This window comes from Vanellus vanellus (assembly GCF_965231255.1).
Source record: "Vanellus vanellus genome assembly, contig: HAP1_SCAFFOLD_35, whole genome shotgun sequence".
Classification (NCBI taxonomy): Eukaryota; Metazoa; Chordata; class Aves; order Charadriiformes; family Charadriidae; genus Vanellus; species Vanellus vanellus.
Window position 1 is genome coordinate 1,743,551 of NW_028128889.1, and position 69,860 is coordinate 1,813,410.

A 69,860-nucleotide genomic window follows, 5' to 3' on the forward strand; every position below is an offset into this window, starting at 1 on the left:
TTGTGGAATACAATGCCCAGGGAAGTGGTGGAATCACCATCCCTGCAGGTATTTAAAAGACGGGTAGACATTGTGCTTAGGGACATAGTTTAGTGGTTTAGTGGTGGTTTTGGCAGTGTTAGTTTGATGGTTGGAATCAATGATCTTAAAGGTCCCTTCCAACCTAGACAATTCTATGATTCTATGGTTCTATGACATTTCCGTTGAGTAACAAGGTTCAGTGTGGACCTCCTTGCTTTCTAAACTCCTTTTTGAAGCCTAGGTCTGGCTGGGTCCGATCTTAGTCTCAGATTTGGTGGCTGGTTCATGTCTAATGGAATTATTCTTACAACATGAATAATATGTGGGTAGCTATATGGATTCGCAGTGTGTCAGACTATTAATTCAGCATGCTATCAGTCACTTACTGAGGATCCATCGTGGTTAAGGGATCTCTCCGCCTTGAGTAAGGAAGGATCTCTGAGTCTCAGATAAGGAATCTCTAACCTTGAGAGGCGTCCCTGCTCAAGGGGAGAGTCACCTGCCGTGCTGTCCGCCTGCAATCCAGGGAGAGCTCACGCTGAGCCCATCCTGATGGTAATATTGATGGAGTGAAGTAGTTGGCTGCTCATCAATAGTATAGACAAGACAGTTGTGTTTCACTCTGGTATCTTGTTCTGAACATTGGTTAACTTGTACTTTTGGTTTTGAAACCACCTAGGTGGTCAATGAGTCAGTGGTCGTGATCTCCCCCTGCCGGAATTACCTTTTATCCACTTCTCCTCTGATCTTGGCAGTTCCAAGTGGTTTTCTGGGTTTGCTGACCAGGCCTACAGTTCATCGCTCTCTTGACAGGAATACCCTGCTTATCAACAATACTACATTGTCTGCTGGTATGTTCCTTAATTGAATTGTAAATAAATCACGTCTAATTACTATTCCTCTTTTTAATCTTAGGTAAATAATGAAATAGGGTTGGGGCAGTACAGAGGATTTGAGCAGCAGCAGGTTTCCTTGGTTGCTTCAATTACATTTTATATTCCGTTTTCCTGGTTTACGTCAGTGTTACTACAACATCATCATATTTTGAAGCTCCTCAGTACCCAATTCTTGCCCAGTCCCAGCCACATCCCACACAGGGATTCACAGACAGCCCTGCTTGAGAGTCTGCTGGGGTCTGGGCCAGGAGAGAGCTGGGGAAAGGCTGGACGTTCCCCTGATACAGGCACTGGACATGGTCGGTGAGCCAGACTGGGGGGTAAGAAAAGGCCCTGGGCCATCTTCCCAGTGTGTCCATGCCACCAAGGGCACAGACCAGCCTCCTCTCTCCTGCACCTCCACGGCTTTGAGCCCTTCCCCAAGCCCTGGTGCTGCACCACAACCGCTCTGGTGTGACTCCTCACCCTGCGTGGTCACACAGGACAAGCCAGACACTGAGGATTTTTACTCCTGGGCACTTTCCAGCCCAGTCCGGCTCCATCCCAGCTCTCTCCCAGCTCCCCTGGCCTCTCTCCATCCCAGAGATGGCCCCACAGCAGTGCCTGCCCCAGGGTGCTGCAGAGCTCTGGGAACTCACTCCAGAGCCCCAGCCCCTCGGGAGGGCACAGCAGCTGCTGGGGGGCAGAGCAGGGCCAGCCCCAGAGATGGGGGGCATCTGTGGCACAAGGACAAGGCAGTCAGTGGCTCCCTGTGTCCTCCTCTCCAGGCTATTCGGAGAGGTCGGCAGCCCCTCTGGGCCACCCCCTCTCCCCAGGCCAGTACAAGAGCCCTGGCCCTGGGGATCCTCAGGCAGCTCCTGCTGCCCCGGTGACAGAGCGGCCTGCCCCAGGCTGCTGCAGCCAGAAAGGTCTCTTCATTTCCCACTCATTCATGCGCTGCTGATGGTGGGTCTCACAAAAAGAAGTTGCAGCTGCCTCATTTTTTTCTTTAAATACAAAGAGAGCCTGACTCTTATTTACCCAAAGTCTCTGGGTCGCACAAGACAGGTGGATACTTAACACGACAGGATGAGTAAAAGAATTTCTTTTCAGAAAAGATCATCACAAGGGGAAAAAAGACAAAAAGAAGGAAAAAAGAGGGAAGGAATGGAAGGCTTGGCCCATCACAACACACACTGGGAATCATTTGCAGAGGAAGGTACGCAGTTTGTGGCTGCTGAAAAAATGTCTAATCCACTTCCTCAGGGCATCCTTGAGCTCCCGGTTCCTCATGCTGTAGATGAGGGGGTTCACTGCTGGAGGCACCACCGAGTACAGAACTGCCAGCACCAGATCCAGGGATGAGGACGAGATGGAGGGGGACTTCAGGTACGCAAATACACCAGTGCTGATAAAGAGGGAGACCACGGCCAGGTGAGGGAGGCACGTGGAAAAGGTTTTGTGCTGTCCCTGCTCCGAGGGCATCCTCAGCACGGCCCTGAAGATCTGCACATAGGACACCACAATGAAAACAAAACATCCAAAAAAAAGAAAAGCACTAACCAATAGAAGCCCAGCTTCCCTGAGTTTTGAGTCTGAGCAGGAAAGCTTGAGGATCTGGGGGATTTCACAGAAGAACTGGTCCACAGCATTGCCTCTGCAGAGTGGTAGTGAAAAAGTATTAGCTGTGTGCATTAGAGAATAGAGAAACCCACTGCCCCAGGTAGCTGCTGCCATGTGGACACAAGCTCTGCTGTCCATCAGGGTCCCATAGTGCACGGGTTGGCAGATGGCCACGTAGCGGTCGTAGGCCATGATGGTGAGAAGAAAATACTCTGCTGACATCAGAAAGAAAAAGAGAAAAACTTGAGCAGCACATCCCAAGTAGGAGATGGCCCTGGTGTCCCAGAGGGAATTGGCCATGGCTTTGGGGACAGTGGTGGAGATGCAGCCCAGGTCGAGGAGGGAGAGGTTGAGGAGGAAGAAGTACATGGGGGTGTGGAGGCGATGGTCGCAGGCGATGGCAGTGATGATGAGGCCATTGCCCAGGAGGGCAGCCAGGTAGATGCCCAGGAAGAGCCAGAAGTGCAAGAGCTGCAGCTCCCGTGTGTCTGCGAATGCCAGCAGGAGGAACTCAGTGGTGGAACTGCTGTTGGACATCTGCTTCACAGGGAGCTGCCCAAGGAAGAGAAGTTATTGACAGGTTAGGACAAACATTTTACAATATAACTCATTATTTCTCATAGAAACGCTCCAGTTGTCTTATTCCTTAGTAGCACCTTTGTTCAGCTCCATTTCTGGAGCTCCTTTGGTTGCTGTTGGAGTGTGCCACGAGGAGCTCAGGCTCCACTGTGCGCTCCAGAGTACTCTGTTCTACTCTGCAACGGGGCAAGGTGGGGATTTAGCTTTCCCATTCACAATTTAAGTCAGATTTTAGCCACTCATAATCATAAGATTACCAGGGGAATATTATTTCAGAGCTGAAACTGTCAGCATCTTTCCTGTAGTCTGAGTGAACTGCTGCATCTGGGGAGATGCAAAAGCATTGCCTGTGGCTTAGGGCAGAGTGAGGAGAGCTGGTCTGTCCATCAGCCTTGTTCCTGGCTCCTTTGTGCTTGGTTTGACCTGGAGCACATTCACTCTTGGTTTGACCTGGAGCATGTTCACACTGTCATATTATTCCCCAAAGAAACAGAGGACAGTGGAGAAAAGAGGATTCACTTACAGAGTGCAGATCTGCATGGCAGGACCCACAGGGTGGGTGTCTGAGCTGCAGCTGAAACCCCACTCCCCGGCAAGTTGAGGGGAAGCCCAAGGGCGGCACAGACAGGAGGGAGAGGAAGAAGGAGCATCACCAGGGTTCTCTGCAAAGGCATGCAAGGTGAGGGAGAGCCTGCAGAGACAATGCTGGAGCTCTCTGTAAGCTGAGGCAGAGGGAAGTTGGTGTTTGTGTTGCTTCCCCGAGACTTTTGCATCTTTCAGCATAATAGCTGAAGAGTCTCTGTTCCCCACCCAAACCTGAAAGTTGAATTTTAATTCCTCCTTCATCACCCAGCCCACCCAGAGTAGAAAAGTCAAAGCACAGACTCCTTCACTTTCAGGTTACCCTCATAAATATTCCCCTTGAAAAGTCCCCTCGGGAACACCCTGGGGGTGATCTGGGGGTGTGAGCAGCCCTGCCCCACGCAGCACCCTCTTGACAGCAGAAAGATCCTGCCCTGCCCTGCCCTGCTGGGGATCGCTCCTTCCACCCGCAGCTTCTCCCCGCAGTGCCATGAAGAGCTCCCCGGACAGGCTGAGTGCTGCCCCTGGCAGGTGGCAGGGTCCCTGCCCTGGCACACAGCCCCTGGGGCACAGGGACCCTGCTCAGCAGGACAGAGCTGAGCACCCTTGGCTGCACACCCACCCGCACAGCCCTGCAGCCGTCCCCGGGAGAAGGCGGCCGGCATGCCCGTCCCTCTGATGGTGCAGCAGGGAAGCCCTGCTCTGCAGCGCGTCCTTCTCCACACTCAAATACTCTGAGCGCCGCCCCGCCAGATCCTATCTACGCTCATTTTCATTGACCGGCAGCCAGAGACTTACTGTGTTCAGCGCTGAGCAGATTTCTCCCCCAGTGAACTCTCACCATCCTCCAACCCCACACTGCCTTTAACTCTCTCTCACTTCCCTCGTGTCTCTTCAGCGCCTGCAGGCAGCGCCTCAGCCCTGCTGTGCTTTTCCGGGGAGCTGCTCCTGGGCAGAGCCGCCTCTCGGCAGCGCTCCCACTTGCCGTGAGCTCTCTCCGTCCCAGGAGCCCGGCCCAGCTCATCAGCAGAGGACCAGCCCAAGGCGGCACTTTCTGTGCCCCCTCTGGGCTCCCTTGAGGTGTCCCTGGGGCTCCAGGGGAATCTCCTGTGAAAGAGGCTGAAGCAATCACTGATGTTCCCTCCTTCACCCGGGAAGAGACTCTGACTTCCAGCAGTTTCATTTCTCCTCTCACAGACAGAGTTAGCTCTAAATATCACCTTTCCTTGTCTCATCAGTAGACAGGACACCCAGACAGTGCCAGGGAGGGATCTTCTTCACCCTGCTGAGGGAAGGGATGCAGCTGCGTCAGTCAAGGCACCTCCTTCTGGGTTTGTAGTCCTGGGGCTGGAAGGGGACTCAGCTCCTCCCATGACTGCCACAACCCCACAGGTGGTGGGATTCCTCTTGCCTCAGCTCAGATGTGCCCAAAATAGGCTCCTGCAGGGGAGTTCCTTCTTTCATCTCCCATTGTAATTACTGGAGGTGGAGGCCAGGAGTGAGCTGTTCAGACACACACACCCCTGGTGACATGTGAAGTGCCAGAGGGGACCAACATGGATGCTGGAAACTGAAAGCTCTAATGGAGCAGTTCATAGAGACAGGGCAGCGTCTGGGGACATCTTGTTGAGGCTGGTAGGAAATTCTTTTGGCCAACTGAAATGACAGCAGATGCCCACACGTACAAAAACTGAACCTGTAACTATTCCTTATGTCCAGGACAGCCTATAGAGGTCTTCAGCTGACCAGATGGGGTCATGTGCCATTGGGAGAGAGAAGTCTCTCTCTTTCTGTTCTCCACCAGCTGTATTTTCTCCATGTCCTTTGAGTATAATGACAAAGGTCTCATGTGCATCTCTTTATTACGTAACTGAATTCAGGGCAACTGCATCTCAATTTCATGTCCAAATACAGGCCTGCAGTGCTACGTGAGATGCCAGGGCTCTCCAGCACAACTACACGCATCTGACACGGACACCTCAGGTCCTATAGAGGAACCCCATCCCCATTCAGACTCATTGCGAGACAGACACCACTCAGAGCATCTCAGAGCACTTTGGTGCCTTTGGGCCACTGACTGAAGCCCACCACTGCAGTGACAGAAGGTGTGCCTATTCCCTACCCTGTAGATGCAGGGAACTGCATGGATACAAAGAACATCACACCAGGGTCTCCACTCAAGTGCATACCCTCTCAAACCCTGATGGGGTTTCCCCCATCATTTAACCATCCCCTTGATGATACAATCATGGATTAGGCCAATGATTTTCACAGTTTGCCTGTACCGCAGCGTGTCCACACCCAAGGACATTTTCAACATCATCTCTTCCTTCCTGAGATCCCCTTCAGCTCCACCACAGCCCCTCAGGCCTGCAGAGACGCCACAGACAGCAGGCTCCTCTTCTGCTCTGACTGCACAGCCCATCCCCGTTTCTCTCTGGCTTTGGGGAAAGCACAGTTCACTCTTTGTGTGGGCACCTGATTTCTTCCTTACATTGCCATCGGCCATCCACTCCAGCGTGTCTCTGCCATGGAGCAAAGACTGTGCACACATGAGGTCTTGGAGGCTTGGCAGCAGGTTTCCCCATGGCAAGTCCACTCTCAGCCCTGGTGCCGCAGCCCAGACATGCACCGGTGCCCTCAGCTTGGGGCACAGGCAGGAGGAGTCCCACGTGCCATCTCTTCATTCACTTGAGGGGAATAACAACGGAGGTGTGTTGGGACAGCCCACGTGACTGGGGTGCTGTGATGAATGGGCAGAGGATGATGATGAGAGACAGGCCGGAAAGATCAGGAGGGGAGAGCTGTCAGTGCGAAGGAGATATGCTTAGATATGTGGAGCTCCTCTATGGGACCGACAAATGGAGTGAGCCCTTATGGCTGAGGGTAAGGGGAGAGGCTGGTAAGGGTGACATTGTTGTGAGAGAAAAAGAAGACCAGAGGGCTCATGACCTTTTAAAATGCCCTTATGTGCCAAGTGTGAGCATAATTTTCCTTAGTTTCTCAGTCCTTATGTGTCCTCTGAAGGGGTCTGTAATGACCTGGTGTTCACTGGAAAGGAAGCACAACAGTGTGCAGACAATCGTTGAGGTTTCTGGATGGTGTTTGGACACAGCTCGGGAGGTGGGTCTTTATAGCACAGCTGCCCGATGGGCCAACTATGGTGACCAAGAGCAGGTCATGGTTGTGGAAACCAGTGTCGTCCTCGGCTGTCATTCCCTTAGCCTCGCAAGGAGTCAAAACCTTGAGAATGTTTTAACAGCACAAACAGTTTGGTGAGGGGGGAGCTACTGGCTTTGCAGCTCCTGGGCCCCTGACAGATTAACCAGGAGGTGTGTGTGTGGCTTAGCCCAACGATTGGCTATGTAAAGGCTGAACCTCTCTTTAAGAAGTTGTAAGAGTGTGATAGGTCAGAGCTGACCTCAGTGCATGTATTCACCCCTGGCAGTGGGGGATGTCTCGGGTAATGACAGTGAATATTGAGAGGCCGGTAACAGATCAAAGAATATAACATAGACAAGTATATTAATTTTTTATATGTATATATGTATACACATGAGTATATATTTATTATTTGCTATAACATTTCAAGGAGTATCAAAAATACATATAACATGTTTCTACATATTTCTAACATTTCAAAGAACATCATATATTTTGATACAGCAAACCAATGACTGTTCTTACATTCTAAGACTGTAACTGGCACCTTAAATTAGTACCTTAAGCTCAAATAACAGCTGTGATCGAATAAAACTTCTCCTCCTTCCCATACATCATGTGGTCATAGTGTTCCTGGCAAAGAACCTGGTTGGCTCAGTGGGAGCAGATGGCAGGTTCTCAGGCCCATAGCTCATCAGATGAGCTTTCCCACAGAGGAGACAGCCAGGTGGGAGGCAGGAGCAGGAAAGAAGCTGTCTCCATTGCCACCATTGCACCATTGCCTGAGTGCAGCCTGTGCAGTGAAGGTTCCAAAGCAGTGAGCTGAGGGAGCCCACTGAGGGCTCCACTAGCAGCTGGATTAGATGGGAAGGGTGGGCTCCAGCTGGAGGGCAAACACCATAGAGGTGGGAGTCAACAAATAGAAATGGGATGGGATAGCCTGGGCATGGGCTCCTGGGGCTGCGTCTGATGCCTTTGGGTATGTGCAGTCTCTGCATGGAGAGAGAAATGTACCAAAAGCATTGAATGTCCAAAGAAAGGCCATAAACTGTGCTGGCAAAGGAGTTCCCCCTCTTCCTGGACCATCACCACCAGGATGAGGAGTGAATGTGCCCAGCTTGGACTGGGACCCCCAGCACCTTCCTTTCAGTGTGAGGCTCCCAAGATAAACTGTTATTCGATATCTCATGTCCATGGGAGCAACAGCACAAACATCTGTGTCCTTTGGGCCTCCCTCTCCTGCCTTTCCAGCCAGGGCAGAGGAACAGGAGAGGGTTCTCCCAAAGTGGAAGCCCACCAGGACTGGAAGGAGCCATGCCCACTTGCTCCCCTTGGCTAGCAAAGGAGCAAGGGAGGCCCCTGTGCACCTCCTGTACAGGTCTCCTATCTGGAAGGACATACCCACCGCTCTGCTGCCTTCATCTGCCAACAAGGCAGGTCCCTCTGCCTCAGAAGGTCTGAGGCTTTCTCATGCTGTGTGAATTGATGCAGTGATCTGAAGGGAACTGAGGTGAATGCGATTTCTGGGGATTTTCTTGTTCTGCTCACCAAATTCAGAGCAGCTCCTGGTTCAGTTTCCCTGCCTCAGTTTACATCATGTTTCATGGGGGTCAGCAGTGCCTGAGGCTGTTGAAGCAGTTTCTACCACCTCAGAGCTTCCATCCCACCAGGGAGACAATTATACTGGTTCTACTCTCTGCAAATCCTCAGGGGCGACACGCCACAGCGAGAACCTTTAGAGTCTCCTTTCTGCTATAAACCCGGGCAGACTTGAGAGATGAGGGAGCCTTCAGGTGCTGCTGGAGACTCACCTTAGCAGCTGCTGGGAGAAGAGGGCAAGGGCAGAGTAAGGAATGAGCCCAGGTTCAGGGCTTGTGGTGAGGTCCAAGAAGAGAAGGTCATGGTAGGGAAGAGGCAGAAGGTAAGACGCTGAACTTGGACTTCATTGCCATGATCCATCAGAGCTGATGTCACTGCTTCATGATGAGGACTGCAGGTTTGTGATGGATGTGCAGGGGGCTGTTTAGGTGTGAGTGTTATTAGTCAGGCTGCTGGGTCTTCAAAGACAATAAATGAGAGCATCGAGATAAGAGTTTCAGCCCCGTCCTTTCCTGCATGTCTTCCCACCCCAGCTTCCACCTTCCACCAGACTCCCCCGGGCCCCTGGAACTGCACAGTGACATCCCAGGGACAGCCCCGGGACACTTTCCTTCCTTAGCTGGGAAGGCGGGAGAGCATTTGGGCAGGTTGTGTGGGGCCACATTGCCTGTGCCCTTCACTTCATCCTTCACGGGGCTACTTCAATTGTCTCATGATTTGGTTATTTTTTTTGTTGTTGTTGTTGATGGGTTTTATATGTTTTCTCACTCTCAGAATTAGGATTATGACCATGTAGTTGTTGGGTTTTTTTTTCCAGCTCTCAGCTTTGTCACTCCCCTGCAGTGGAGAGGGCTGGGGGTATCAGGCATTCTGAATAGTTTTTGGCAAACTCTCGGCACAGTTCCTTTGATTATCACCGCTGGAACAAGTGCATTCCAGCCCAAGAGGTGGGTGTGAGGCCCTTGGAGGGCACTGCTGTTGCACAGAGCTGTGGTTGTTGGGCATGAGCTTTCTCCAATCATGCGCTGAGGCATGTCCTGGCATTGCCAACGCCCCTGACCCTGATCGTATCCCACCTCAGCCCCAGCACCCTGCGGACACCCCCCTTAATGTCTTGCTTGCCCAGGCAGCCCCTCAAGCACAGCTGGCCATGCCGAAGTCCTGCTGCTGGGCTGGGATCTGCAGGCAGGCATCCTCAAACCCCTCAGGAACCACTGCTCATGAGGGAAAAATGTGAAGCAACAGGTTCTGCCCAGCAGCTCCCAGTCACAGAGTCACAGAGCGGCTGGGCTTGGAAGCCACCCCAGCATATCAGCCTGTTCAGCCCCCGCTTCCTAAAAGCAGAGTCAGCTGAGGCAGGCGGCTCAGGACCATGCCCAGTCAAGTTTTTAATAGCCACAGGGATGAAACCTCTGCAGCCTCTCTGGGCAGCTCTTCCAGTATTTCACCACGCTATCTTTAAATTCCAATTTCCTGTATTTCAATGTGTTCTTTCTTCTTGGAATCACTGAAGAGAGCCTGGACTTGCCTTCTTTTGCCCTCCCATCCTTCCTCCCTGCACAACCTCTCCCATGTGCCTTGGCTCACTCCCAGTAACCCCTTCCCTATTTTGGGGTTTTTTTGATCCCTTCCTTGTCACTTTTTATGCCACATTTTGACCCGCAATGTGGTTTTCAGCATGCTCTCTGGCAGTCCCCCAGCACAGTGCTTTGGTCATCTGAGGCAGTATCTCCTGACCTGCCCTTTCTCAATGGAAGGGATTGGCCTGTTGGGTGGTGGGGAAGGAGTGGGGTGGGAATCCTTTCCTCCTCATGGGAGTGTTTCAGAGAGCTGTGGCCACTCACCTGCAATGTGCCCATCCCTTGCTTTGGCGGAAGGGTGGTGTCTGGCATAATGTTTCCCACAATGGCATCTTTTTGACTGGGGTTTGTTTTCTCTGGCACACTTTGTCTTTCCTGACAGCAGAAGGATGTCAGTCGTCAACACCATGAATGCAACTTGATGATCTTCAAGGTCCTTTCCAGCCTAAACCATTCTATGATTCTATGACTTGCTGGGCATACCCACAGGCATATGAAAGTTCTCTGTTTCTGTGTGAGCAAATGCACATCATAGATTTATCCTGCCGTGAGAAAGAAGAACTTCCATTGGGCAGCTCACATCTGCAGTCTCCGGGGGGTCTGCTGGGATGAGTGTTCTGTACCCATCAGGAAAAACATTTTTTTTTGCTTTCATGAGGCACGAAACACATAAAGGTCGTGAAAAGAACAATGTCCTACACATAAAATTTCTCAAGTTAAACACTGAAGCGTGATTATTTCTGATAGCGGTTCTTTGTGGAAGCTGAGGAACTGAAAGAAAAACAACATGGAAGAAGGAGAAAGGGACAACAGGACATCATCCATGGATTTTGTGCTGCTGGGAATAAGTGATGTCCCCACGCTCCAGAACCTGCTCTTTCTCCTCTTGCTTATGATCTACTCAGTCACCATGGTTGGGAACATCCTCATCGTTGTGCTGGTGGTAGCAGACCGGCACCTGCACACCCCCATGTACTTCTTCCTGGGCAATCTGTCCTCCTTGGAGACCTGCTACAGCTCCACCATCCTGCCTCGGTTGCTGGCCAGCTTCCTGACTGGGGACAGCAGCATCTCTGCACACGGCTGCCTGGCTCAGTTCTACTTCTTTGGTTCTTTTGTGACTACTGAGTGTTTCTTGCTGGCGGCCATGGCCTATGATCGGTACTTGGCCATACGCCAGCCCTTGCTCTATGCAAGCCTCATGACCTGGAAAGTCTCTGTACTCCTGACAGCTGCCTCTTGGCTATGGGGATCACTGCTGCTGGTGGTAGTCACGGCCTTCTTATCCCAGTTGCAGTTCTGTGGCCCCAAGGCCATTGACCACTTCTTCTGTGATTTTACCCCATTGCTGGAGCTTGTCTGCAGTGACACCAGAGATGTCACAATTATTTCTATCATATTTTGTATCTTAGATGTCATTTTTCCCTTCCTTTTCACACTGGGCTCCTACGTGTGCATCATAGCTGCCATCCTGAGGATCCCATCCAGCACAGGCAGAGAAAAGGCCTTCTCCACCTGCTCCTCTCACCTCACTCTCGTCACCATTTTCTATGGAACCCTCTTTGTTGTCTACATGGTGCCTAGAAGAGCTCCTCTGAGGCAGCTTAATAAACTGTTCTCCTTTTTCTACACCATCCTCACACCCCTGGTCAACCCCCTCATCTACAGCCTGCGGAAAAGGGAGGTTAGGGAGGCACTCAGAGAAATTATGAGGAAAGCCCTGGTCCTCACCCAGAGCTCATGGTCCCTTGTTGACACAGGCAAAAGACACTTCTAGCTCCTTTGAAAGCTCTGGATACCGGCTGGCTCTTCAGAAGTGTGTGCCACTGAGACCGCTTGTGGAGTGCTGAAGGGAAGATAGCAAAAGGTCTTTGGGAAGAAATATCATGGTTTAATTAACAGTCTTGAAAATGTCACAGGTTTGATTTTCCTTGTTAATAAACACCATGTGGGAAGTACTGAAGTGTCAATGTTTTCTTTTCTGGAGGAGTAAAGAAAAGATATTTGGCCAAGTTTGTGAATACTTACAAGGGCCATTATGAGGCCATCTTTCTCACTGTGGGTTCCAGGGATGGTAGTCACATGGTGCGCATCCCCCCTGTGGTGCACATTTCAGGAGCATGAGGCTCACATGGCAGCCACTAAAAAAGGTCTACCTTCACTGCACTGCCAAGGAAAAATGGGCCATTCCTATTGGGTGGCTCACGTGGGTTACATCCATGCACATCTCCTCCTGCCCCTGGCCAGGCCCTGCTGCATGCACGTCTCAGGAACCAGCTGGGGAAGCAGCAGCTCAGCAGCTGAGTGAGAAGCCTTTGCTTCTCTTGCTGCAAAGATAGGTTCTCCACCTCTCCGGCTGGAGTGATTCAAGCAGTTCCTCTTTATGAGGGCTAAAACAAGATCATCTCCTGCATCTCCCTCCCTCCACCTTTCCCTCCCCTCTTCCCAGGGAAATGAGCAAGTTCCTGCTCCAGCTGTGCTCCTCTGGCTCCAGCTCAAGGTCTTCTCTCTTCACTGGGACAACCACTCCCTTGCCCCATCTCCTCCATTTGTGGAGGATCAGGCTTTCCACCTCAGCCCTCCTTCCCCACTGGAAAGCTTTGACCCAGTGTAGGGGGTCTGGCTGGGATGGAGCTCATTTTCTTCATAGCAGCTCGTAAGGTGTTGTGTTTTGGATTGGGGACCAAAACCATGTTGATAACACGCCCCTGTTTTAGCTTTTGCTGAACAGTGTCTGCACAGCATCCAGACTGTCTCATTCTCACACTGCCCTTCCAGTGAATAGGTTGAGAGTGCACAACAAGTTGGGAGGAGACACAGCAAGGACAGCAGACCAAATAGATATGCAATGCCATATAGCATCATGCTCAGCAATAAAATTGGAGGGGAGGTTGTTTTGGGTGGGTAGCCATTGATTGGGGACTGCCTGGGCATTCGTGTACTTGTGGAAGGTGGAGTTTGACTCTTATTATCTTCTTGTTTATTTTTTTTTATTCTTTCTTCTTTTTATTTCCTTTGCGTATTAAACTATATTTATCTTGATCCATGACTTTCCTGACTTTTGCTCTTCCTAGTCTCTGCCCCCATTCCACTGGGGTGAGGGGTGAGTTAGTGAGGGAGCGGCTGTGTGAGGCTTCACTGACAGCCATGACCAACCCACCCCACCCAGTTTATCCAGGGCCGAGGGCAGGGATGGTCATTGCACCCTGGTTCTCCGCAGATCTCAACTTTTTCAGTGGCCTGTGCTATGGGAGCCCGTATGTCAATGGCCTTTGCCTCCAGGGCACAATGCTGACTCCTCCTCAGCTCCTTCACCAGTACATGTGTCTTTTCTCCTCTTCTCCCTGTGACTGTGGGGATAAGCTCGCAGTACATCTGGGATCCATTAGACACAAATGTTGGTTTTAAATGCTGCCTTCTTGCTGAGCAGGGGCTGCGGAGATGCTGCATGAGCTCCTCATTGGCTCTTTAGGCTGCCACATGTATGACAGGGCTGATGGCATCTATCGTTCCTCTGGAAAGGAGTCTGGAGGGGTGAGGAGGGGATGGGGATTGTGCACGTTCCCTGGGGTGGGCAGTGAATGGAGACTCAGAAGAGTGATCACCACACAGAGCCAGGTTTCACGGAGATGAAGCAAGGTGTGAAAGGTGGACAAGAGATGAGCTGGTCTGTGCCACAGTCCCTGGACACCCAGGGGAAGCTGCCCCAGGGCAATGGGGAGCAAACCAGCCCCGCACCCTGACCACTTCCACCTCTGGCCATACACCCCAGGCCCAGGGAGGGACCTTTGCTGCACGGCCAGTTCCATCCTCCTGCTGGGCTCAGTGCCTGCAGGGGGCATGGCCAGACCTGTGCAATCTCTCCTGGCCTAGATGCTGCCAGACCCCGCAGCAGAGCTGTCTGCACACACCAACGTGGGATTCAGCTGGGGTTGGGCAGGGGCAGGCACTGGTGGGAGGGAACAAAGAGGGGACTACTTGGGGAAGAAGGAGAAAGGGCTGCGATGGGGCCTGTTTGGGGGTGACATTTCTCCAGCCCTGAATGCACCCTGGTCCATGTGGTGTTGGAGGCCATGTGGGGCAGTGGGAAACCCACACACTGAACACAGCAGTCCTGATGCGGTTCCCAGAGGGAAAGCATCACTGCCCTTTCCCTGCTGCCTCTGAATTTGCTAATGCAGCCCAGAATGCTGTTGGCATTCCCAATCCTAAGGGCACGCTGCTCCCTCCTCTCCCATTTGCTGTCCACCCACCCTCTTTGCAGAGCTGTCTTCCAGCGGTCATCCCCAGCCGGGCCTGTTGCATAGTGTTGTCCCAGTGCAGTGGCAAGGGGAACATGGCATTTGTCTTGGATAAACATATTCCACCCAGGCAGCCCCTTTCACCAAGCCGTCAAGGACTACTGCATCCACCTCACCCCCCATCCCAAGGGCCCATCGTGTTGTTGTAAAAGGCATTCAGGTTGGTCAGGCACAGTTTGCCGTTGTTGAGGTAATGCTGACAGTTCCCAATCCCCTTCTTGACCATCAAGTTCTTGGGAATGGCTTCCAGGAATATTTGGTCCATAACCTTCCTGGGGACATAGGTCAGGCTGATTAGACTGTAGTTCCTTGAATTTCCTCTTGGCTCTTCATGAAGATGGGTGGGAGGTTTGCCTTCTGCCAAGCATCAGGAACCTCCCTGAGTTCCATGGCTTTCCCAGGATTGGAGATGCAGCCACACAATGACTTTGGCCAGCACCTTCAGCACCCTTGGCTGCAACTCTTCATGCCTGTATGAGTGAGAGTCACGTAGGACCAGTCAGTTCACTGACACTCTCTCCACATCCCCTTGGTCACCAGGCACCCTGCCCCACTCAGCAGTGCCACCACAACTTTTTGATTTCCTCTGGCTGCCAACACTCTTACTGAAGCCCTTCTTGCTACCCTCTGCCCCACCCAAGCAGTGCCCATCCTGGGGGAAGCTCTGCCCTGTGCCTGGGGAAGGTGGACATACAAGGACCAGGGAAGGCTGGAAGAAGACAGGACAGCTCTGCAAAAGGCCAAGGGGGAACGCATTGCTGAAGTTGGGGCTTGAACCTGGGGGTCATCAGATCAAACTTTCCTAGCTCAGCTCCTTCTGCCCTGCCCCAGGAGCCCTTGTCTTGGTGCCAGCCCTGCCTGAGCTCAGACAGGCATGCGAGAGGTGTGCTCCTCAGGGAGATATTGTGACTAGTCCCAGCTAAACCCCACAGATGGGACCTGCCCTCTCCCTGCCCATCCCTGGTCCCATCTCTCCAAGGGCACTGGAGCTGCCTCAGGTTCAGGCCATCTTGCACACCTCTCGTGGGATTTTAAATGCCACCATGTCCTGTTCGCTGCAGCCACGTGACACTGACCTTCTGTGGAAGAGCTCACGTACCCATGGTCCCACGGTGCTGGTGGGTCTATCTCAAATATTCCCTCCAGAAGTCCACCACAGCCAAAATGGTCCAGCAGGCCCTCCTCCCACATCAACCCTCTCATCTAGCTGGGTCCATCCCCAGAGGAACAGAGAAATGGCAGGATCTGACAGTCCTCTTTCCAGTGCTGAGGCAGGCACTGGGACAGCGTGGTGCTTCCCCGTGCATGAGCGCCTCACAGGTGCTGAGCACATCATCTCCCTCAGAGGTGAGTGCAAGCCGAGCAAACCCTCGTGTGGGATTTGACTGGATGGGCAGGGGCAGGCACAACAACGAAAAGGAAATGCAGATGAGGAAAACAAAAATCTAAAAAGAAAATGAAAATCTAAAAGGGGTGGGGTGGGAACCCCAAACCGAGGCTAGAAAAGGCATGTTCCATGGCGTGGGGAACTAAACCCTCCAGCAGAGCACAGGACACACTGCAGAGCAATAAGCCCAAAGGCTGGGATTTCTCCTGCACCTCCTATGTGGCATAAAAGCACAAGATCTTGAATTCAGGTTGGGAGGGGGATGGCCATCACAGGGATTGCTGTCACTGGAGTTGTCAGAGATGGGAGCATACCAGTGACTCTCTTTGTCTTCTCCAAGAGCCCTGACCTTCCCTTCCTGTCTCTTCCCAGACCCCTGTCTCTCCCTGTCTGCTCTGGGACGCCCAGCTCTCCCCCTCTTTACCTGCCTGTTCCATCCACCCTCCTCAGGAGCTTTTCTCCTACCGGCTTGTCAGTAGGGCTGGGCATGCTGCTCAATGGGTCTGTGTGTGGCCACATGGGTGAACATGTGCTTCTCCCATACAAATTGTGTCTGTCCTCTCCACCTCCTTCCCTCTCAATAAAACCACATTGAAAGTGAACACCATTTGGCTACGTAAAAATGTGGACAATGTTGTTCCCCATACCCACAGACAAGCTGTGCAGTTGTGACCAAAACCAATTTGGTTTCTTCTCCCTGTGGCCACCTCCCACGCCTTCCAGCTCATGTCCTGCTTCTCATCACATCCTTGTGTCATGGGCCATGTTGTGACAGACACTCACCATTTCAGGAAAGATCACCACGTGCACGGGCAATGAAAACGTGTCTGCTTTGGTCTGCAACGAGCTCTGCCCTTTCCTAGGAGGCTTTTGTACCAGCAGCAGCTGCTGTGCTGTGCCCAACCTCAGTGCTACATGGATAGCTGGGGAGAGGGCAATGGAGCTCCCTGTTTTAATGGACAGTGTTCCGCACAGGGACACTGCCAAGCCCCAAAGAGCCACGCGCCCAACTGCTTCCATTTTTCACGGCAGTGTTTGCAGCATCATCATCATGGCCCTGTTGCAAATTTTCTTGCTGAAGCCACAGGACCAGCAATGTTGAGCTGGGAGAGACTTTCCAGGATCCATCCCTGCCTTGCCCCTGAGGAGGATTTTCTAGTGCAGGTGTGAGTGAAAAGCCCTCTGAGCAACTGCATTCTATTTATTCTACAGGAGACACAGGGGGATGTGAAAGGCCAATGAAGTGTTGGTGTTGTGTGTGGCTGCTGATACAGTCAGTGGTTTCTCACTGCAGTGCAGGGTTGGGGTTCACACCATCATTCGGTTGTGTTTTCAGGCCAGGGAAGCATGTTCTTCAGCACTATACCACTGACATGAGGGTGGCTGACCCTGTGCACACACAGGGACACTTGTCTACAATGAATTTCACCTGCCGTGTGATTGCGTAGTCATTCAGTCTTAGTAGGTCTTAGGCAGATGCCAGTGCACACCCCTGCAGACCTCCACTGTGAGAACTGACCTTTCTGTCCTTCCTTTCTTTTCTTTCTCCCTTCCTCCCTCCCTCCCTCGCTCCCTCTGTCCTCCCCTCTTTCCCTTCTCCCCTCCTTTTCTCAAGTGTTGTTGCGGAATGGTGAGGAGTCCAGCCCATGCAGCAGGCCACTGCAGAGTTGGTGGGGACCAGCTGGTGGAAGCAGGGCAGGCTGTCAAGGAGGAACTTGGAATCACCTTCCAGGGAAGCAGACAATGTTTTCGGAAAGCCAAAACTTCCTCAGACTTGACCCTTGCAGGGGACATCAAGGGTAAGATGGTGAGCTGCTACCACTTCCTCAACATGGAAAGAATTAACAAGGACAGTGTAGGGCCAGCTGCTCAGCTGGGTGGAGAACCTACTAACAGCAGACCCAGATAGGTCTGAGGAACTCAAGGCCTCCTTCTCCCGACCCTTCAACAACATGTCCCAGGCCTTTGTGTGTAGGGTCACATCTCCAGAGGAGAATTACAACCAGCAGTGGATGAGGGTGGGGTCAGGGATTACTTCATGAACTGAGCCCATGCAGGTCTGTGGGGATGAACAGACTTCATGGGAGTGTGTTGACAGCTGCTGCTTTCACTGCGAGGCCATTGTCTGTCACTTTTGGAAAGCCACGGTGATGGGAGAGATCCCTGGTGAGTGGACCCATGGCACATTGCACCCATCTTTGAAAAAGCACAGAAGTTCAACCTGAGGAACCACAGGCTTTGATGAGAGTGTGCCATTGAATGAGTCCTCTGCAGGTGACATTTCTAGTCACATAAGGGAGAAGAAGGTGCCCAAGAATGGTCAGTGTGCTTGTATACTCAGGGGAAATTATGCCTCACCAGGCTGATTGCCTTCATGATAAACTACCTGTATAGAGGACTAAAGTGGATGTCATTTGCCTCAGCACAGGAAGACTTTTGACACGGTGTCCCTCAATATTCTTGTATTCAAATTAGTACGCTAGAGTCTGGATGGGTAGACAACCAGGTGGGTAAAGCACCAATTGAGTGATTGGGCTGAGAGAGCATTAATGAAGAGGTCATACCTCCCTGGATGGGCAGCAGAGGGGTCTTTCCTGGACCTTGTGCAGTTTTTAAGTCTTGGCTCTGCAGTGTCCAGACGTGGGGTCTCTAAAATAACTGCCTCCCAGGGCTCTTGTTCTTCTCGCTGACTGCTCTGGTGTTGTGGGTTAACCCCGGTGGGCAGCAAAGCACCACAGAGCTGCTCACTCCTTCCCCCCACCCCTTGTGCCCCCAGTGGGATGGGGCAGGAAGAAACGAAGTATACAAGCAAGAAAACTTGGGTTTGGAATTTTAAAAGATGTTTAATAAGTGAAGGATAAGTGGAAGAAGTGAGAAATAAAGGAAAACAGAGCAAGTGATGCAACAGCAATCACTCCCTACCTCCCATGGGTAGCGGGATGCGCAGCCAGTACCCGAGACAAAGGTGGCTAAATTCCCAAAAGCTCCCACTTTTCCCTTTTATTACTGAGTATGATGTCATATGGTAGGGATTATCTCGTTGGTTAGTTGGGCTCATCTGCCTGGTTGTGTCCCCTCCCAACCCATTGCGTCCCCACCAGTCTGTTCCCTGAGAAGGCGCTGATGCTGTTCAGCAAGAGCTAGAACATCAGCGTGTTACACACTTTGTCTGCACAAAGAGCAGAGAGCCCCCTCACCCCAGAAACTTGCTGGAAATGATCTTTAGTAAGGAAACAGGACAGGCTGGAGAGATCAGTCGCAGGCAGCTAATTATACGACCAGCCAACGCTTTACATGTGACCAGCTCTTTTTAAACCCTTTTCCCTCTGTTTCCCATGTTTGTTGCTCCCCAACCCACCTTGATCCCTTCCTTTCCTTTGCCTTTGGTCCTTTCCTAGACACGCCATGGAGGAAGGGCAAGATGACTTTTAGATCTTTAATTATCCTAAGTTGATTCCATCCAAGGACACTCTGGATACTCAATGGGGTCTAGCAAACGATTTCTCAGCCTGAGGGTACTCATCTTCTTCTCATGGAATGCGTCACCCTCTCATCCCTCTTGACTGCTTTGACTATTTTCCTTTCAAGGTACTGGCAGCTTGGGCAGACACAGCCTGAACAAGCGATTTGCAGTCAACTCTCCAGGGGAACTGCGGATGTTCTGGAGTAGGAAGATATCGAGGTGGAGCTATCCGAGATGGCAGGAAGGCCCCAGGAGAGCTATCCCCTTCCTGAGGAGGATCATAGCCAGGCAGGACACCACTTTTCTCTAAGCTAATATGGGACACCTGTGTTCACACAACCAAACACCTTGTGGGGGCTTTTGGTACTGTTTCGGCTTATTTCACAAACTCTGCAGTATCACTTTCTCCATAGGAGTCTCTTCAGGGCAATACTCACTTCCTTATTCCTCAGGCTATAGATGACAGGGTTAAGCACGGGGGTCACAGCTGTGTAAAACAGGGCAAGGTATTTGTCAGTGTCTGCAGGGTCTCTTGACCGTCCTTTGAAGTACACAACCATCGCAGAGCCATAGAAGAGAGTCACTACCCCGAGGTGTGAGGAGCAGGTGGAAAAGGCTTTGCGTCTGCCCAGAACTGAAGGCATTTTCCGGATTGCCCTGACAATTTGCGTGTAAGAAACAACTATTAAGGAAAAGGGAAGGACTGCAAAGAGCAGGATGATGGTGTGCAGCATCACTCGGTTCCAGAAAGTGTCTGCACAGGCCAGTTGCAAGAGAGGGGGCACGTCACAGAAGAAGTGATGAAGGGCACGGGAGGCACAGAAGGGCAAAGTGAACACCTGGTACGTCTGCCCTGCCTGTACTGGTATGACAGCCAGCCATGACCCCACTACCAGTGTGACACAGAGCCTCCCATTCATGATGAGGCCATAGTGCAGGGGGTCACAGATGCCTACATAGCGGTCGTAGGCCATGGCAGCCAGGAGAAGGCTTTCGGTGCTTCCCAGCAAAACCAGGAAATACAGTTGGGCAGCACAGCCGAGGAAGGAGATCCTGCCGTCTCCCGTCAGGAAAGCCAGCAGCATTTTTGGCAGCGTGATGGAGATATAGCAGATTTCCAGGAAGGATAAATTCCTCAGGAAGAAATACATGGGGCTGTGGAGGTTTGGGTCTACCAAAGTGATGAGCACGATGAGGCCATTCCCTACGAGGACCATGAGGTAGATGATCAGGAAGACTGTGAAGCACAAGTCTTGCAGGTTGGCCTGGTCAGAAAATCCCAGAAGAAGAAATCCAGGTCCGGCTGTATGATTCTCCAAGCCTTTTCTTTGGGGCATTTTCCGTCTACAGAGAAATGCAAACAACACACTCACTGGACAGTGGCAGTGGCCCATCCACCATCCCACACCCCTCAAGCACAGCGAAAGACTGCAGACACCAGCGCAGGTGTGACTGCAGTGTTAGCAAAGCCCCAACAAGATCTGCATGGCTGCATGGGAGTCTACCACCAGGTGCTTGTTGAGAAAAGGCTTCTAAGAGGAAAACAGAACAGGGATGTTCAGTCCAAATCATGGAGTTTGGCAGTATGGACCGGAAAAATGTGTCTTTCCTTCTTGGGAGGAGATGTTCTAAAAAGCATTGCCTGGTGATAGATGAGGGAAAGGAAGGGAAGGGAAGGGAAGGCAAGGCAAGGCAAGGCAAGGCAAGGCAAGGCAAGGCAAGGGTAGGGCAACACCAGATTTCACTCTTAGATTGTAGTGAGAGAGATTTACCTCAGCTCTTCTGAGACATAAGAACTCATCTCCTGAAGCTCTGTCCACACACGGTGAGCAGGGAGACATGCTTTGGATCCAAATTTTTCATTTCTACATGGCTGACAGGTGAACTCTATCAGAAAGAAAACAAATTCTATCTGTCCATGAATCAGAAACATTGATGGGGCATTTCAACACATCAGAAAAAGTGCTATTTGTGCGTCTATCCCAATCCCTCAGGGTGCTAAAAGGAGCCACTGTGCAACACTGTCTCAAAGAGCTTTCAATGCATCCCAAAACGAAGGTGATCAAAGGCAGAAGAGTGGAGATTAGAGGGTGATCTCCCAAGGTATCTGGTTTTCCTGAAAAGGTCAGGCTTTTATGACTTCTGAAGGAGCTCTGTGCAGTTCCCTGTTCCTGACCTTGCTGCTCTGTCGCATGGATTTATGGCAGTTTACCGAGGGCTCGGTCGCTCTGATGCCAAGGCAGAGATGTTTCCCAGGCCCCTGGAAGCCCTTGCAGAGCCGAGCGATGCTCTCATTGACTGGGAAACTGAGCCTTCCCCTCTGCATTTCCCACAGTACGCGGACTTCTCGTGCATCACACCAGAAGAACGTGAGCCATTAACAAGCAGCTCTGCAGTAGCAGGTTGCTTCTTGTGAATAACAGACTCAAACAAAAGGTTTTTTAAAAGTTTTGGTTTGATGCGGAGAAGGCATGTTCTCTTCCAGCGCTGAGGGTGCTGGCTGCGTCTCTGCAGCTCTCGCTGACTGCCTTCCAGAAGTCATCTTAAACTCTGATGTATCGATAATGAGAAGAGCTGGTTAGAAAACATGTCATAAAAGCGTTCCCATTAGCCAAGTGAAAAACACACCATGTTTGGTCCAAGAGGTCGCTTGAATTCACAGACACCCAGTCTTAAGAGCATGATTTTTTTTTCTTTTGTTTTTAATATTCTCTTCCTACTGTTCCTGCCTATTTTGGTGAGTTTTATCCAGGGAGTTCTCTTAGAGCTGCCCTTTGAAATCTCCAAGAGAAAATCAGGGTTTATGTGAGGGAAAAGTGGCCATGATCTCTTTCCTAATCTCACAACTTATGAACGCCAATGCACAGGAGCATTAAATACTTTTTATTTCCTGAAATACTGTCAGATATTGCATTTAGTGTACACAAGTTTTTAACAGAAAGCAGCCGCTTATAGGCAGCTTTTCCATAATCGGCATTGTCTGCTCCTTTCACTCCCCTCCCCACCCAACCCTACAGCATCTTCTTTCTCAGCGCTTCACAGGATCACGCACAGTGCATGGTTTGGACTGGCTTTGGCGTGGGAAACTGCTGGAGGACTCTTTACCCGGGGACTGTCTCAGCAGCAGCGTTTCTCCAAGCTGAACCAAACCTGCTCCTCTGAGCCCAGCCGAGCCCCACAGATGCCTGCAGCTGCCGTGGCAGTGGCTGTGCTGCCACGGGCTCTCAGCGCTTCAAAGCGTGCCAAAAGGGAGTTACCATTGTCAGAAGCCACAATGCAGGGACACGCTCCTCACTCCATGATGCTGCAGGAGACGGTGCGGACCTCTCTTCCTTTCTGTCTTTTCCCTGGAAACCACCTGGATGGGGTTCCCCGGACTCTTCTCTGCCACTCCTGTTCCCACCTGGTTATAAGTCAGTGAAGAACCCCAGGAGAGAAGACAGCAATGCTGGTGCGACCAGTGCTCCTCCCCAGACACCCACAGCATCATTACCAACTTGAGAAAGACTGTCTGAATAATGATTAGAAGGGTCTGAGCAACTTCCAGAACGTGACTTTTGAAAACAGAGAAATTGAGAAATGAGATTTAGCTGCTCAAAGGAAAATTGCTAAGCTTGTAAGAAGGGGGAGGGGGGAGGGGAAGGCAAGAAAGGAGCAGTAAAGAAGCAAATTCAATCTGTGTTTAGCTTTAGTTTGCAGAAACGGAAAAGGCTGCTCTGCAACACCTCCTCCCTGGGCCTCTACCTTGGGTGTGCCCTGTATTAGCTCCAAGGAGAGATGGTCTTGAGAGGTCAAACTCCAATTGCTCATGCTGTTGGAACTCGTGTTCACCTCCAAAGAGGGTGTAGAGAGAAAGCTCAATTTGGAGGTTCATGGGAAGGTAAGAAAGCCTGTGTCACAGAATCACAGAACCACAGAATGGTCAGGGTTGGAAGGGACCTCTGGAGATCGTCTAGTCCACCCCCGCCACCCCAGAGCAGGGTCACCTACAGCAGTTGCATAAGACGGTGTCCAGGTGGGTTTTGAATGTCTCCAGGGTAGGAGACTCCACAACCTCTGTGGGCAGCCTCTTCCAGTGCCACTTCTTCTCTGCCACCCTCAAAGAAAAGAAGTTCCTCCTCATGTTAAGATGGAACTTCCTATGTTCAAGTTTGTGCCCGTTACCTCTTGTCCTGTCACTGGGCCCCGCTGGAAAAAGACTGGTCCCATCCCCCAACACTCTCACTTTAAGTATTTATAAGCATTAATAAGATCCCCCCTCAATCTTCTTTTCTCTAGACTAAAAAGACCCAAGTCCCTCAGCCTTTCCTCGTAGGAGAGATGTTCTAATCCCCTAATCATCTTTGTAGCCCTTTCATGTAGTCCTTTCAGGGCACTGCACATATCTATGTTTGGACAGATTACTGTGGCCCCAGGGCCCCCCAAACGGATGAGTGTGTCTGACCAAGGCAGCCTTGCGTGGCTATATAGGGGAGAGCTCCCAGGGGAGAGCATCTCCTGCCCTTGAGTGAGGTTCATGCAGTCCTTGATTTCTACCTCTGAAACTACGCATGGCTTCAGCCCTGCTGTTCAGCCAGTTCTTCATGCAGCACACCATGTACCTGGACAAGTTGTCCAGAAGGATGCTGTGAGGGAAGCTATCAAAAGCCTTATGAAAATCCACAACTACATCCTCCACTTTCCATTCATCCACTAGGTAGGTGACCTTACTGTGGGCCGTGGTGAATCGCTTGTTTCTCTTGATGTTAACTCCTTCTCCCAGGTGGGCTTTAGGGCTCTAGGCAGCCACCAGTTCAGGCTGGGCTCTTCACTGTCCAAGAAGGGCACTCTGTGCAGCAGAGCTGAGATAGTTTCCTAGCAAAGTCTGAGATAATAAGAGGAGGAGAAAGCCTAAGCTCTGACTCCATGAAGAGCAAGTAGAAGTGTTGGAGGTCGTCTGGCCAAAGATTCCTTATGACAGGGGAATCCTTTCCCACCACTATCACTGGATGGAACTCTATGGACATTTCCTGAAGTGTTTGAGTGCAAAAAGCCCAAAGAAAGTCGTTTAGTCTCCACACCGTGCCTTCCTGGTGGGCCTTCCGGGTGACTGTGCCTGGGTCCAAGCTCATCACAGTGCTTGACCCAGCCATGAGACTTCTCTTGCCTATCACCTGCACAGACAGATGGGACCTCACAATCTACATCCAAGCCATTTTCCTTTTTATGGCCTGCAAGTTTCTCAGACAGAACTGGCTTCATAGTCACCTTCACAGATACCTGTCTGTTACGCACCTGTGAGATTGTGATGCACAACTGACATAAGTGGAACTTCCTCACCACCACCCACCCTGTCACCTACAAGCTGATCTGACATCTCATCTCACATTCACCTTCCAGCACCATGTGACTACTCCAGGACATCACAGTCTCTGTATTCACTCTTCCTCCCGGGGAAAAACAGCTCCGAGTGAGGGTGAGAGGACAGGTGGAAGGTTAGTGGTTTGGAGGGAGGGTGCTGGGGCTTAGGGGGTTGGGGTTTCTGTTAGCAGTTTGCGTTCAGGCGAACCAGAAATTCTGCTGAGAATTTCTACTTTGTGCTCAGGGTAGGGCGAGGGGTAAGATCTTCCCTTTTAGGGTTGGGGATCAGGGTGAGGCTCAGGGTGAGGTTTTGGGATTGATCTTTGGGCTTCTTGTAATTGATGTGAGTACTGCTCAGCTTTGTGGGTTAGGGGGTGGGTTAGGGCTGGAGGTGAGGGCCAGGGTTAAGGCTAGCATGGCATGAGTAGGGACCTCACAGACAGCAACCAAGCGCTGTCCCTCTCACGCACCTCTCCTTTGAAGTTCCCTCCACTCCCTTCTCTCTGATGAAACCCTCACTCTTCTTGAGCACCTCACAATGCTTCTTCTTAGCAACCAGCTTCCTCCAGCAGAAATGACATCCCAACCTACTCTCCAGAAAGGACACTTTTGCCTTCATCTTCCTCTTGCCTGCCCCCAACCTCTCATCTCATCTCCCTGGCCTTTCCCTCCAAAACCTCACAATCCCTCTCCTCCTTCTACCTCCTGGGAAACATGAGTGAGGCTTAGGAGAGGGGTTGAAGAGGAAGGGAGGTTGAGGGACAGGATGAGGGAGTTGGGTTAGGGTTTAGGCTTGAGGCACCTGAGGGTTTCAGCTTTGGCATTAGTGTTCAGGGAAGGGCTAAAGATGAGAGGTCTCGGATAGGTGTTCGGGTCAGGGTAGAGGCAAAGGTTTTGGGTGAGCTGGGCAGTGCCAGGTCTGAGAAGCAAAGGGCACTCTGCGTGCTTCTGCCCTTGTGGAGACCAGAAGGAAACCTCAGCTCCTGGTGACCAAAAGCATCACCATTTCAATGGGCTGGGGATCAGCACTGGGCCCCTTGGCTTGACAGGGCACATCCAAGGGGCTACACGACACAGGACATCTCTGCCTCCTTTCTTTGTCATCCCGAAACCGCTGCCTCTGAGTTTCTGCTCCAATCAGCCCCCAGGGAAGCCCGCTTCAATTCCCTGAAACAGCTTCATCACCCACAGCCTCAGCAGACCCTGCTAAACCTCCAAGCCTCTTTATTCCTGCCATGGCCCTCCACTCCCTGTGACTTTCCCCTGGGAGCTTGTTAGTGTGCAGCAACTGTAATGAGTTTATTCTTGCATCTCAATTTCTGTATGGTTGCAGAGGGATTTTTGGGAGAGTCTGTCTTTGAGGAAGAGTTTTGCAAAGTCTGACGATGTTAACAAGCACATGATGGAACACAGGTTCTTTTCTTTCTCAGTCGTGACTCAGTATTGATTTCCACATTGACAAGTGATTTTTCATTTGACTGTCAAATGATGCCCACAGCACCCCAACTTCATTTGCTAGAGGTGGGCATGGGATCAGGAGGCAGAGGCAGCCAGGTAGATGTGACCACAGGAAGATGGGCAGGGAGATCGCGAGAGACATGAGTTGGTGACAAGGCTCTGGGCTGGGAATTTGGCCAAGAATGGATGCTGAGTTCTGCCTGAGAACCTGAGAAATTCTGTCAACATTTAAAAAGTTATGAGCACTTTGTCACTCGCTGCAGTGATTGAATACTCCTACTAAAACTAATAAATTTTCCCTGAGTCATGTCAAATGGAGAATTTTAATATATGTTCAGTGTTTTTTGGCCATGTCTTCTTTCCTCAGTCGTGAGGATTTTTGTCCTCTCCTTCCACATTGTTTCTTCAGTCACCTCTCACCGCTGTGACCTTCAGGGAGTTGCTGCTTTCCCCTTCGTGGAGCTAAAAGCTCTCCTGTCTTCTGGTAGTCTGCTGAATTAACTCTTAAACCGACTTGCAAACTGTGTATATATTAAACATTTCCTATTCTCTTGTCTAAAGTGTGTCATGTATGGTCATTGCTTGAGGAAACTGGACCTTATTGGAGGTTTGGACCTGGCATGCAGTTGAGGAGCGTTTTTCTTCTTTTTATTAATTTGTTAATTTAATAAGAAATATTGGTTTATCATATAATTGATAAAAATCAATTATAATTTATTGATTAATAATTAATAATTGTATTTTACTTGTGGTTGTTCAAAATTAATTACAATGCTGTATCTATTTACAGACAACTCTCAGGTTAAATCAGGTGGGAATTGGTACAAAGGAGCTGTAACAGTGATCTACAGAGTTCAGTGCAGAAATGTGATGTAGGAAAAGAATGCAAGTCCCAGGCGGCCCCCGAGAGAAGTGGTGGGGTTGGGGAGGTGGGAAGGAAAGTTGTACATACAGTGGGGGACCACAAGGAGACAGCTGTTGCTGCCTCTGCAGACTTCCTCAGGAGACCCTCTGCTTCAATATCAGTTGGAGAAAGTTGCCAGCACTTCTGTACACTGAAAACATAAAATAAAATATGCTTCAAAATTAAAACCACTTTTTCTTTAAGTTCACATTTAAATGTTCCACTGTAAGTAGACTCCTGAGACCTCTCCAATTAGCTGTACAAGCCTGGAAGCCCTGCAGAAAATTACAGAAGAGATGTTGCTCATTTGGGCTTTCTGCACTTTAACGAGCCCCATGGTGTATTTGGTGCTGAGCCCATGAACCTCAGATACTGAGAGGAGATTGAACAACTGTCCAGGAGTTAAAGTCAGCAGCAAACGCCAAAGTGTGTTGGAGCATTAATTGGCCCCACGGAGGGCCATCCCAGAGCAAGCCTCCCCATGGGTTTGTTAGAGCAGAAAACTGGAGGCTGTGATTACAGGTAGGGAAAGGCGCTGTGCAGGTGGATCTGATGCTGAGTAACGATGCCTTGATGTATTTTATCATGCCAAGCGGTGTCGCAGAGGGAAATATTTGACATGGTTATTATTTACAGTGATTAAAAATTTATAAGTGTTTAAGGTAGACCAAGAGGTTGAATTTTAGCAGCACTTAATCATTCACTGGTTTACAGGTTTGCAAAGTGATTTAACAGAATAAATGAACAGTGACTTAAATACAGATTCAAAGATGTAAGATTCACACTAATGTACTATAGAGTATTCCAAATCAATACATATACATATACATATGGGCAAGAAGACACATCTCAAGTTAATACATATGCACATAAGGAAAGCATGTAAGCACGCATGCACGCACACATGCATACAAACAGGTCTCTGCTGGAATCAGGAATTTTGTAATAGCGGGTGGCTCTAACGAGCTGACAGGTACTACTTTTAACTCTTATGTGTGCACGGACAAAGGGCAGAACATCCACATCCATAAAGCTAATGTGTATATCACAAACATATAGGTGGGTGAGTGGGTGGGAGAGAGGCTAGCCTATAGTCACAATTTCCCTTTCCCAAGTTTAGGGTAAATAATCACGATGCATCGGTGTTCCTCAAGGGGCAGTAGTTGAGGCTCAAGAGGGATTCTCTCGCCCTGGCCTTCTAGTCCTCGGGGTGTCAGCCTGAGCAGCGTCCCCGCTCAGGGGAGATCCTGGCCACAGCCAGCTGCGATCCAGAGAGCTCAAAGGGTCTTAACTAGAATCGCTACTTATAGTGTCCAAGATAATTGACTTTCATCAGGTTCTTTTCCACGCTGGACAATGGAATATTCCAGTATTTTCAGCCAGCAAGTACGCAAGCCCAGAACTTAGCAAGCAATGTTGGGGTCCTGGTATTGCCTTGCTTTGTGGCCACGACCCATATGTTGTGAGTAGTGATGGATTATAGTTATTATCTTCAAATGGTTGGAGCCATGGGGACCAGGCACACTATTGTCTTCTGGTCCGTTGGGCTCCAGCTTTACTATCTTTCATGGTAGACCATTATGTATCGTTCTGGTCCCGTGTATTATTATGTGGCCCAGACATTGGAAGAACTGCTGTCTCCTGGGCCCTTTCCAGACCAGTCCAGAGCCTCCCTGACTCTCCCCCACCTCCCCTGCCCTCCCCCCAGCCCAGCAGAGCAACCCAGTCTGGGCTGGCCCCACAGCAGCGCTGGCCACAGGGTACTGCGGGGTTCTGGGCACTCCCCCCACAGCCCCAGCCCCTCGGAAGGCCACAGCAGCTGCTGGCGGGCAGAGCGGGCTCTCAGCCTCCCCACCAGCCCAGGGCTGGAGCTGGCCCCAAGTGCCAGCAGAGCCCGCTCACTCTCGGGCTCTCCTGCATTCAGCTGCGGGGCAGCCCCCGCCCACACTGCCTCTGCACTGCTCAGCCTCCCCGCCTGCCCTGCTCCCCAGCACAGCACCAGAGTCCTGGGGCTCCTCAGGCAGCTCCCCCACCTCTCCAGTCTCCCTTCCCTGGGCCCGCTGCATCTTCACTGCCTCCAACGGCACGGCACAGTCCTGGTTTGTGGGCACCTGGTTTGGTGCTTTCTCCTCGGGGGACTGAATCTCGGAGGCTGTTTCACCTTCTCAGTCTCCATTCCCTTCCCACCCCAGAGGACATGGAGTGTCCCCATCCTCCCCTGATTACTCCAGATTCCTTTCCACATGGACTGACATCTGCCATCAGCCCCACCATACCTGTGACAGCCTGAGGAGGGTGACAAGGAAGTCCTGCGTGATCTCTCCTGCACCTCAAAGTGAATAAGAGAGCCTTCAACTACTAGGTGTCTGAAAGATCCCAGTGATACCATAACTTTATTCCCCCAAACGCAGGGAGAAAACAAGGTGGAAAGACGCTGTCCATTTCCTTGGGTTTGGTTTTAACAGCAACTGAATCAAGGAGACCCCATCCTTCAGGCACCACACTCGGGACATCGCTTTTTTTGCAGAGATGCTATTAGGGAGGCAAAAGGTGACACATACTTCTTCAAGGATCACACATGACAGGACAGAGCGTCAAGGGAAGTGCTGTGATCACAAGCAATTACCTCTAAGTATGATTATCAGAGAAAAGAAATACAGAGGTCTTCCTAAAATACTTTCCGCGTACCACACAAAGAAGGGGAAGAGAATTCCTGTTGATGGTGCAAGACCCCTTGGATCAGTCTCCACGGGGCATTCTTGAGCTCCTGGTTCCTCATGCTGTAGATGAGAGGGTTCACTGCTGGAGGCACCACAGAGTACATAACAGCCATCACCAGATCCAGCAATGGGGAGGAGATGGAGGGGGGCTTCAGGTAAGCAAAGAATGAAGTGCTGACAAAGAGGGAGACCACAGCCAGGTGAGGGAGGCACGTGGAAAAAGCTTTGTGCCTCCCCTGCTCCGAGGGTATTTTCAGAACAACCCTGAAGATCTGCACATAGGAAACCACAATGAAAACAAAACACACAGAGAATAAACAGGCACTAAGTACAATAAGCCCAGCTTTCCTGAGATAGTGTGTCTCTGAACAGGAGAGCTTGAGGATCTGGGGTATTTCACAGAAGAACTGGTCCAAGGCATTGCCCTGGCAGAGTGGTATGGAAAATGTGTTGGCCGTGTGCAGCACACCATGAACAAACCCACTGCCCCAGGCAGCTGCTGCCATGTGGACACAAGCTCTGCTGCCCAAGAGGGTGCCATAGTGCAGGGGTTTGCAGATGGCCACGTATCGGTCATAGGCCATGACGGTCAGAAGAGAAAACTCTGCTCCAATCAAGAAGACAAGCAGAAAGACCTGTGCAGCACATCCCCCATAGGAGATGTCTCTGGTGTCCCAGAGGGAATTGGCCATGGATTTTGGGAGAATGCTGGAGATGCAGCCCAGGTCGAGGAGGGAGAGGTTGAGGAGGAAGAAGTACATGGGGGTGTGGAGGCGGTGGTCGCAGGCGATGGCTGCGATGATGAGGCCATTGCCCAGGAGGGCAGCCAGGTAGATGCCCAGGAAGAGCCAGAAGTGCAAGAGCTGCAGCTCCCGTGTGTCTGCGAATGCCAGCAGGAGGAACTGGGTGATGGAGCTGCTGTTGGACATTTGTTCCCCCTGAACAGAGGGGCCTGTTGAAGGAGGAAAAAACAGTGAGGAGTTAGAACAGACACCTCTGAGCGGAGCCTGTTCCATATGTTACAGTAATGTCTCCCAAGTGAACTCTGTCCTTCCAGAAAGACGTCTGTGCAGTTCCTGGTGTGATCCTGGTTTGTGCAGACTGAGGGTGCAGTGGGGAGTAGGGGACTCTGCTGTGGGCTCTAGAGGAGTCAGTCATGCTGTGCAGCAATGGGCAGACAGGAAACAGGAGTGATCGCAGGTTGAACCTATCACTGATGTAAAAAAGCTTTTGACCATTGTCACTCCTAGTTCCCCGGGCGGCAGAACACAGATGTGGGTTGGGGGTTTTGTTTATTTTGCTCCTGTTACCTCTGTCTAACCTAAAGAGTAATTTTTGAAGAAAAAAGTCCCTGGTATTTTTATTACACTACAAGTGCTATTTGGAGAATCCTGGGAGCAATAGGACAGAGCCTGAGTGCAGAAGGAGGAGAGCTGGAGAGAGGAAACAGACCATCTGTCCATCTCAGCTCAGCTCAGCTGAAGAAAGCTGAAGAAAAGCTCAGCTGCTTTTTCTTGCACCTCTTTGCTCTGGAGGATGACCACAGAGAGATCAGAGGAATCCAGGTTTCAAAGTGCAGATCTTCAACCTCCACTCCCCAGTGAAGAGCTGGGAGCTTTTGGATGCCCAGAAGATGGGGTGTCCTTAACAATATGTCATCTTTATCCCCAGACCGTGGAATGCATTGCCTAGAGACCCACAGGTTGGAAGGGGGCTTGGGCACCATGGACACATCAGCATGGCAGGACCTGCAGGGTCAATCACTGAGCTGCTGCTGAAGCCCCATCCCAGAGAACCTAAAAAGAAGAGCAACAGCAAGAGCAGGGATGGGTGGAGAAGCAAGGAGAAATGGCCCAATGGTTCTGCCAAGGCAGGCAAGGCCAGGGAGGGACAGAAGGGCGCTCAGGAGAGTCTCTTCTGCCCAAGCTCTGGCCGCAGATGAGGCAGCTGCTGCGCTGGATGCCACATCCTTGAGGGCAGAAGCTCACTGGGAAGGCACACAGCCCCCCGGGGCACAGGGACCCTGCTCTGAAGGACAGCCCTGGGCACCCCTGGCTGCACACCCGCCTGTACACCCCTGCAGCCATCCCCAGAACAAGGCAGTCCTGTACCTCTGACAGTGCTGCAGGGAAGCCCTGCTCTGGAGAACACCCTTATCTTCTTCTACACTGCAGTGGCAGTGCCCTGCAGCCCGAGACTTACCGTGCAGAGGACTGTGAAGCTTTCTCCCACAGTGAGCTCTCAGCTGTCTTCCACTCCCAACTGCCTTCAAGCTCTCTCTGCACTGCTCACCTCATCGTCGCACCTGAAGCTGTTCCCTCAGCCCTGCTGCGCTTTGCAGAGGAGCTGCTCCTGGGCAGAGCTGTCTCTCTACAGCAGCACCAACTCACCAAGTGCTCCCTCTGTCCCAAGAGCCCGGCCCAGCTCAGCAGCAGAGCACCAGCCCAAGGCATTTTAATGACCCCTGTGGTGGGTTTGGCATGGAGTCCATGAACGTCAGACACTGAGAGGAAGTACAAGAAACTTCTTAAGAAGCAGAACTTCGATGTCATCTGCAAACCCAACACTTTCTTGGAGTGTTAATGGGTCCCACTGAGGACCATTACCAACAAAGCCTCCCCAGGGGCTCATTAGAGCAGAAAACAGGAGTCAATAATGACAGATAGGGAAAGGAAAATTAAAGGTGGCTCTGATGCTGAGAAAACCTGAATGTGTTACATTGAGCCAAAGGGCCATGCTCTGACCTGCAGTCCCTGGGAAAGGAGATCTTGTCCCTCACCCCTTGCTCAGGGCTCTTCCTGGGGCAGTGTGATGTGGGGACGTGCAATGCCGAGGGCAGGAGTATGGCATGACACTTCTGGGTGGGGCAAGGAGGTAATGATGTCTTCCTGAAAAAGGTTAAGGTACCTTCTGGTAGGACTTGGTGGCAAAGGCAGTAGCCATAGCCATGGTGAAGAAGAGATCATGTCTGGTGGGGGCTTTCAGTGCCCCCTTCTTTCTTTGAAGGCACTCAATTGTCTTTCATTTTCACCTCAATATCTCACTGCCCTTACTGATATCTCTCCATACTCCCTGCCTGGTCCTTGAAAGACAAAGCCATGGGCTGGTCCAGCCTCCCTCTGGGTGCCCGATTGTTCCACAGCACTGCCCTTGCAGTGACATTTCCTTCTCTTCTTTTCTAGTCTCAACCTCCCAAGGCACACATTGTGGCATTCTTCCTCTCTCCTGCTTTATTACCACTCTGAAACCACCCTTCAAGCAGTTATGGCTTGTGACTGTGATGTGAGCCTCCACTTCACCAGGCTGAAGGACCCCAAGTCCCTCAGCCTCCCCAAATGGGACATGTGCTTGAGGCCATGAATCCCGTATTGGCAGACCTCCTCTGGACACTCTCCATTCCTCCCCACTTGTCTAGAACAGGAAGCCCCAAAGAGGGACACGCTAGTCCAGAGATGGCCACACGAGGTTTCAGTGGAGTGGGATGACTGCTCCGCTGGTGTGGGTGACCCACACTCCTCCTAATGCTGCTCCAAATGCACCTGGCCCTTTGCATGGTGAGCATGCCCTACTGGCTCCTCTGGCATCCCTCGTGGTGCCCAGGCCCTCCTCCTCAGGGTGCCTACTCAGCCAGGCAAGTCCCAGGCTGCCCTCTTCTACTGTATTAATCTTCCCCCTGATGCACCACTGGCCTCTTCTCCGCGTAAAATTTCAAAGGTTTTCTGTTGCCCAAATCCCAGAGTTTCTCTAGCCCCCCGCTGGACTGAAGCTCCCTTTTGTCAGCTGCTTACATTAGCATGCAGATGGCAGCCCTGATGATGTGTTCCACACAAGGTAACAGCACAGGGCTTTACAGGACACTACAGATACTAACAGGTGGGGCTACTTTAATGCAACTTCTTTCCAATTTAGGATTATCCATGGTGACCATGTCAGAAACATCTGCAAAGCATGCAAAACCAGGGCCAGTGAGGAAAGAGAAAACAGGGGTGGGCTGTTTGTACTGGAAGGTACAAGAAGGATCAAAGGGAAGAAAAGAGGGAGAAAGGAAATGGCAGGTGAAGCTAAGGACTAGATCAAGGCTGTTTTGGGGGTTCCTGACAAGAAGCTCTGGATGTGAGCAGCAGTGACTGGTGTGGGACAAGAATGACCCAGATGATCTGACCAAACCTATGTCTGACTTACTTTCAGGGTCTTGGAGAGTCTGAGTACTTTCCCTACCATGATAAAGGGAAGAGCTGTGGTGGAAGGAAGCACGGAATCATTCATATTGAAGGGACCGCAGAAGCTCCTTAGGCCAATGGCCATCTCACAGCAAGCGCAGCTATCAGGTTACACCAGGTTGCTCAGGGATTTATTCATGTTGGCTTTGAAACCTTCAAAGGAATGACACAGCACAATGTGCTGTCCAACCTGCTCCAGTGCTTCACTCTCTTCGTGGGTAAACAGTGTTTCCTCACACACATCAGGGAAGAGGGTGGAAGGCACCTTATTGATGATCCCTTGGGAGTGGTAGAACTGTCATCTTTAGTTCTGCCCAAAGCCCTCTCTTCTCACAATTGAACAACTTCAGCTCTCTCAGCCTCTCCTACTGATGCGGTCAACCTTACCAATGCATGCCTGAGACGTTTAGGGTTCTTACAGTCCAAACAGATTTGATTGGATTTCCAAGTTACCGCAGGGATATTGGAATATTGTCACTCTCATATCATCATGTTCTGCATGTGTCGCTCTCATTGGTCACCCTGTTGCAATGCACAGCTGTTGCAGGCTGTAGGGACAGCCTGTTCTGTTTGAACAAGCAGTTACCCACAGTGAAACACTGAGCTGGCAGTGGTTCAGGCCCTGGTGGCAGCAGGACACCACTGTGAGGGTCTGGCTCTGGGGCTACCATGCTTGGTGCTAACCCACATACAGATGAGGAATTAATGGCTGCAAGAACCACAGTACCCGTCATCAGAGATGACAGGTTTATCACAGAACTGTTCAAGTTGGGAGGGAGATGGAACGTTTCCAGACCAACCTCCTGCTCACAATGAAGTCAACACTGAATTCACACCAAGATTCTTCCAATTCACTTCGTCCGCAAGAGTCCTGAAATCCTCTTCTGAGGACTTCATCAGAGATCCTCGGTGAACTTAAATCTTGATTTATGTTGCTGCCAGTTAAGGCTAGTCAGAGGAGACTGTGACTGCTGGCAAGCTGCTGGCAGGCTCTAGCAGCTTCTAAGGAGTCCTTCTTTAGGACTATTAACCCCTGCTTGCTCTTCCACACGAGCACCAATGACCCTGTCCCAGGACACCTGGAAAACATGAAGCATGACTATGTGACTCTGGGTGCGCTGGTCAAGGGCATGGGGGTGTAGATGGTGATCTCAGTCCTTCTACTGAGGGGAAAAGGTTTGAGGAGAAGTGGACAGATCCTGCAGGTACACAATTGGTTGTGCATCTGGTGTCAGCCACAGAGTTACTAGAACCATGAGACATTCTCTGAGGACCCGTAACTGCTTGGAAGAGAAAGACTTCACCTGTGGAAGTTGGGGAAAAGTGTCTTTGATAACAACGGGACCAAGCTGGAAAGAAAACTTCAAACTGGAATTGACGAGGAAGGGAGGGAATGACCAACAGTCACATGAGGAAGTGATGGGTGTCAATGACAGGAAAGGGTCTTGCAGGATGGTAACAAAAGGGGCATGGTAATCAACAGAGCAGTACTGATGGGGAATCACCCAAACATACACACATCTCTAAGGAGACATGATGGAAAGGCTCCCACGCCCTTTCTGGGAGATCAGCATGACTGGACACCTCTTTGGGGGTCTTGCACAGTAATTCTCACAGCATGGAGAACAAACAAGAGGAATTAGAATTCTGTGTGCAGTGACAGATTCACAGCCTCATTTGCATAGCACAAACATGGCGCATAGCGCACACAACTGGAGTGCTGCAGTGGATAGATAAAGGCTCTTTAGAAGGACAAACCATGAAGGGGAGGAGTGGGAGGAGAAGGAGTTGCCCTTCATAGAATCATATAACCATTGAAAGGTTTAGTGTGGAAGCGACCTTAAAGATCATGTAGTTCCAACATCGCTGCCATGGGCAGGGACACCTCCCACTAGACCAGGTTGCTCCAACGCCATCCAACCTGGCCTTGAGCACTTCCAGGGATGGAGCCTCCACAACTTCCCTGAGCAATTTGTTCCAGTGCTTCACCACTCTCATAGTGAAAATTTCTTCCTAATATCTCATCTAAATCTCCCCTCTTCCAGTCAGAAGCCATTCCCTCTCATCCTATCACTACATGCCCTTGTAAAAAGTCCCTCTCCAGCGTTCTTGTAGAGGCCCTTCAGATACTGGAAAATTTCTATAAGGTCTCCCTGCAGTCTTCTCTTCTCTTCTCCAGGCTGAACAACCCAAACTCTCTCAGCCTGTCCTCATAGGAGAGATGTTCCAGTGCTCTGATCATCTTCATGGCCTTCTCTTGACCCGCTCCAACAGGTCATGAGAGAGAGCAGAAGGAATGTCTGGATGTCACCCTGGGGAGAGACGATGAGTCAGCTGAGAACAAATGCGTTTAGTGGGCAGAGACACATGGGTGAGGTAGTGGGTGTCTTCTTCAGGGAATCAGGAAGATTAAGGAAGATAGTTAAGAAAGATTAAAGCTTTCTTCAGATGACCATGCGCCATGCTCTCATGGGGAACATGCTCGTTTTATCTGGGAAGGGAAATGAAAGGAACAAGAAAGGATGCTACTACTATATCACTGGCAAAGGGAGGGCTTGGGAAAACATGAGACCACAGTTGAATGGGGCAGGAGTCCTGGTGACACAAGACATTGACAAGGCTGAGGGATTTGATGCCTTTTTAATCTCAGTCTTTGCTTCTTAGATGAGCCATCAGTAATTCGAGACACCTGAAACCAGAAGGAAAGGCCAAATCAAGGATTATTTGTCTTTTTCACAGAATTGACGAATGGTTGAGGGCGGAAGGGACCACCAAAAGTCATCTGGTCAACTCCCCTTCTGTAGCAGGGCCACCTACAGCCTGTTGTCCAGGATCATGTCCAGATGCCTCCTGAATATCATCAAGGATGGAGACTCCACAACATCTCTGGGAAACCTGTGCCACTCCTCAGTTCAAAAACTTTTCCTGATGTTCAGAGCTGTGTTTCAGCTCGTGCCCATCGCTGCTGATCCTGTCACTGAACAGCACTGAAAAAAATCTTAGAATCATAGAATAGCAGGTTGGAAGGGACCTCAAGGGTCATCTGGTCCAACCTTTCTTGGCAAAAGCACAGTGTCAGTTAGATGGCCCAGCACCCTGTCCAGCGGAATTTAAAAGTGTGGTCCTGGTTTGAGGTGAAGCAGAATCAATTTTCTGTTCAGGAACTTCACTTTTGAGCTGAGCCTCTTCTAACTACTGAAATTAACAGCATATTGTGCAGACACAGCCTTCTCTCAGAGTGGTAAGACTCTGCTTACCTGTGTTTATAGTTGAGGCCAAGGAAAGGCATGCAGGGAGGCTCCTGCTTATACTTATTGCTGTAACATCCACTTTGTTGCTTTCCCCATTGGAGGGTCGGAAGCGGAAAAGCACAGAGGGGTCCCACCTGCGGGGAAGAGCGGACAGGACAGGTGACCCCAAACTGACCAACAGGGTATTCCATCCCATCTGCCTCGTGCTCAGTGTAAAAGCTGAGGGAACAAAGGGTCAGTCTCTTTTTCTTCAATGGCTGACATCCAAGAAGGACTCTGTTCATCTACCTTTCATCCCAGTCCTGAATCCAGATCCAGAATCCAGTTCTCATCCATTGCTGAGTTCAGTCTGGGACTTCCCCAGTCCCACCACTGATGGGATTGTCATCCTGGGAGCTTGATAGGGTTTTGTATCTATTTCATTATTGCCTTTTAATTTCATTATTAATATTCAATTAAAGTAGTTTAGTTGCTTCTAAACTCATAACTCTCTCTCTTTCTCCTGCCTCTCTTTGAAGAGAGGTTGGGGAGGGCACATGTTTTTCCGCCCAGTGGCTGGTTCAGCCCAAATCTCAGCATACGTATTGGTGCCCAGTGTGGGGCTTGAGCAGGGCCCGACCAGAGCTGTGATAGATTGGCTGAATAGTTTGAATTCCAGCTTGCCCAGAGATTAGAACAGACAGCTCACATCACGTCGTTCTTAAATGAAATGTTATATTGCACCTTTAGAGAGCTTTGTTTGTTCTTAACTGAGTCAACTCCGTTTAACCTGCCGACTGTGTTGCATAGTTTATTTACTCTTTGTGGTTTTATGCAAAAGTTTAAATGCACTGGTTTTTTGTGGTTCACAATTCAGATGTATATGATTACTTGGATAACGGCTCTACCTGCACATCACAGAATCAGAATCATAGAACGACAGGGGTCGGAAGGGAGCCCTGGAGATCTTCCAGTCCAACCCCCCTGCCAGGGTAGGTACACCTACAGCAGGTTGCACAGGATGGTGTTCAGGTCGGTTTGGAATGTCTCCAGAGCCTGAGACTCCACCACCTCTCTGGGCAGCCTGTGCCAGTCCTCTGCCACCCTCAAAGTAAAGTTCCTCCTCATGTTTAGACGGAACTTCCTATGCTCAACTTTGTGCCCATTACCTCTTGTCCTGTCACTGGGCACCACTGAAAAAAGACTGCTCCCATCCTCCTGCCACCCTCCCTTTAAGTATTTATAAGCATTATAAGATCCCCCCTCAATCTTACCTTCTCCAGACTAGAAAGTCCCAAGTCCCTCAGCCTTTCCTCATAAGAAAGATGTTCCAATCCCCTAATCATCTTCGTAGCCCTTTGCTGGACCCTCTCCAGCAGATCCCTGTCCTACTTGAACTGGGGAGCCCAAAACTGGACACGGTACTCCAGATGTGGCCTCACCAGGGCAGAGCAGAGGGGAAGGATGACCTCCCTCGACCTGCTGGCCACACTCTTCTTGATGCACCCCAGGATGCCATCCACCTTCTTGGCCACCAGGGCACATTGGTGGCTCATGGTCATCCTGTTGTCCAGCAGGACTCCCAGGTCCTTTTCCACAGAGCTGCTCTCCAGGAGGTCAGCCCCCAACCTGTACTGATGCATGGGCTTATTCCTCCCCAGGTGCAGTACCCTACACTTGCCCTTGTTGAATTTCATACAGTTTCTCTCTGCCCAACTCTCCAGCCTGTCCAGGCAGCACAGCCTTCTGGTGTGTCAGCCACTCCTCCCAGTTTCGTGTCATCAGTAAACTTGCTGATGGTACACTCTATGCCTTCATCCATGTCATTGATGAATATATTGAACAGGACTGGATCCAGTACTGACCCCTGAGGGACACCACTCGTTACTGACTTCCAGCGAGACTCTGCACCACTAACCACAACCCTCTGAGCTCTACCTGTCAGACAGTTCTCAATCCACTCCACTGTCCATTCATCTAACCTACTCTTCCTAAGCTTGCATGTGAGGATGATGTGAGAGACAGTATAGAAAGCCTTGCCAAAGTCAAGGTAGACAACATCCACTGCCTTCCTCTCTTCTACCTATCCAGCCACCCCATCATAGAAGGCTATCAGATCAGTCAGACATGACTTCCCCTTGGTGAATCCATGCTGAGTACTTCTGATAATCTTCTTTTCTTTCAGGTGCTTTGAGATGACACCCACAACAAGCTGTTCCATCATCTTTCCAGGGATGGAGGTAAGGCTGACCGACCTGTAGTTTCCTGAGTCATCATTCTTGCCCTTTTTGAAGACTGGAGTGACATTGGCTTTCCTCCAGTCCCTCAGGCACCTTACCTGTTCTCCGGGACCTTTCAAAGATGATGGAGAGCGGCCCAGCAATGACTTCCCTCAGCTCCCTCAACACTCAAGGGTGAATCCCATCAGGCCCCATGGACTTGTGGATATCCAGTTTATCTAACTGATCTCTAACTTGTTCCTCATCAACCAAGGGAAAGTCTTGCTTTCTCCAGACTTTCTCCATTACCTGCAAAATCTGGGTCTCCCAAGGAGTGGCCAGAGCAGTGAAGACAGAAGCAAAGAAGGCATTCAGCAACTCCGCCTTCTCTGCATCATCTGTCACCACGGCACCTGTCTCATTCAACAGCGGGCCCACATTTTCCCTAGTTTTCCTTTTGTCTCCTATATACTTAAAGAAACCCTTCCTGTTGGCCTTGACATCCCTTGCCAGGTTTAATTCCAAGGCTGCCTTGGCTTTCCTTGTTTCCTCCCTGCATACCCTGACAGCATTCTTATACTCTTCCCAAGCGGTCAGCCCCTTTGTCCACCCATTGTAAATTCCCTTCTTGCACCTGAGCTTTTTCAGAAGGTCCCTACTCAGCCATGCAGGTCTCCTTCTTCCCTTGCCTAATTTCTTGCTCTTCGGGATGCACCGATCCTGAGCTTGGAGGAAGTGAGCCAGCTCTCTTGAGCCCCCCTTCTCTCTAGAGCCCTCCCCCATGGGATTTGTCCAAGCAATTCCTTGAAGCAATCAAAGTTAGCCTTCCTGAAGTTTAAGATTTCAACCCTACTTGTCTTTTTGTGTATACTGCACTTAATCCTGAACTCAATCTTCTCATGATCACTGCAGCCCAGTCTGCCCCCAACCTCAACAGCCTCCACCAGTCCTTCTTTGTTTGTCAGTACTAGGTCCAGTAGTACACCTCTCCTGCTGGGCTCCTCCACCACCTGAGTCAAAAAGTTGTCATCAATGCACTGGAGGAACCTCCTGGACTGTACATGCCCAGCTGTGTGGCCTTCCCAGCAGATACCAGGGTAGTTGAAGTCCCCCATCAGAACCAAGGCCTGTGATTGTGAGGCAATTCTCACCTGTCTGTAGAAGGCCTCATCAACTTCCCCATCCTGATCAGGTGGCCTGTAATAGACACCCACAACAGTGTCTCTCATATTACCCTGCCCCTTGATCCTTACCCACAAGCTCTCAACTTGCTCTTCGTCTGCTCCCAGGGAGAGCTCGATACATTCCAGTTGCTCTCTGACATAAAGAGCGACTCCACCACCTTGCCTCGCTGGCTTACCTTTCCTAAAGAGAACATAGCCCTCCATCACAGCGTTCCAGTCATTTGAGCACCACGTCTCAGTAATTGCAATGAGATCATGGTCCTGTGACCGCACGCAGACCTCTGACTCCTCTTGTTTATTCCCCATGCTGCGCTCATTAGTGTATAGGCATTTCACAAAAGCCAATGAGTGTATAGTTTTTGCCCTTGAGGGGTGGTGGGCCTTCCAATCCTCAAAAATACCAGCACTCTGCCCCACAAGTGCTCAGCTACTACCCCCAGGCGCCTCTCTATCGAGCCCAGTCACATGCCCACCCCCCTTCCAATTGACTTTAAAGCTCTCTCAGTGAGCCCTGCTAACTCTAGTCCAAGACCCCTTTTCCCCTGTGAGACAGGCTTTTCCCATCTGCTGCCAGCAGGCCCGGTGTTCTGTAAATCGGGCCGTGATGAAAGAACCCAAAACCCTACTGGTAGCACCAAGTTTGGAGTCAGTCATTGACCTGCTGGCTCTTCCTGTTAACCCCCTCATCACTCCCTGCAACAGGAGGGATAGAAGAAAACAAGACGGGCTCCCGATCCCTTAACCAGTCGTCCCAAGGCCCTGAAATACTTCTTCATTGCCCTTGGCGTTCTTCTTACTACATCATCACTGCCTACCTGAAAAAATAAAAGGGGATAATAATCCGATTGCTGCACCAGGGTTGCCTTCCTTTAGAGAGCGGCCCAGCTCTTGCTGCTCCCTGTCAGGGGAAGACTGTCTTCTGATCAAGTGTCAACATTCTTAAGAGAAAACCTGCACCTGACCTCATCATCTGGCCTCACTTCTCATTCTCCAGGAAGAAAATACCCACAATGGTATTTAGGAAGTATAACTCATCCCACTTAATGTGGACAACTGAAATCACTCTAGAAGCATTGGTTTCCTTTTACGGACCATCTTCTTTCATCCAGGTGAACACATGCTCCCCTGGGCCAATGGGAAAAAAAAAGAATTTGAATGAGGGTACCTCATCAGAGGTGCTCTGCACAGATGAACCCAAAAGCAATGGATTGCCCTCAGGAAGTCTCCCTGCATTGATCACAGCAGAAGCATAGAACAGTTCAGACTTTGCAACCGTCTCCACGGTGTATACAGTTACCTGAAACTAACCGTATCCCCTCCGTTCTCGAGCTATGTGCAGGTATCACTTCTGTTTCTCCTCCCCCTCACAACTGCCTTCCTGGCTCTGCAAACAGGGCTCAACGTGCACTCACCCAGAATAAATCATCAGGAGCTTGCCTTCATACAATGACTGGATAAAACAAAGACATGTATAAGAACGTTTACGTTTTCCTCTGTGTGCCACAGGGATTTGGATCTCATTAGGGTTTCCTGTGCTTGCCCAAGAGTCATACTGCTCTCTGCTCACACAACATTCTTGAAGAACAATATACAACTCCAGGAGCGGCTGATAGATGTTGCCTCTGCCTTCACTTGCAGCACAGTGTAGGCCTCGTCAGGTAACTTACTGTTCTCTCATGTCTCAGCTCCGGACACAGAGAAAAAACCTGAAATTGCTGCACTCTCAAAGATTGGAAGTCCAAAGTTCCTGGTGGTTGGATACTGAGGTTCTCATACCCCCAGCACACACCACAGTAGGAATACAGAGATATTAATGTGGATTTTTCCTGCCTCATTTCAGCTGTCAGATCATCAAGTCTAAATTAAGGTCAAACCTTAGTTCTGAACTTAACCTATGTTAAGATCTAAGATCACATTTAGATTCTAAATTGGACATCTGGTCTGAGGCCCTTGTCTGTGTTCAGTGGAGAGACATCTCTCAAGTGGTGAGCATGTAGTCACCCACCTCAGGACATGATGAATCACAAATGGGAAACATTTCTCTTCCCGTAAGGAGTAGAAGGCACCAAGAGGAATGGCTCAGAGAAGGTGATTTGGGAGGGATTAATCTCAGATAGTTGTTAATGTCTCCTACAGAAGCCGTTTGCAATAAGTCAGTTTCATAAATCAAAAGAAAGAGGAACTTGGATGGTAAAATGTTTATCAAGTGCTTTTAGATCATTGGAAAGACATCTCTGGTGCAGGTTGGATGGGGATTGATTTGAGCAACCTGTTCTAGTGGGAGGTGTCCCTGCCCATGGCAGGGGGTTGGAACTAGATGATCTTTAAGGTCCTTTCCAACCCAAGCCATTCTATGATTCTGTGATGCCAGAAGGTCTTCTTATGATGGTATGTTGCAGTACAGAACCTGTTATGATATTCATATCAAGAAATTTTACACTGCATCAGAATCATGTGATTCTACAGGGGGTCTACAGGAGAGCTGAGGAAGGACTTTTTTCAAGGGCATGTAGTGATAGGATGAGAGGGAATGGCTTCAAACTGGAAGAAGGAAGCTTTAGATTAGATATTAGGAAGAAATTTTTCACTTTTCCATGGGAAGGCACTGGAACAGCTTGTCCAGAGAAGCTGTGGAAACTCCATCACTGGAGATGTTTAAGGCCAGGCTGGTTGGGCTTTTGGACAACCTGGTCTAGTGGGAGGTGGCCCTGTCTATGGCAGGGAGGTTGGAACTCTATGATATTTAAGGTCCCTTCCAACCTAAACCATTCTATGATTCTATGAATCATGTGTTTGCCCTCCCCACACCTTTCTCACACATACACTTACAACATCTCTTCTTAGACAGAAAAGAAGATTTCCTGTTTCCTGAAGATTATCACACTTCTCTTCAAGCTCGCCTTGGGACCATCTTTCATCTGCTGGTTCCTCAGGCTGGAAATAAAGGGTCTCATCAAAGAAGTTATGACTGTTTTGAGAAGGGACACTGCCCTGTTATAGAAAATGTGGTGATCTGAAGGCTGGACATGCAGGAAGATGCAGCTACTGTAGCCCAAGATGACAAGGATGAAGGGAGAGAAACATGCAGAGAATGCCTTTTGCCATGAGGAAGCTGACTACAACCCAAGTATGGTACTAATGATGTACAGGTAGGACCTTGCTGTCATGCCCAGGGAGCCAAGGAGAATGATGCATGAGGTTCTGAAGGTGATCAGCTCAATAATCTGTGTTTCTGCACAGGACAACTTCATCAAAAGCACACTGTCCTAGAGGAAGTGCTCAATACCCTGCAGAAGGGCAGCCTGGCAACCGGGACAGTGGAGACACAGATGGCCAGGAAGCCTGCAGTCCACAAGCCCACCTTTAGGGCTGAAGGTAAAGCTGACTGTTCATGAGCACAGGCGGCTGAAGAGGGTGGCATATGGCATCATAACGGTCGTAGGACATGACAACCAGAAGCACAAACTCAGTGCAGCCCAGAAGGCAGAGGAAGTAGCATTGAGGTAAGCAGCCTGCGTAGGAGATGGCTTTGCTCCCTATCAGCCAGTTTCCGATGGCTTTGGCTGGGATGGATGTCGTGATGAAGTTCTCCACACGGGAGAGGTTATAGAGGAAAGAATACATGGGCCTGTGGAGGTCTCCTTCAGCAAGAATGAGGGAAATGATCAGCAGCTTTCCCACTAACATGACCAGGTACGAAGGCAGGAGAGAGAATGCCATTGGGCGCTCCTGATGGCAGAGGGATGGGAAGCCCAAGAGGGGGAACTCTGTGAGAGTCGTGTGGTTCAACATTTTTTAACAATTTTTTAAAGAACCACACAACTTTGTAAAACTTTTCAAAGATTGTTAACAAGCCCCCACCGAGGCTTTGGCAGTAATGGCTCTCAGAGGGACCCATTAACACTCCAAAAAACTTTGGAGTTAACATCTGACTTCTACTTCTTGAGAGTTTTCTTCAGCTTCCTCTGTGTCTGAGGTTCATGGACTCAGCACCAAAATCACCAGAGAGGTCATTAAAATGCCTTGGGCTGCTCCTCTGCCGCTAAACTGGCCCAGGCTCCTGGGAGGGAGGAGGCTCATGGCAAGTGGGCATGCTGCAGAGAGACAGCTCTGCCCAGGAGAAGCTCCTCTGCAAAGCACAGCAGGGCAGGGTCCGAGGGCAGACGAGCGAGGCAGAGAGGGGTTAAAGGCAGTTGGGAGCAGGAGGACACTGAGAGCTCACAGAGAGAGAAACCTCCACAGCCCCTGACACGGTAAGTCTCTGGCTGCGGGGCAATGCAGCCGCAGCTCCTGCAGGGATCTCCTAAAGCTGCCATAGCCCAAAACCTACGGGATCTCGCTGCAGTGTAGAGGAGGAGGATGTGCTCCAGAGCAGGGATCCTCTGCTGCACCATCAGAGGGAATGGGCACGATGGCTGCCTTCTCCCGGGGACGGCGTCAGGGCTGTGAAGGTGTGTGTGCAGGCACAGGTGCCCAGGGCTGTCCTTCTCAGCAGGGTCCCTGCACCCCAGGGGACCGTGTGCCAGGGCAGGGACTCTGCCGCCTGCCAGGGTCAGCACTCAGCCTGTCCAGGGAGCGCCCCACAGCCTGTGGCAGAAGCTGTGGGTCAAAGGATTGACCCCCGGCAGGGCAGGGCAGGGTCCTTCTGCTGTGGAGAGGCTGCTGCATGGGTCAGGTTGGCTCACAGCTCCACATCACCCCAAGGTGTTTCACAGGGGTCTTCTCCAGAAGCCCGTCAAGACAAGGGCTACCTGGGAGTTGTCCTGGTTTCAGCTGGGATAGAGTTAATTTTCTTCCTAGAAGCTGCTGTGGTTCGTATTTGGTATGAGAATAATATTGATAACACATTTTGTTTTATTTGTTGCTCAGTAATGCTCATAGTAAGTGAAGGACTTTTTCATCTTCCAATACAAACTGAGAGGGACCACAGGCAGGACAAGCTGGGCAAAGGAACGTTCCATACCATCATGCTCAGTACATAAATGGTGGGTTGGCGGGGAGCAGGAATCTGTGATTACTGCTTGGGATGGGCATTGGGTGGTAAGCACGTGTATTGTGTCACTTTTGGTTTTTGTATATACTTTTACCATTATTCTTTTCTTTTCCATTACTGTTATTTTTAACTGTCTTTGTCTCAACCCATGAGGTTTCTTCTCCCTACCCTTCTGGGGAGGGGAGTAGGGGCTGGGGAGGAAGGTAGTGTACTCCAGTGTTGCCTTATCCCCCCAGGGCTGAGGAGGGAACTGGCTCTGTTCACATCACTACAGTTTTAAGACATCCAGGACTTTCCTTGAGGTTTTCCTGCAGGAATATGCTGAGCAGCTCCACACTTCATTACAAGTGGATGACCGATGAGGTAAAGAGTGAATTTCAGAAGCTGTCATGTCCTTTTCACAATCCCCGCTGTTGTGGAGCAAGGATGACTCCTTGGGAGCCCACAAGCAGCTCCCAAGCCCACAACTGGGCCAGCATAAACCAGAGCGCCAACACAGGAGATTCAAAAATTCCCTAGAAAAAAGGAGAGAGGCGATGTGTGTTTTCGGGGGTAGAGGTTTTGAAGGGCAGGGAATGGGAAGAGATTTGCTCAGAGCTGCCCTGAGTTGTGAGTGTGCTTTCTCAGTGTCGTGGTTTAGGCCAAATCCACCACTGGGGACCCGAGGGACCCCAGACGGGACCGACAGATGCTCCCCTCTACCCCTCTACAAAGAGAGAGGCAGAGGAGGAAAAAGAGACTTATGAGTTTAGAAGAAACTAAACTACTTTAATGAAATATTAATAATAAAATAAAAAGAAATAATGAAAAAATATATACAAAACCGTATCAAGCTCCCGAGATGACAATCACGTCACCGGCTGGCACTGGGGCAGTCCCAGGCTGGACTCAGTGGCGGACGGGAACTGGATTCCGGATCTGGAGTCAGGATTGGGATCACAGTCAGACAGAGTCCTCCTCAGATGTCGGCCATTGAAGGAAGAGCCCGTGACCCTTTGGTCCCTCAGCTTTTATACTGAGCATGAGGCAGATGGGATGGAATACCCTGTTGGTCAGTTTTGGGTCACCTGTCCTGTCCGCTCCTCCCTGCAGGTGGGACCCCACTATGCTTTTCCGCTTCCGACCCTCCAACGTGGCAAATAACAAAGTTGGTTGGCCTTGGCTGTTATGACAATAAGTGTAAGCAGGAGCCTCTCTGCATACCATGCCTGGGCATCAGCTATAAACAATTGGCCTTATCACTCTGAGAGAGTGAACACTGTCTGCACAATATGCAGCCAATTTCAGTTGTTAGAAGAGGCCCAGCCAAGAAGCGAAGCCACTGAACAAAATTGGTTCTGCTTTACCTCGAACCAGGACACTCAGTCAGCAGTACCTCGTGAATCAAGGGATCAGATGTCCAACGGCAGCTCCATCACTGAGTTCCTCCTGCTGGCATTCGCAGACACACGGGACCTGCAGCTCTTGCACTTCTGGCTCTTCCTGGGCATCTACCTGGCTGCCCTCCTGGGCAACGGCCTCATCATCACTGCCATCGCCTACGACCACCGCCTCCACACCCCCATGTACTTCTTCCTCCTCAACCTCTCCCTCCTTGACCTGGGCTCCATCTCCACCACTGTCCCCAAAGCCATGGCCAATTCCCTTTGGGACACCTGGGCCATCTCCTATGGGGGATGTGCTGCACAGGTCTTCTTTTTTCTATTTTTAATCTCATCAGAATATTATCTCCTGACCGTCATGGCATATGACCGCTACGTGGCCATCTGCAAACCCCTGCACTATGGGACTCTCCTGGGCAGCAGAGCTTGTGTCCACATGGCAGCAGCTGCCTGGGGCAGTGGGTTTCTCTCTGCTCTGCTGCACACTGCACATACATTTTCAATACCACTCTGCCGAGGTAATGCCGTGGACCAGTTCTTCTGTGAAGTCCCCCAGATCCTTCGACTCTCCTGCTCAGACTCAGACTACCTCAGGGAACTTAGGCTTCTTGTGTTTAGTACCTCTTTTACTTTTGTGTGTTTTGTTTTCATTGTGCTCTCCTATGTGCAGATCTTCAGGGCTGTGCTGAGGATGCCCTCGGAGCAGGGACGGCACAAAGCCTTCTCCACGTGCCTCCCTCACTTGGCCGTGGTCTCCTTGTTGATCAGCACTGGAATGGTTGCTTACCTGAAGCCCCCCTCCATCTCCTCCTCAACCCTGGATTTAGTGGTGTCATTTCTGTACTCAGTGGTGCCTCCAGCAGTGAATCCCCTCATCTACAGCATGAGGAACAAAGAGATCAAGTATGCCCTGAGGAAACTATTGCAATATACTCTATTTCAGCATCAATGAGATAACTGTCTGTCTCCTGTGACTCCCAGCATATTCACAGAATACAGCAGGATGATCTCTTGTTCATTAGCTTCTCTTTTACTTTCTTTCTTTCTTTCTTTCTTTCTTTCTTTCTTTCTTTCTTTCTCTTTTTCTTTTTCTTTCTCTCTTTTCTTTATGTTGTTCTTTTTCTTTCTTTTTCTTCTTTCCCTTTTTTCTTTTCTTTTTCTTTCTTCTTTTCTTTCTTTCCTTTTATTGCTTCCATCCTTCCTCTGTTTTGCTCTTTTTCTCTTTATTCATTTCTCTTTCTTTCTCTCTTTTGTTCCTTCATTTCCTTGTTCATTCACTCATTCCCTTATTCATTCATTGCTTCTTTCTTTCCTTCCTTTCTTCTTTTTTCTCACTTTTTCTCTCTCTCTCTCTTTCTTCTCTCTATCTCTCTTTCTGTCTTTGTTAGACCTTTGGTAATATTATTCCTAATCTCACTTCTTAAGCATTTAGGTGTATTTTCTTTCCCAGTGACCTGGTGTACATGAGAAGCCAGATTCCCTCTGTAATTGAAACAAAACAGAGGTGGCAGCAGAAAATCAAGTTTTAAAACCCCTGTTTCTGAAAACTTTCCTGGACCTGAGGGTGAATCTCCTCTGACTCTGCAGTCCCAGCATGGGCTGTTAGACAGCAGAAGGACACTATAGAGGGATTCACGATATCCTGTTGTACTGGCTTTTGATGGGATAGAGTTAAACTTTTTCATAACAGCTAGTACGGAGCTATGTTTTGGATTTGTGGTGAAAACAGTGCTGATAATATGGGGACGGTTTAGCTATTGCTGAGCAGGGTAACACAGCGTCAAGGCTTTATCTGCTCCTCTTAGTTCCCTGAGAGCAAGTAGGCTGGGGGTGCACAAGAAGTTGGGAGGGGACACAGCTGGACAGCTGACCCCAACTGACTGGAGGGATATCCCATACCATATGACGTCGTGATCAGCAATAAAACCCGGGGAAAGAAGAAGGAAGTGTGGAACATTTGCATTTATGGCATTTGTCTTCCCAAGTAACCATTACGCTTTCCTGGAGATGGCTGAACACCTGTCTGATGTTTGGAAGTACTGAAGGAGTTCTTGATTTTGCTTTGCTTACCCACACAGCTTTTGCTTTTCCTATTAAACTGCCTTTCTCTCCACCCTTGATTTTTCTCAGGTTTGTCCTTCCAATTCTCTCCCCCATCCCACCCAGGGGAGAGGGAGCCAGGGGCTGTGTGGTTCTTCGCTGCCTACTGGGGTTAAACCATGTCACCTCTTTGAACCACCACACGCCAGATTTAGTGCAGCACTCAAACGCAGAGGCACTGGAAATACCCCACGGTCCTACCAAGCCCCTTCCTTGGCCATAGGCCCATCAGGAAGTGGAAGCTGGAAAGGGGCTCATCGGCAGTGATCCCTGTCCGTCTGAGTCTGCTTCCCACCCTGACCATCACAGCAAGTGCAGGGGCACCCCGTAGCCCCAGGGCACCACAGTCCTCGCCCGCTAAAGAGCAGCTCTTTAGCTCAGGGCCCTGTGGGGAGCATGGGCAGGGGTGCAGAAACAGCCGGCCAAGCCAGCACGGACACACTCACATGGGAAAAGGCTCTCTGTGATCGGGGGTGTCCCAGGAGAGGAGCAGGACACCATGTGTGTGAAGGGGATGAAGACAAAGAGCAACCCATTCCCATGTGTCCAACTGGGGCAGGCTGCAGTGCCGCTGGCAGAGCAGGAGCTGCAAGAGGAGCCCCAGGGCAAGGACCCTCCTGCTGTCCTGGGGAGCGGGGCTGGCACAGGGGGGCTGCAGGCTGCTGGTGAAGGGCACCTCCTGGGCCTGACAGCAGGAGAGGCACTGTCACAGACCTCTCTCTCATCCTTCCACGTCCAGCCTGCAGCCCTGGGGCTGATGGGGAAGCTGAGAGCCCTCTCTGCCCCCCAGCACCTGCTGTGCCCTTCCGTGGGGCTGTGGGCTGAGTGCCCAGCGCTCTGCAGCATCTTGCGGCAGGCACTGCTGTAGGGTCAGCCCAGACTGGGCTGCTCTGCTGGGCTGGGAAGATGGCAGGGGAGGTGGGGAGAGCAGGGGAGGGCTTGGGCTGAGCTGGAAAGTGCCTGGGAGAGGAAAATGCCAGTGTAGAGCTCAGCTGTGTGTGAAGAGTGGGTGCACACCACAGTGTTCTCACACAACCAGGCCTTCTGGCAGAGACATGAAGGACGAGGAGAGCAGGACCTGGTCTGTGCCATGGTCCCTGGACACACCAGGGAAGCTGCCCCAAGATTATCGTGACCAACCAACCCCTCATGGCTGCCACTGCCAGCAATAGCCACTCACCTCAGCTCAGAAAGGTTTTCTTTCCCTCCACTGAGGGACACTGAGTGACTACATCAGAAGTTTATTCCTGCATTACAGATATCGGAATACATATTGCGTCTGTGTGATGAGACAAACTTGAGTGAACACAAGTGCCATCAGCCCCTCCTGGGAGTGTCCTCTTGTGGGAAACTGAGTTTCTTGAGATCACTTCAGTGTGTGAGTAACAACCCCTGGTAACCACCACTGGGATGTGTGTCCTTGCATGTAGGTCATACGGACATAGAGCTATAAGATCACCAAATGCTTCAGGTTAAAAGGACCTTTAAAGGTCATCCCATCCTATCCCCTTTCCACCAGCAGGGACAGCTTCCACTAGATCAGGCTGCCAAAAGCAATTTCCAGCATGAGTCTGAACACTTCCAATGATGGGGCATCCACAGCCTCTCTTGGCAACCTATTCCCCTGTCTTACCACCATCATAATAAAATATTTCTTCCTCATGTCCTATGTTATCCCTCCTTCTTTCTGTTTAAACCCCTCGCCCCTTGCCCTGTCACTCTCGGCCCTGGTAAAACATCTGTCTTTCTATAAGCCCCCTTCATATCCTGAAAGGCCACAAGAAATTGTCCCTGGAGCCTTCCCTTCTCCGGGATGAACAACCCACACTCTCTCCAGCCTTTCTTCATGGAAGACGTGTTCTCGGCCTTGCATCATTTTTGTGGACTGTGCTAACACATCTACATCTTTCTTGTGCTGGGGACACCAGAGCTGGACACAGTACTCCGGGTGGGGTCTTACAAGAGCAGAGTGCATGGGGAGAATCACCTCCCTCGACCTACTGGCCACGCTTCTTTTGATGCAGCCCAGGATACGGTTGGCTTTACGGGTTGCAAGTTCATATTGGAATGTCATGTTCAAGTTTTCCCTCACCAGTATCCCCAGGTCCTTCTCCGCAGGGCTGCTCTATATCCCCCAGCCTCTCTTGATGTTGGGGATTGTCCTGACCTAGGTGCAGGGCCTTGCCCTTGGCCTGGCTGAACTTCATGAGGCTCACACGGGCCCACTCCTGCGGTCGCTCAAAGTCCCTCTGGATGGCATCCCTTCCCTCTAGCGTTATCAACTGCACCACTCATCTTGCTGTCATCTGACCACCTGCTGAGGGTGCACTCAATCCCACGCTGTGTCGTTGATGAAAATATTCAATATGAAAATATGAAAATATTCAATAGTCCCCTTGAGGGACACCACTTGTTACTGGTTTCCACTTTGCACATTGAGCCACTGACTGTATTGGACACCACCATCCAGCACACTCCTTATCTATCTACCAGTCCATCCATCAGATCCATTTCTCTCCAATTTACTGTCAAGAATGTTGTGGGGCACCATGTCTAAGGCCGTACAGAAGTCCATGTAGATGACATCTGTTGCTCTTTCCCACGGAGGCAGTCACTCCATTCTAGAAGGCCACTAGATTACTCAGGCACGATTTGCCCTTGGTGAAGCTTTGGGGGCTGTTTCTAGTCAACTCCCTGTCTTCCGCAGGTTACAACGTATTTTCCAGGAGGATCTGTTCCCTGATTTTACCAAGTACGGAGGTGAGGCTGACTGGTCAGCAGTTCCCAGGTTCCTCATTTTTATCCTTTCTAAAAATCGGCCTGATGCTTCCAGTTTTCCAGTCACTGGGGTCTCCAGCTGACTCCATGACGTTTGAAATATGGTGGAAAGTGGCTTGAAAACTGAATCAGTCAACGCCCTCAGCACTCTAAGATTTATCTGGTTGGGTCCCATGGACTTATGTACATTCAGGTTCCTTAGGTGACCTCAGACCTGATCTTCTGCTATGATTTGAGGGACTTCATTCTCCCAGTCCCTGCCTTGAAGTTCAGGGACTTGGTAGACAGGGGAGGAGTGACTGCCAGGGAAAATGGAAGCAAAGAAATGGTTGAGTACTTCTGCCTTCTCCTTGTCAGCTGTTACTAGATTTCCTGTCTCATTTATTAGGGCAGGTACATTGACTTTAAACTTCCTTTTCTGGAAAACATACCCGTAAAAGCCATTCCTATTTTTATTTGCATCTGTTGCCAGTCTGAATAGTCTCTTGCCCCACTTGGCCAGTTGAGTCCCAACAGCCCCCCAAAAGATCCACCTACTCAAATCTCACTCCATGATCACTGAAGCCCAAACCTTGAGTGTGACACCAGCAGCCACAAAGCCAGGCATTCACCTGTTGGGTTTGTCTCCCCCTTCTGAACCCCCTTCCTCTGACTGGGAGGAGAGAGGAGAACACCACCTGTGCCCCTGATCCTTTTAGCATTGCTCCGTGGGACATATAGTGTCTTCTGGTGGTTCTCAGTTTCCTTGTGACAATAGGAAATTCCTATGTGTCTCTCTCCAGAGAAACTGTCTGGAAGGCAAATGGTTGCTTCGGTGCTTCTCCATAAGGAATCTCCAATTACTAATACTTTATGTGCTTTCTGGTGGCACTGGTTCTAATGCGGGTGGGTGGGTGGATCAGCTTTGCACGGTCGGCTTTTCCTGAATCCTGCCCATTACTCACATGCTCTTCATTCTCCATCCCCAGAGCATCACATCTGCTACACAGGGGCACTTCAGGGAAGAGGGAGGGTTCCTCCTGCCCTGACCAGAGACAAGGGACCAATCTCCTTCCTCTCAGGACTTACTTGTGTCAGTCAGCCTGAGGTGGAATTCAGGCTTACCCTCCCCTTGGGCAGCATTAAGGCAGGGCTGGTGCTCAGCGTGGCACAGCGCACAGGACCGTGCATCCATCTCTCCATCACGTTCCCGGATACTGCACTGCCTGTTGAGCTCCTCTGGTAACACACCTACTGGTTTGAGGAGTTCTTCCAGCTGGGCACACTTGCAGCTATGATGGCCATTGCTTACTAGGGGGACTTCCAGGTGCTGGAGCTCCATGCAACCTGAGGTCTGGACAGCTATTTCAGTCCTTGGGAGTTCTGTTTGGGTGGACGTGACAGCATAGGAAGGCTTTAGAGCTTCTGCTTGCATTTCAGCCTCCACATTGCACTTGACTGCACACAGGATGCAGTCTCTTTGAAGTTCTCAGGAAAAATGGCTCTTTTACATCTAAAAGGGAAAATGCTTTGAAAGATGTTGTCCTTCTAATTCTAAATTCCTGGGACCTCAAGCTTCTGGGTGGGCTTGCACAGCCACCAGCGTGCTGGGGTTACCATCAGGGCTGCAGCCTACGCCTGCCCGGGGAGCAGAGGAGGCAGCAGCCCGACAATGGGCAGAGTGCGCTGCCCTTCTTGTGCAAAGTGCCGGGCAAAGGGTAGCACTGCTCCCAGCTGACACCACTCCCTGTTTGCACGCCCTCGTTGTGCTGCTCCTCAGGGAACAGTTATATGTGGCGTCCTGTGGTTTGAACTGGCCGCGGGGGCCAATGCACCGCACAACTCTCGGCTGACCCCTCTTGCCAGACCTGTTGCCTGCCGGCTGGTCCCTCCACACACACAGCCCACAGGTGCCAGGGACCCAGAGACACCCTCAGGCACCTCCGGGCACCTCACAAGCCTTGACGTCCTCTCAGCATGCCGCAACAAGTGCTGCTCCACTGCTGCCACTGCCGCCACTGCCCAACGTTTAAACTCTGGCAGGAGCCATTACTTTCAGGTTGGTGTGGCTATTTAATTCCCAAAGTGCTGCAAATGAAAGTGTCACTGACGGTGAAATAAGTTTCAGTAGCTCCAAAGTGGATGGAGATGGTTTTTTTTAATAAAACTTTCATTCTGGCTGGGAGCACAAGTGCCGTGGTTTAACCCCAGACAGCAGCGAAGCACCACACAGCCACGCGCTCACTCCTCCCAGCTGGATGGGGGAGAGAATCACAAGAGCAAAAGTCAGGAAATTCGTGAGTTGAGACGGGAACAGGTGCATAAGTAAAGCAAAAGCCGCGCACGCAGGCAAAGCAAATCAAGGAATTCCCTCACGACTTCCCACGGGCAGGCAGATGTTCAGCCATCTCCAGAAAAGCAGGGCTCCATCACACGGAACGGTTACTCGGGAAGACGAAACGCCGTAACTCCAGAAGTCCCCCTTTCCTTCTTCTTCCCCCAGTTTATATGCTGAGCACGACGTCATGCGGTGTGGAACATCCCGTTGGTCAGTGGGGGGCAGCTCTCCCGGCTGTGTCTCCTCCCAACCCTTTGTGCATTCCAGCCTACGCGCTGGCGGGGTGGTGTGAGGAGCACAAAAGGCTTCGACTGCGGAGCAACAACCACAAACCTGAGGGTGTTATCAACCACTCGGCAGGAAAACAAATAGTCCCACCGCCTCCCAGCAGCCACAGGGCCATTGGCCCCGGAAGACTCTCTCTCTTCTGGTCATGTGCTCTGTTGTGATTAGCTGGCAGGACCGGCCGCTCCCTCCAGTTCACCCGGAAATACATCAGACCCGGAAGGCCCTTCCCCTACATGCACAGGGGCCGCCATTTTGGTTTGACCACCATTTTAGGTCAGGGTGCCGCCATTCATGTCAGTGAGCGGCCGTTTTGTTAAACATCATTCTGCCCTGGGATTGGCTAATGGCCATCTTGTGACATCGCAACACCCGCGTGTTCTCAGGCAGCCCCTGTGTTTGGCTGCCTGCCTCCTTTGGCCTAGGAAGTGCTTGGATATAAAATATATACATTTATATTCAATATATACATATATGGAAATAGATGTCTGAAAGGAAGTGTATAATTCTATCAGTAAAATTATTATTTATATATAAATAGGTACAGTATTTTTTATAGATATACTTATATATGTATATACGTATACACATTTCTAACAAATAAATATTTTTAAAGGTATAGAACTTAATATAATCACAAAAGTATAGTTATGAAATGGATAAAATCTATTTCAATGAAGATTTAATGTACTGAAAAATTAAAGTTTAAGTGTGAGCATAAACAAAAGGAGAAGGCCATGTCGGGGTCCCTCACTTTACCAGGCGGCAGAACACGCCCTGGCAGCTCTGGGCTGGGGGGGATTCAAGAGGGTGAAGGGGTACCCGAAAGGTGCTGGGGCACGGACAAGCTGGGACATGCCCAGGTACTGTTGCCCCCTCCCTGGAGACCTCCATGGGGCCCCCAGAACAAATCCTGTCAGGTGCAAAGAAGGGCCCATTCCTGTGAGCAGCACTGGGAGGCCCCCACAGCCCAGCCCAGCGCTGCAGGGCGGCCGTGCGGTTTGACCGGGGCAGAGTCTGGGCTTTGAGCGGTGCTGCAAGACACAGGCCATGCTGGCTATGAGAATGGAAAACCAGGACAAAATGCCACCTGCAGAAGAACATGTGCATGGGGTCAAAGCAGAAAAGACCCAAAGGGGCTCCCCAAAAGCACCACGTGCTCGAGGGAAAAGAGCCAATGGGCCAGTGAACTGCAAACTGCATTTTGAGGTGTCCCACCAAGAAGCTGGTCGTCGTTGGGAGCTCCCTTTCCCCATGGTTCTAGAGGAGATGACAGATCCCTGTCAGACCACCGTGGGGTGCAGGGCAGTGCTACATGTTCTGCCTTGTCCTTAAGTTGATGGTCTGATGGAAATTTAAAAAAAACCTCCAACTATCTGAGTGAGGGGAGAAGTCAGGAGTGGGCTGGGACTTGTCCACGTCCACCTGAGCCACACCAGCCAAACCCAGTACACTGTGTGTATGTCATGTCAAAGGATGGGGCAGGGGGTGCTGGTGGTTGCTGCAAATGCATTGAACACTGCAGGACCTGCGCAGGATGCAAACGGTATGGAATAAGGGGTGGAGATGGTCCTGAGTCTGGCTGGGATGGAGTTGATTTCCCTGATAGCAGATGAGATGGTGCTGTGCTTTGTGCTGGTGGCTAAACCAGTGCTGAGAACACGCTGATGTAGCAATTGCTGATGAGTGCTGGCATAGCATCAAGGCCCTCACTGTTTCTCACTCTGCGCCCACAGTTGGGAGGCTGAGGGTGGGCAAGAGTCTTGGAGGAGACAAAGTCAAGACAGATGATCTAAATGGACCAGAGAGATGATCTATGCCAAACTATTCCTGTTCAGCGCTAAACCTGTGAGGGGAATTTCTTCAAAGCAGCCATTGCCTGAAGACTGACTGGGCTTTTGTCTGCTGGTGAGAGTGATTGCTTTTCAGTCACTTGTTTATATTTTTTTTTTTCCCCTCCACTTTTTAAACTGTCTTTATCTCAGCCCTATTTTTTTTTTTCTTTTTTTCCTTTTGCCCTTCCAGTTTTCTCCCACATCTTGCTGTGGAGGAGTGAGCAAGTGACTGAGAGGGGTTTTAGCTACTGGCTTGGGTCACCCCTAAAGTACGAGCACAGAGCAAATAGGTTGATATGTGCTTCTGAGGTCACGGCTGCCAGAGTGACCAGGCCAAGAGGAGGCTTATGGTTTGTGGAGGGAGACACATGGCTTGTGTATGTACTTGTGATGTCACTCTCGGCTGAGTAGTTGATAAGCCAGGACCAGGTACACAGCTTGTATAGGGGCTTGTGAGGTCACTGGAGCCTGAGTACCTCACCAGGAAGCACATGGCAGATGGGCAGATACGTACTTATGAGGTCACTCTCAGCTGACAGGCCATGAGCTGACCCATGGCTTGTGTAGGTTTTGTGAGATCGTCCTTGCCTCAGTACCTGACAGGCCAGGAGCAGACCCATGGTATGTGTCTGTCCTTATGAGGTCACTCATGCCTGAGTAGCTAGTAGGCCCGGAACAGGCCTATGGATTGTGTAGGTGCTTGTGAGGTCACTGGTGCCTGAGCATGCCAGGAGAAACGTGTTGAGTTGGATATTTTGAGGTACAGGTGCCTGAGAATCTGGTAGGCCAGGAGTAAGCACCTGTCTTGTGTAGGTGTTTGCAAGGTCATTTGTGACCAATTAGCTGATAGGCCAGGAAGAGGCCCAGGGGTTGTTTAGGTGCTGGTGAGGTCACTGCTGTCCTAGTGTCTAAAAGGCCAGGAGTAGACCCCTGGGTTGTGTCGATTGTTGTGGTGTCACTGGTGCCTGAGTTTCTGATAGGTTAAGAGCCAAGCAATAGCTTGTGTACGTGTTTGTGAGGTCACTGTTGTCCAAACACCTGATAGGCCAGGAGCAGGCCCATGTCAGGCTTAGATGCTCTGACATCACCAGGAGGAGGCCCATGTCAGGCTTAGATGCTCTGACATCATCAGAGGCTGAGTGGCAGATAGGCCAGGAGTATGTAAGTGGCTTTGGAATGATCTTGTGATTTCACTGGTGCCAGAGTAGCTTTTATGCAAGGAGTAGTCATGCGGTTGTGTGGGTGATTCTGATGTCATTAAAAGAGTATTTAGATCCCACCTAAATAGGGCTTTTTGGAAGAACCATCCTCAGCAGAAGCCCATAGTGAGGTCACCATCAGTATAGGTCCTGAGCACACAGCAGCAGAAGTAGGAGAGTGTGAGGTCACCGTCAGTATAACCCATGAGCACACAGCTTTGGCAGGAGGAGGGATGTGAGGTCACGTCACTGACGGCACCCCGTGGCCGCGGGGTCGGTGCACAGCGGCCGCGTGCATCACTGGGGCCTCATGGGGGACAGGAGCTGCCCGGCGGCGTGCCTGTGAGGCCGAAGGAGCAGCCCCTGCAGCCCTGGCTGGAGCAGTCGGGGTGGGGGTGTCTCGGGGGCACGGTAGGGATGTGCCTGGGCACAGCGCCAGGAGGAAACCACAGACTTCCTGCCCGGGCACTGCGGGGGGAGCGCGGGGAGCGCTGCGAGGCCACGTGGGCTGTGGGTTGTGCACCTGCAGGCTCCAGCTCCCGATCCGCCCGCGGGGAATAACGGCCCCTCATAGCCCAGACGCTGAGAGTCAGGGACACGTCTGAGCCTCTGGGCTGCATGTCTGCTGCCAGGGCAGGGACGTGTCCCAGCTCCAGCTGCTGCGAGGGACCAAACATGGGCTCTTTGTGGAGGCCTGGACAAGACAGCACTGCTGGGATGGAGCTCTTGCCGTGGCCAAGGCCTTTTCCCGGCTGCTGCTCCCAGCACAGAGGGGTCTGTAGCAGGGGCAGGGGTGGTTTCCTGCCCATCCTGACACAGACCCCTGTGCAGACCCAGCTCCATGGCTCCCACGGCTCGGGGAGGGCTGGACACTTGTCTCTTGGGTTCATGGATGAGCCAGCGTAAGAGATGCTCAGTGCTCCTGGTCCCCACAGCGAGGTGCAAGGAGTGACCGACTCATATTCCCTCCACACCCAGCTTGTCCCACGACAATCCACCACCACCACAGCGACCGTGATACGCGCAGTGGAACATGTATGTCCTTCATATATGGTCATGAACGGCGCTGGAGAAGTTCATTGGAGGACTGGGCTATGTCGGAGGGGAGATAGCTCCCGATAACGTCTAAAAAGGTGCTGCTGCTTCGATTGGCTCCTCCTGCAGCTGGGTCGGCATCTGCAGAGATATATTACCCTCCCAGCATCATTGTCCCCATGAGTCCCCAGGATCCGTGACAGGGAGCAGGGTGCAGCAGAGCCGTGCCAGCAGAGCAGGAGTCGAAGGATGGGAATAGAGGGATCCATCTCCCGTCTGGTGCTGGGGCTGCTCCTCTTGGTTCAGCTCTGCAGAGGTAAGTGCTGGCTCCCTTCTAGTGAGCACCGGTGTGGTCATTGGGATATCTCTGGGAATGGGATTTCCTTGTAGCTGACACTGAGGTGAGGGTCAGAGGGCGTTCAGGTCTATGGACTCCATGCCTTTTCCTGCATCCATCTGGGTAGGAGAGGGTATCTCCACTTCCAGGGCTCCAGTATTTAGGTCAGCTCATTTTTGGCTGCATTTATAGACACCCCATCCCAGGGTACCCTTTTGGGATCGCCTGTTCCCCAGTGCTGTTCCTCTGGTGTTGGTGGTGGCTCAGCTGATGACAGCAGCACTCAGCAGTCCCCACGGCTCAGCAAACCTGCAGAGCACCCCAGCGGGTTTGTGTGCTGCTATCTGCCCCCAGGTTCTGGGGACCCTAACGCCAGGAGGGCAGTTGTGCCCCACACAGAGAAGGGGACTGGGGCATCTGCACATGGAAATGTCCTTCTTGGGGCCCCAGCAGTGATGCCAGTGGCAAGAAGGGGACATGGGTTGGGCGATGCTCAGGATTGTGTTGGTGCTCCCTTGGGACATGGAAAGCCCTGGGGTGGTAGGTTTTTGTTGTGCCAGGGCAGGTGGTGTGCTATCGGAGCTTCAGGCCTGGGGACACGGTGCTGTTAAGGGGTGCTGGTCTGGGGAGGAGCAGGTGCCCTGTGCAGGGCCTGGGGGTACAGTTCTTGGGTGGGCATGGGCAGGGGGTCTTTGGGGTCGGAGAAGGTGCTGAGGGCTGTGGGGCAGCAAATGGCCCCGTGGGTCTGGAGTTAGCACCCCCAGCCTGCACAGCCCACGGGGAGTGCAGGGTCACCCACACTCCCCCAGGGAAAGCCCGGAGGGGAGAGGGCTCCCACCCTGGTGGCCGTGGCTTGGCCCAGGCAGGGGGGACCCCAGACATGTCTGGGGCTCAGTGTTCTCCTGACCAGTCCCATGTCAGTGTTTGAAGGGGCTGCAGAGGTGAGGCTGGAGGACGGCGGTGGGCGCTGTGCTGGGAGAGTGGAGGTGAAACACCAGGGCCAGTGGGGGACCGTGTGTGATGACTCCTGGGACCTGGATGATGCTGCAGTGGTTTGTAAGCAGCTGGGCTGTGGGTCTGCTCTTGAAGCTCCTCGGAACGGACACTTTGGGGCTGGATCTGGCCCCATTTGGATGGATGATGTTGAGTGTCACGGCAATGAATCTGCCCTGTCTAACTGTACACACCTCGGATGGGGTAAAACCAACTGTGATCATTCTGAGGATGCTGGAGTGATATGTTCAGGTAAGGAGCCAACCCGTTCCTCACCTTTGGGACTGGGACAGGGGAAGGGACCTGTCTGTGCCCTCCGGGAGCCATGAACGGGTGCCAGAGCAGGGTGCGGTGTGACTGGTGCACTGCCAAGCTGGGGCTGTCATTGCCGGTGTCCCTGGTGCCTGAGGAAAGACCAGTGGGATCCCACCCTGGGCATCCACCCACTGCCAGGCCCCAGGATGGCCCAGCCCACCCTCAGTCAGAGCCTGGGTCTGGGAGATGAATCCCCCTCCATGACCCGCATTTTCTGTTGGTTCTCATCTTTTTTTAATGCTTAGAGGAGGGGTGCCAGGGGGATGGGACCAGTCTTTTTTCAGTGGTGTCCAGTGACAGGACAAGAGAGATCAGGCACAAACTTGACCATGGGAAGTTCCATCTTAACATGAGGAGGAACTTCTTTACTCTGAGGGTGGCAGAGCACTGGCAGGGGCTGCCCAGAGAGGTGGTGGAGTCTCCCAAACTGGAGACATTCCAAACCCACCTGGACGCCATCCTGTGCAACTGCTGTTGGTGCCCCTGCTCTGGCAGGGGGTAGGACTTGGTGAGCTTCAGAGAGCCCTTCCCAACCTGACCATTCTGTGATTCTCCTCCAATTCAGCCAGGACCTTTCTGGCATTTCTGAGGGCTAGGTTCCCCTGTGCCAGGTGCACCAAGAGCTGCTCAGACGGCCACCCACAGCCCAAGGGAAGGGCACAGAGTGGCCAGGGGCTTTCGGGTTGTGCCTTCCGGCAGACAGAAGTTCCTCAGCCAAAGCAAAGGGGCTGCTCAAAGGGGAAAAGCGCTGGCCTTGGGCAGAGGAGCAGGGTGGCACACAGCAACCCGTTCCTCTCCCAGGGTCACCCTGCAAGAGCCAGCCCATGGGGACATGGCGCTGTGCAGGCAGTGCTGACCCACCTGCCCCAGGCCCGGGGTGCCCTGTGTCACAGGGGCTTTGCCGGCACATTCTGGCGCTGCTCAGTGCCCGTCCTTGCAATGGGAGTTGGTGTCAGCCCAGGGCTGCTCCTCCCCGCTCTCCTACCCTCTGCCTGCCCGTTAATGGCCACATTTGTGCTCCTGGCCCTGACTGAGGCAGGTGCCAGAGTCAGGGGCTGGCACGGACTCCGACTGCTGATGTAGCCATGCCACACTTGTACCATGTGACATGTCCCATCTAACAGCAGTGTCCCAACAGCCTGAGACCACCCTGAGAGAAGGGTGTGTTTCGTGTGATTCCAAGGGATTCCTCAGCCTGGCCCTGAGCTCGATGGGCAGAGCAGGCTGCAGCAGCTGACAGGATCTGGGCCCATCTCCCTGGGCCCCAACGTGCTCTGGGTGCTGCCTGGGAGCTCAAGGTCTCCAAAATGGCAGGAGTTTGTCTGAGCAGTGCCTACAGCTGGGGGTTGGGAGAGAAGCAAGACTGCAAGTGCTGTGCTGATGTCTGAGGAGCGGCAGGGTGTCCCTGGGGTATTTGTGCCAGCAGAACCCACTGGGAGCTGCTGAGAGGCTTGTGGGGCTGTTTGCCTGTGGCCACCTCAGAAACCAGGTGGGACATGGGCCTGTGAATCCCAGAGGGCTCTGGGAAATCGCAGGAGTCTTTGATTTCTCCAGGATTTGTCCAGCTGGTTGGAGGGGACAACCCCTGCTCAGGACGAGTGGAGATCCATGATGGGAATCAATGGAAAACCGTCTGTGACTCAGACTTTGGTCCCAAAGCTGCCGACGTGGTCTGCAGGGAGTTCCAGTGTGGCACAGCCCTGTCTGTCCATGGGGCAGCTCACTTTGGAGAAGGGGTTGGTCCCATGTGGGACAGGGAGCTCCAGTGTGTGGGGAATGAATCCTTCCTCATGTTCTGCCCCAAGGGGTCCCCCAGAGACCAGCCCTGCACCCACATGAACACCGCTGGTGTCACCTGCACACGTAAGGACTCATGTTGGAGTGTTAAACACCAAGGGGCGTGCTGGGGATGGGGGAGAAGGGCAGCGACCGTGCTGTGCTGGGCATGAGGAGAGAAGGGGTGATGTGGTTGTCTGCAGCCAAAATATCATGCAGAAGGAGGAGGATGACGGGCTCCTCTCCATTTGGCCTCTCCTCCAGCTCCTGAGAGTGAGAACACAAGTCCACCCTCTCTCATCCTTCTCTGTCCCCAGAGTACACAGGGCTCACGCTGGTGAACGGCAGCACGGCGTGTGAGGGGAGGGTGGAGGTCCAGGTGCTGGGGACCTGGGGCACCCTCTGTGCCTCCCACTGGGATCTCTCAGAGGCCCACGTTCTCTGTCGTCACCTCGACTGTGGATTCGCTGAGTCTGTTCCCAGAGGAGGGCATTTTGGGAGAGGCACTGGCCCCATCTGGAGAGACTCATTCCGCTGTGACGGGACTGAATCCCACCTGGGCCAGTGCTTAGTGACCTCACTGGGGATGTCACCGTGCTCCCATGGGAACGCCGCTGCTGTCATATGCTCAGGTGAGTGCTGGGAAAACACTCAATTAACTCCATTTTTTCCTTGTGTGCTACATGGTCTCCCAAAGCAGGGGGCCCTGTGGCAGTGCAAGGCTTCACCAGGGGACACCTGGAGCACTTTTCCTGCTCAGACTGAATACTCCGCTGTGGGAGAGCAGAGGACTGAACAGGGGATGGTGTCTTTCCCCCTCGGGGCAGCAGCTCTGGCCCTGGGGCCACCACCAGGCCCAGGCTCCTTTACCTTCCCACAGTGGGATGGGCTAGGGACGTGGCTGTGGGGCTTTTCTCCATCCCTCTGCCTGCAGGCAGCCCTGTCCCACCCCACAGAGAGTCCCACAGAGCCCAATCCCACAGCAGAGGTGCTGCCTGGGGGCCACCAGCAGCAGCATCAGACCTGGGGGTGAGCTGCAGAGTGGGGCTGATTTCTGGTCAGCACAGGACCCAAACTTTTCCCATTTGATGGCAAAGGCCCACCTTGGTCTGGCTCCCAGTCCCCCATCCCAAGGGATGCAGGATGGCAGGGACACATCTGTCCCGTGTCTCAGTAGTGGCCACTTCTGGCTGCTGCTCCCTCCTGCGGGAACTGCCCCACCTGCCTTGGCAGGGACGTGGTCTGTGACTCTGCCCCACCAAGAACAAAGCTGGCGTCTCACTCGGGAAGGCTCAGGGACTGGGAAAGCACCCCATGGACCCCGGGACAAGGAGGTCCCTGCTGGGGGCTGGAGGCAGGCAGGCGAGATCCCAGGCACTTCTGCAAGGGTGCCAGAGCCTGGAGACATGCTGCAGGCTGCCAGGCTCCCTGATGCAACCAAGGACTGGGGCATGGCTGCTCTCCCCAGGCCCAGATCGCTTTGCATCCCTGCGGCTGGTGGGTGGAGGAAGCCGGTGTGATGGGCAAGTGGAGATCTTCCAGCAAGGGACGTGGGGCAGAGTCCTGGATGACCAGTGGGATCTGAAGGAGGCCAGCGTGGTGTGCCGGCAGCTGCAGTGTGGAGAGGCAGAGACAGCCTACAACCCCCCAAAGCCTCAGCGAGGGACGGGTCCCGTGGGGCTTCGAGGGGTCCGGTGCGCAGGGCATGAGGCCAACCTGACCCTCTGCAACACCTCCCTGCCTGAGAGTGCACTGGACGCAGGGATTGCCGAGGACGTGGGGGTCATTTGCTGGGGTGAGTGGCACTGCAGACCCCTCCCCCCCAGGCTCTGGGCCTGGTGGGCAGCCAGCCCGTGATGGCAGCTGGGGTTTCCTCCTGCTGCAGGGAGCCGGCGGGTGCGGCTGGTGAACGGGCCTGGTCGCTGCGCTGGGAGAGTGGAGGTCTACTACCAGGGACGCTGGGGGACCGTCTGCGATGACGAATGGGACCTGTCCGATGCTGCCATCGTTTGCCGCCAGCTGGGCTGTGGAGGGGCGGTGGAGGCAGTTGGCTCCGCTCGGTTCGGGAAAGGCTCCGGTCAGATCTGGCTGGATGGAGTGAACTGCTCCGGGGCTGAAGCTGCTCTCTGGGACTGCCCGGCAGAGTTCTGGGGGCAGCAGGACTGCGGGCACAAAGAGGACGCAGGAGTCGTATGCTCAGGTCTGTGCCACGGGCTGCGGTGGGAGCCCAGTGCCCAGGCAGGCTGGGACGAGGGGAGGGCCGGCAATGGCCGAGGCTGTTACTGGCCACCTCTGAGCCTCTGACAAAACCCATCCTGGGGACACCCACCCACAGGTCCCCTCAGTCCCTTCGGGGGTCCCTGGGGAGCTCAGCTGTCCCTGATGGTTTGCAGGGAGGGCAGGGTTGTCTGTCCATCAGGGACATTTCTCTGCCCGTGGGTGCAAGAGGGACTTGCTGGACGTTCCTTTGCCTGGCTGAGGGTGTGGGTTGTGCAGAGGCGTCCCTGCTGCCACAGCCCCACACCAGCCTGTTCCCCCTCGGTGCCTTTCCTCCCAGAGTTCGTGGCCCTGAGGCTGGAGAACAGCAACAACTGCTCCGGGCGCCTGCAGGTTTTCTACAATGGGACGTGGGGGAGCGTTTGCTCCAACTCAATGACTTACAAAACGATGTCACTGGCATGCAAGGAGCTGGGCTGCGGGGACATACAGACCCTGGAAACACAACTGCCCTTCGGCAGGCTTTCTGGCCCTGCCTGGCTAGATCGTGTGCAGTGTGGGGAGAAACACAGCTCCTTCTGGCAGTGTCTGTCTGATCCCTGGAACCCACAGTCATGTGATGACCTGCGGGATGAGACCCACATCACCTGCAATGGTAATTCTGAGCTACCCGAGCACCAGCTTCTCCCCAGCTCCTGCTCCTTGCTGGGCATGGTCAAACGCAGAGACAGGCTCTGCCGAGGCTCTTCCTTTCCATGCCAGATACTTCTGCTGCTGGTAGCAAAAATGGGACTTCAGCCCTCAGAGCCCCACACATTCACCAGCAGGGGAATTGCCAGCTGGGCTCCCAGCTTTGCCTGGGCAGGGAAGAGGTTTTTGGAGGCAAGGTCTCAGAAGGGAACAGCCAGGGGTCCCAGGAGTGTCCCTTCCATGGACACCCTGCTGCTGCTGTGAAGTCCAGGGTCCCTTTGGGGCTGAGCAGTCAGGGTCCCTCACACTGCGTGTCCCATGAGTGACCGGGGTTCAGGTGCTGCCGTAATTGAGGTGCCACGTGCATAACTCAGCCCCGCTCTCTGCTGCACCATGCCCTGCAACAGCCCCTTCACCACAGCATTTCCTTCTGCAGGGCGTCAGCCAAAATTGCCCCCGGCCCCAACGGCTGCGTGCCCCAGCACCACGAGCTGCACAGGTAGCTGCTTCTCCGCGTGCCCCTCTCGCCTGGCAGGGCTCTGCCTGCTGTCCCGCTGCCCTGGGAGCTCTCTGCCTTCTCCAGACAGGGAGAAGATTCGTGCCGTGGGAGGCGAGAACGGGTGCTCTGGCAGAGTGGAGGTCTGGCACCGTGGTTCCTGGGGGACAGTGTGTGACGACTGGTGGGACATGCGGGATGCCGAGGTGGCATGCAGGCAGCTGGGCTGTGGCCCTGCGGTGTCTGCCCTGCACGAGGCTGCATTTGGGGAGGGGACGGGCCCCATCTGGCTGGAGCAGGTGGAGTGCCGGGGGACAGAGCCATCTCTGCAGGACTGCTGGGCCCGGCATGGGGACAGCGGTGCCTGCCGCCATAAGGAGGACGCTGCTGTGCGCTGCTCAGGTAAGCAGCAGGGCTGGTGCCCCTCACAAGGGTATCAGCAAGGAGCCGTTTCCCCCATTCGGTCCTGTCATGGCTCCAGAGGTCCTGAGAGCAAGGCCATCGCTGCAGAGCACGGGAGCCTTTTGCCAAGTAGGCAGCAGCTTCTGTGGGATGTCCTCCAGCTTCTGCTCGCAGGGCCCTGCAGCCCCCAGGGCCATCACTGGGCTGCCTGCTCTGTCCTGCCCTGCGGCCAGAGTAGGGCCATGGGCTCCTTTCTGGCCACCCTCACCAGCGGTGCAGGAGGGGCAGTTTGGGTGGGATGTGTCAGGGATGTCTGCACATGCACACGTGTGCACACAAACACACACACACACACACACTATGTGACAGAGAGGAGGCTCCCTGGTACCTGCACACCCACCCATCAGCCCTATTCTCCTTCTCCTTCCTTGCAGATGCACCCAGGACAACCGCACCAACCCCTCGAGCAGGTAACCTGTCCTCCCCACTGGCACTGGCTCTCCTTGGGCCCAGGCTGTGACCCACAGCCAGAGGGAATGGGCTCCTTTCTGGGGTGTGAATTCTCCCAGGAGGAGGCACCAGGGTAGCAGGGAGGTGGGGAGGTTGGGAAGGAGTGTTATTTAGCCAGTAAGGATGGAGCGTGCCCATCCCTCATGCCCTGGAGTCCCCTAGTCAAGATGCAGTGGGGATCAGGACTGGGCTGTCCCAGCCCCTCACCTCTCCCAGGCCTGGTACTGCCCTTGGTTCCTTCCATGCAGATCTCACCCGGGGCCGTCTGAGTGGCAGCGGGAGACTCTCAATGCCTGTCATCATCTGCATCATCCTGGGAGCCCTTCTCTGCCTGCTCCTGGCCCTCCTGGCCGGGCAAGTGCGACGCGCCAGGGCTGGGCGCAGAGGTGGGTCCCTTCCAGGGGAAGATGCCTCCTGGCAAGGCCAGGGCTGGTGTGGGCTGTCAGTGAGTGGTAGAGGCAGATCTGGGGGAATAGGTGTTTCCTACCTGCAGAATGCCATCCTCTCTCTGACCACCCCTGGGCCAGCTCTGCCTCTGTCCGCAGGCTCTGAGAGAGCTCAGGAGCCCTTCCCTGAGGCCGTGTACGAGGAGATCGGTTACAGCCCAGCATGGGAGAAGCAGGCAAGGTTCAGCGGCTCAGGTTGGTGCGCGTCCCTCATTGAGGACACATCTACAGTGCCTTTCCCCTGGTCCCCACCCAGGGTTGACACCCCTTGCAGCCCCTGGCCCATGGTCCCTGCAGCGCTGGGGCTGTGGGATGTGTGGGAAGAGCAGCCAGGTCCTGGTCCCAAGAGAGAAGCTTTCTCCCCACCAGCTCTGCCCGTCCCAGCTGGGGACGGCCCCTCTCTGCCTGCCCCTGCACCCTGGGGGTTACAGGAGGGGTGAGGGAAGGGGCTGTCCCAGGGCAGCTCTGGGAGGCCCTTTGAGAAGGGGTTAGTCCCAGGGGAGCAGGGTGAGTCCTGAGCCCTTTTCCCCATGCAGCCGTGGTTCTGGGAGTCCCCCATCCCCAGCACCACTGGCCACAAGCCATGTCAGCAGAGCACACTCCCATAACACCCACTGTGCCTCTCTCCAGGCGCCTCTTCAGAGGGGTCCCTGACCAAGCTGCAGTCCTACTCCGGGGACAGCAGGGAGGAGGATGGTCCGGGGCCAGCCCCAGGTAATGTGGGGCAGGAAGGGGTGGATCTCTCCTCCCTGAAGACATGTGATGGACAGCAGTGTCACTGGGTGTCAGTGTCAGAGTTGGAGAGGACATGGGGGGGTCTTCTGTGGGGCTGCCAACACCAATGTCTGAGCCCCATGTCCCTGCACGCCCTCCCATCCTCTGCTCTGCAGATATATCTTCTCACTGCCACCAGCTCCCCTCTCCTTTCAGACGTCCCTGTCCTGGCCGGAGGTGACCCAGCGGATGGCTATGATGATGCCAGGGAGGTTTCTGACCCGGGGGAGGATCCTGCCCCTGGGCAGGAAGACTGGGAAATGCCCAGGGTGCCAGAGGAAGGAGCAGGGCCCAAGGATGCACCCGGAGGTGAGAGGGGGAGATAGCGCTGCCGGTTCCTGGGGTGCCATCCCTGGTGCTGGATGAATCGCTGCCATACTGAGAGCCCGACCTGCTGGGACGGGGCCACCTGCCCCAGGAGTTTTCCTTGGGGGAAGTAATGGTGGGAGAGGGAGCTGAACATCTCTGGACTGGTGAGGAGAAGGGAGGAAGGAGATGTAGAGTCCAGGAGGAGTGCCTCATGGGATGAACATGCAGTGGCATGCCTTGCTGCTTGCAGGGGCAACCCTGCACTCCCAGAGAATTGCTGAGGCCCCTGGAGCTAAGGGGGATATCTGTTCCCTGTCCCCAGAGAGCACAGGCTACGACGATGCTGAAGAGGTGTCTCTGGTGCATCCCCCTGAGGACACAGAGGCTGTGAGACCGGATCTCAGTGCACAGCAGTCCCTGAGCCCCGGGCCAGGAGAGCCCGTCCCTGCCGTGAAGTGGGGTGCAGCCAGGAAGGAGGAGAGGTCTGTGCAGCTGGGAGAGCCATGAGCACCAGGGAACCGTCTCCCTTTTCCATGGGCAGCAGAAGCTGCCAGGTGGTTCCTCTGTTTCTAATCCCCCGTTTTTACACCATGCCCCTGTACTTGCTCTTATTAAAAGCCTTTGGGCTCTGAGCCAGAGCTGTGCTTGCCTGCCCAGGACTTGTAGTGTCTCCCTGAGGCCAACTAGGGGGAAAAGAGCACAAAAAAATGGGGGTGGGGAAGGGGCATGTCTTTGGGACAGCAGGCTGTGAGAGCCCATCTTCTGTGCAGAATGTTTCTGCTGAGAGACATTTCCATCCTGCCAGTCACACCTTCCAGCAAAAACGGTTCTTGTCAAGGTCCCGTGATGCACCCAGTGGGAGCGCCCATCTCCTCACCCCGGGGTTCCCCAGTCGCCCTTTCCTGCAGCCCTGCCTGGGCCACGCAGGTCCCGCAGCGCAGAGCTCACGACAGAGCTGCTGTGTGTGGGGGAGCCCTGGGCTGTGGCCCCACAGAAGTGAGCCCGAAGGCGGCTGCAGTGCCCTGCACACCCCAGCCAGCCCCAGGGGGGTTCTCAGCCCAAGGGTCACCTCCCACAGTGGGCAGGAAGCAGCTCTGCTCGCACTGCCCTGGCACAGGGTGCAGAGCCACTTGCGGGGGCACACGGGGCTGGGACTGCCCCTTCACTGGCTCTGCCAGCACCCCAGTCTCCATGGGCCGTTCCTGCTGCCGTGGGCCCTCGCAGACCCCAGGTGCTCTTGTCACAGCCCCAGAGCTGCCTCCTTCCTGGGCAGGGGCTGTAAGACACCACAGCAGCCCTGGGACCCCTCCTGCTGCTGTGCTCCAGCCCACACCCCATTCCCTGTGGGAGCTCCTCCACCCGTGGGGTGACCCTGGGGGGCTCCAGGGCAGCCCAGGCTCACACAGCCCTCTGCCCTGGTCCCTAGAGCTTTGCTGCTGGCAGCCCCAGTCCCCGGGGAAGCCCCTCTGTCCCCAGCCCTGGGCCCATCTCTCCTTGTGGAGACGCAGGGCTGGAGCCTGCCCCGGTGGGAGTTTCCCAGGGGATGGAGGCTGTGCGTGCAGTGCCCATGTGTGTCACCCATCGCTGAGGGGGTCTCGCCCTGGGAACGCTGCTCTCCCATGGGCTTTCCACAGCCGCGCTCTGCCCAGCGTGGGGTAGCAGTGCAGAGGGTTGGGGTCTCACCGTCCCATATCTCAGGCAGGTCCGTGGGAGCTGCAGGAGCAGGCACAGACCCAGGGCACAGTGACAATCCCGCTTTGCTGCAGAGACCGGACCCAGCCTGCAGGGCCAGACTGTTCAGGCCCCAAAATGCCATGAAACGGGCTCTTTCTGCTCAGGTGTTCTGCCCCCTCACACATCTCCCTGAGGAGGAGGAGGAGGAGGAGGAGGAGGCAAAGCTCTGCCAGGTGCCAGAGTCAGTGAGAATTGTCACAGCTGTGGGAGGGAAGGGCTGGTGGGGACGTGGCTTGGGAAGGTCACTGGGCTCTTCTCTATGGTCGCCATCTGGGGCAGCTTGGGTCCACAGGTCGGTGTCCATTCATGGCACCCATCATCTCGTGTTCAGAAGATTTTCCCACCTCCTTTCTTCTTTGCTTCACTTTTATACCTCATTTGTCTGAATATGGGCCCACTGTTCCTGGGGACTGGGCACCCTGCAGTGCAATGCCATGTCTCACACCCCATTTTGGTTGCAATTAGTTTTGGGTGGGAACAGTGGGGACAC

The 69,860-nt window shown here is 52.5% G+C and overlaps 4 protein-coding genes and 2 pseudogenes across 6 annotated transcripts; 3 read left to right on the forward strand and 3 right to left on the reverse strand.

Moving 5' to 3' along the window:
• Positions 1-2,099: 2,099 nt before the first annotated feature.
• LOC309683941 (olfactory receptor 14A16-like) lies at positions 2,100-3,056 on the reverse strand (the record flags this gene model as incomplete). The annotated part of the gene is made up of 1 exon (XM_082499915.1): positions 2,100-3,056. One exon carries the CDS (start codon positions 3,054-3,056, stop codon positions 2,100-2,102), a length of 957 nt encoding a protein of 318 aa, XP_082356041.1.
• Positions 3,057-10,808: 7,752 nt separating this feature from the next.
• Positions 10,809-11,798, forward strand: LOC309683942 (olfactory receptor 5AP2-like; the record flags this gene model as incomplete). Its single annotated transcript, XM_082499916.1, has 1 exon — positions 10,809-11,798. One exon carries the CDS (start codon positions 10,809-10,811, stop codon positions 11,796-11,798), a length of 990 nt encoding a protein of 329 aa, XP_082356042.1.
• A 6,955-nt stretch (positions 11,799-18,753) lies between these two features.
• LOC309683943 (olfactory receptor 14A16-like) lies at positions 18,754-30,523 on the reverse strand (annotated as a pseudogene). Its single transcript has 3 exons — positions 29,687-30,523; positions 19,610-19,659; positions 18,754-18,849 (listed from the first exon to the last, which is right to left on the reverse strand). The product of its transcript is annotated as an olfactory receptor 14A16-like (transcript).
• A 12,764-nt stretch (positions 30,524-43,287) lies between these two features.
• On the reverse strand, positions 43,288-44,239 carry LOC309683944 (olfactory receptor 6M1-like; annotated as a pseudogene). The gene has a single exon. The product of its transcript is annotated as an olfactory receptor 6M1-like (transcript).
• Positions 44,240-46,835: 2,596 nt separating this feature from the next.
• Positions 46,836-47,774, forward strand: LOC309683945 (olfactory receptor 14J1-like; the record flags this gene model as incomplete). The annotated part of the gene is made up of 1 exon (XM_082499917.1): positions 46,836-47,774. One exon carries the CDS (start codon positions 46,836-46,838, stop codon positions 47,772-47,774), a length of 939 nt encoding a protein of 312 aa, XP_082356043.1.
• Positions 47,775-59,622: 11,848 nt separating this feature from the next.
• On the forward strand, positions 59,623-68,143 carry LOC309683946 (antigen WC1.1-like; the record flags this gene model as incomplete). The annotated part of the gene is made up of 10 exons (XM_082499918.1): positions 59,623-59,953; positions 62,110-62,424; positions 63,261-63,587; positions 63,678-63,992; positions 64,350-64,664; positions 65,283-65,597; positions 66,356-66,493; positions 66,653-66,748; positions 67,184-67,267; positions 67,959-68,143. The coding sequence occupies 10 exons, from the start codon at positions 59,623-59,625 to the stop codon at positions 68,141-68,143; spliced, it is 2,421 nt and encodes an 806-aa protein (XP_082356044.1).
• Positions 68,144-69,860: the final 1,717 nt, after the last annotated feature.